Below are 72,089 nucleotides of genomic sequence, written 5' to 3'. Positions count from 1 at the left end.
CCTCACAGCCTCATCCAGGTCCGAAGGGATGGGCTGATTAGAGCTTAAAAGTATCTTATCTAGCTCTTCTCCCTTGACCTTATGCCAGGGTTGAGAGCTAAGTTCTTTCTTGGATACCTAAGAGGGCTGTTTGGGTGGCAAGGCAGTTTCAAGAATTATTGTCTTGTGGTCCGACCAGATAAGTAGGGGGGGCTCTGTTAAATAGCAGGTTCGGATAGTCAGAGAAGACCCCGTCCAGGCAGTACCTGGCTGAGTGTGTGGCCACAGTCGCGAGCTGACTCAGTCCTGTACTTATAGATGGTGGCCGTGCACTGCACTTGTTATGAACGCAGATTTAGGGCGTGAGTCGTGCTCCTATGGATTACTCCTAGCTCGGGAGTATATATAATGACAAAGGATTGCGCTGGCACTATAAGTGCAAGTGTCTCCTAGGGCACTGACTGATGTGCGCTGGACTTGCCAGCAATGCTGTAATCAATAAAGTTTTCAACAGAGTCTGTTTTCTTTTTTCTTAAGTATTTTATTCATACTCATAAAGATTGTCTTTTGCGAATGTTGACGATTTTTCAACCATGAATCATATATATCCAACGAGTATATTTTACATCCAACTTATTTTTCAAATGTATGCAAAATACATTCCAATGCATTTAGGCCTAAGGGCCTTCATCAGGGAAATCTGTGAAACAAAGGTTGTATCCATCACTGTATTGTAAGTATAAATGTTGTTCAATAAACAGTATGATAAAAAACAATGGAGCTTGTTTTTTCTGTAACATAATCGAAAACATAAATATAAAGACAACTTCACAATCACATTAGTTTTAATTACTATTATCTCTCTCTACTATCATAGCTCTTAATGGTAATCTTAAGTTAAATGTGGCCCATAATTGATACATTTTACGCACTAAGTTGTTACAAGATTCCTGCGGGTTGTCCATCTGGTTCTACAGACTGTTACGTGAACCCAGTTGTCCGTTTGCCGAGAACGGCATATGCACAAAGTAAATTGTTATCGCGTTTACTAATGAAAACGCCCAGGTTGCTTGTTTAATGCGCTCGCGTATTGAAATGCACGCGCTTAGGGATGGATTTAACATGGAAGGTTTTACGCTCGAAGGGAATGCTAAGCAGAGATGCGCTGTTCTGAAAGTTCAACCCGCTGTGTGAACGGCTGCTCTCACTGCGGCAAAGTCGGCGTGTGACGCGTATGGGATGTGCTTCGTTTAAAGTTACGCGCGCCTTCATTAAAGGGCCAGGCTGCTGAGATTTAAAGGGCCCAGCTAGTTAAGTTAAAATGATAGGAGCTATACAGGAAGCTGTGTTAACTCAATGTGTCTATGTAGATTACCTAATTAAACATACATTTCAGAAACTCATATGACTATTGTCCTGACTTATGAAGACATTTGTGAAATATCGGTATAATGCACAGTACCAAAGCAATAATTAGTACATGGTATTAGAATGAATTACTAATAGCAACTGAATTCTGTCCGTTCATTAATCCCAAGTGGGCGTAGAGTCTGTACGTAGTATATCCAGTGGTTCTCACGTTTTAACAAGGCTTTTCTGTTATCAGTTTCTTCATTATTTTCCACTACTTCCAATATGCAAGCTTTGATTTGATTGATTTGGTGGTTGTGCTCAATGAAATGGGTGGCGACTGCTGATTTTAACACTTTAGTTCTTATGTTACTTTTATGTTCGGTTAACCTTGTTTAGAATTTGCGTTCTGCCTGTCCAACATAGGCTTTGCCGCATGGGCATTTCATCATGTACACAATATTTTTGGTGTCACACGTACCATAGACTTGTAACTTAATTTTATTCCCTCTCATGGGATGGGTGATGGTATTACCTTCCATGATATTGTTGCAATTGCTACAGTTTTTACATTGGATGGTGCCTTTAAACTTTATTTGGAGTTTCATAACTGTAGGTTTCTTGATGATTTCTCCTATATTTTTTGCTCTGGAAAATACAAATAGTGGTTCATCAATGAAAATGTTGTTGAAGTCTGGTTCAGTTTGTAGTATTCGCCAATGTTTTTTAATGATTTTCTTGAACTGTGGGCTAACTGTGGAAAATGTACTTACACATGTAGTTTTATTTGCCTTTTTGGTTTTTTGCGAAGAAAGTAGTGTTTTTCTGTCTTTAGACTGTGCTCTTCCTAGAGCTCCTTGTAGCACCTCATTTGGATATCCTCTTTTTTTGAATTTGTTGAACATGATTTAACATTGCGCCTTTGATTCTTCAGGGTCTGAGACAATTCTTTTCACTCGGAGGAGTTGTGAATATGGTAGATGTTGTTTGAGGGGAGTGGGGTGGAAGCTCTGATAGGTAAGTAGGTTATTGCGATCTTTGGTTTTGGTATAAAGTGTGGTTTCAAACTTGTCACCTGTTTTTTTGATGGTTACATCAAGGTAATTGATTTCGCTGTCATGGATTTCGTAGGTAAATTGTATCCTTTGATCTATGAGATTTAGTTGTTGGATGTTGGAGATCAAGCTTTCTCTGGGATCTTTCCACAATATAAAAATGTCGTCAATATATCGTAGATATAGACGTAACCCTTGTTGCCATTGTTCTTTTTGTAAAATGTGGTTATTCTCATATTGATGCATGAAAATCTTAGCGTACGAAGGAGCTGCCGGATTTCCCATGGCAGTTCCGGACTTTTGTAAGTACCATTTGTCCTCCCATCTGAAGTAACTATGCATCAAGGTGAAGTTGAGGCAATTCCAACAAGAATACTTTCATATTTTCTTCATATTCCATATGAAGCAATGCTTCTTCTACTGCTTCTAACCCCATTAAGTGGGGTATAGAGGTGTATAGAGCTTGGACGTTGATAGTACACATGATTATTTCTTCGTTGGGTTCAAGGTTTATGTTATCGAGTTTGATCAAAAAGTCAGTGGTGTCTTTAATGTAAGAATTCATGGTGATAACATAAGGTTGAAGGTACTTGTCAATCAGTTTGCCCACTGGTTCTTGGATGCTCCCACAAGTGGATACTATGGGGCGACAGGGTGGTTTGATAGGGTCTTTGTGGATTTTTGGTGTCAAATAGAATTTGGGTGTTTTAGGATAATCCATGGTGAGATATTTCTTCATTTTGTCATCTACACATCCTTTTGTAATACCCTCTGAGATGATGGTCTGAAGTACCGCTTGTATTTCTTTTGTGGGGTTAGTATTGAGTTCCATGTACGTGTTCTCATCTTGTAGAGGCAATAAAGCTTGTGAATTGTAGTAGTCCTTGTTCATGATGACGAGAGCGCCACCCTTGTCCGCTCTTTGACAAATAATTTTGGGATTGTCTACTATGGTTTTAAGGATAGCATATTCTTTTTGAGTGAGGTTCTTGGTCTTGGTTTTTCTTCGATAATTGATTTGTTTAAATCCTGTTTGACTAGTTGCTCAAACAGATCCAAAGTCTTATGGCTGATGGGGGCCATATATGTACTTGCGGTGGTAAGGCCTTTAAGGGAATCTTCCTTAGTATCCTGTTGTTCTCCTATAATGTTAGAGAAAAAGTGTTGAAGTCTTAGCTTGAACAAGCTGATGTCGACCTCTAGGTGGTTAGTGTGTGCAGTAGGCACAAACGATGTCCCTTTTTGGAGAGTTTTAATTTGTAGTTTAGTGAGATTAACGTCTGAAATGTTGATTACCAAGTTGTCTATTGATTCTTCTTCTTGTCTTTCTTGGTCGTTACATTCCGAGTTTGTGGGGGGTCTTTCTCCTTCTCTTGTTCTAGGTTTTCTTCTTGACCTCCTGGGTCGTCTCCTGCATTGGGGCCTACTCCTAAAAAAGGCTGAACGGATATACTTGAACTGGCTGTGGGTGTAGGTACTGTAGGTCTTTTTTTAGATGTGTCTGATGTACCATCAGTGTCTGAGGAGGATGTATCCGTCTGTTGTGTATATGGGCGACGTTGTCTTTTTCTTGCATAAACTTCAGCCCAGTTGTATACTTCGCCCAATTTATAGTCGATAGTATCTCGACGATATTTGCGCAGTTTTCTTTCATTTACTTCTTCAGAGTGTTTTGCCAGTTGGGTCTTGATGTCTTCTAATATTTTATTCAGTTCTTCGGGTGTCATCGTTTTTCCTAGATCTTCTTTCACTATGGCTATATCTTTCTCTAATTCTTCCAGAATTTGGGACAGTTCTTCAATGATCAGCAGAATAAGGTCTAACTAACACTTATTGAGGATTGCGTACCATTTATCGGTGAATTTTTGGGAGTTTTTGCAAAGAGATGGTTTCAATAATATTCTCAGTCCCCTTGGGATTCTTGACGCCTTGTGCTATCTAATCATTGTGCTGGCATGTAGCCGCTGGTTGATGATTTTGCGTGATAAATACAAGAGTTGTTTCACTTGTTGATCTTTAGATTTGGTTGTTGTCTATTCGATAGTTTCTTCATGGATGAGTGAGTATATTTTGGATGATTCCTCACTGGAGTAAGCAAATGTGTCAGCTTTAGTTACCGTGAGTTTGGTGATTTCATCATATTGCATTTTGCTTGAATTGCGTGCTACAGTCACTGAGCAGGAATGAATCAAACAAATATAGATGGTGGCCGTGCACTGCACTTGTTATGAACGCAGATTTAGGGCGTGAGTCATGCTCCTATGGATTACTCCCCGCTCGGGAGTATATATAATGACAAAGGATTGCGCTGGCTCTATAAGTGCAAGTGTCTCCTAGGGCACTGACTGATGTGTGCTGGACTCGCCAGCAATGCTGTAATCAATAAAGTTTTCAACAGAGTCTGTTTTCTTTTTTCTTAAGTATTTTATTCATACTCATAAAGATTGTCTTTTGCGAATGTTGACAATTTTTTCAACCATGAATCATATATATATCCAATGAGTATATTTTACGTCCGACTTATTTTTCAAATGTATGCAAAATACATTCCAATGCATTTCGGCCTAAGGGCCTTCATCAGGGAAATCTGTGAAACAAAGGTTGTATCCATCACTGTATTGTAAGTATAAATGTTGTTCAATAAACAGTATGATAAAAGACAATGAAGCTTGTTTTTAACTGTAACATAATCGAAAACATAAATATGAAGACAACTTCACAATCACATCAATTTTAATTACTATTATCTCTCTCTACTATCATAGCTCTTAATGGTAATCTTAAGATAAATGGAGGAGCTGGCCTAAGAAGTTTAAAAAATTGGCCTTAGTTGTGGGCGGACGGTAGATAAGTATTCCGTTAAATGTGTTCTGATGATCCAGTCTAATTTGAAAAGTAGCTGCCTCGGCCTCTGTGAAATCTGAAACTGGATTGAACTGTGTAATAAAGCCAGTTCTGGCTTTGAGTGCTATGTGTCCTCCCTTTTTCCCAACTCTATCTATTTTGTGAATTTTAAAACCTTCAGGAAGGCCCCTAGGAGATCTGGTTCGGAGGAGGAGTCAGCCCAGGTTTCTGTGATTAAGGTTATGTCAATATTGTGCTCCTCCAAGACGTTGTGAAATACAAATGCATTTTTAATACGTGACCTAGTGTTGACAAGAATACAACAAATTACAGTCTTCCTCTGATCGGGCCTTTTTTCCTTAAAATGCCAGTGTCTTGCTAGACACAGGGGTAAGCTATTAACCGCTGAGGTATAGTGGGGGCAGTGTGATTTCCCTGAGATCAAGTGCGAGACTATGGGAACGCCAGGGCAGGGATTGCCTGTGGGTCTAAGGTGCAGTAGTGCTTCCTTTGAGTATTGTATTGGATAATTTTTGGTGTTATCTGGATGAAAACTGGCATAATGGCTGGAGCTGTGCGCGGCCTGTGCATGGACTGGCGCAGACGGGCTTGCTTTGCGTCTGCTGCAGTATGTGCAATTTGTAGCGTCTTTTCCCAGAGAAGCTAGACCACCACTTCCGGGGCGGAAGTGAGGCAAATGACTCGGTCCCCCCCTCCACTCAATTGGAACAGAAACCGCGACAGACCAGGGCAGGGACCAAAGGCGGGAGAGGAGTAAGCTACTGGTGTGAGGGGTGAGAATTTGGGCATACGATACAAACAGCATCAGTGATAAAATTGCCACAGGACTCTGTGCAACATAAAAGTTTAAAAGCAACTTGTGTGGGCAGAAGCACTTCGGCATCTGTGCCTGTTAAGAGAGTTTAGTATGAGGTAAAGGTTTTATTTTCCAAATCTTTAGTAAGTCATCATTAGTAAGATCACAAGATAATGTTATCAATCCCTGTGTGCCCTTATAAAGGTATACAATTTGGTGAGTCTCGGAAGCATCACCCCCTTCACTTTCCATTGTTCCAAGAACTCCACCACGTCTGCTCCCTCATATCCCTCAATGAAGTCCACAACTCTGATATATAATTCAGATGTTATGGGTAATTGAGTTTTGTTATTTGAGTTTTCTTATTTTTAGTGATTGGTTGAAGTTGCCCAATAGCAGTTGTAGCCTGCTTCTCACTTCTGATAATTTCTTCTGATCTTCTCTAAGAAGACTTACTTCCACTGTTACAGTATGGATCTTGCCTTAATTTGCCTCACTTGTGGCATTGATGGGTTCTAGAAATCTGTTTAGTTTTTCAATTTTGGCCATTTCACTATTCATTTAGTCATACTGGCGAATAAATTGATCATTTAAGATCAGTGCTTGGGTCCTACTGGTCAGTTTTTATCTTGTTAATTTTTGTTTGGTTCATTTCTTACTCTACTTAGCGAAGAGTCTATGATTTTATTCAGTGAAAGATTGTGCAAATGTTATATATCAGTAAACTTTCTTTAACCCTTTCGATGCTGATGACGAGCTCAGCTCGTCATGATGCACGGTTGAGCTGTGCTGATGACGAGCTGAGCTCGTCATGAACAATGGGAAAGTGGAGCCTGCAGCACAGGAGGGGAAAACACCTAGCAGCGAAGGTGTTAAAACTAGAGCATTGTGAGCAATATCACTTCCAGGAAGTGTTCACATAAACACCAGGCCCCTCATATCTATACTCCCAACTAGTTGTACATCCTGCCAAGGTCCAATTGAGATTTTTTGAAGTGTAATCCAGTTCTGCTGTGTTTCAGTCCTTATTTTGTCCAATGCATCACAGGCTATCTGTTATTAGATGTCTGATCTGCCATTCGTGTTGCGACCAATGCTGCAATAGGTTGTTGTAGCCATTTCAGACAGGGAGAGGTGGCACTCTCCTCCAATTGCCCATGCTGCTTATCCATTGTTTCAAACTTCTGACTATGAGACCCTAGACTCAGGGTGCCAATAATGATGGCATAGAGCAGGAGAGAGGGCGAAACATATGCAGTGCAGAAGGCTCAGATCCAGCCAGGTCCGGCTGTCAGTCATTCTTTGTATGCCCCACTCACACTCCTTAGTCTCCACAAACTCCATAAGGGGGCCCCCTGATTGATGGTGCACTTTCCACAATGTGGTCTTGCAGTCTGCTATCTTGTCATACCCGTGCTTCCTCAGGCTCCTTCTTGTCATCATTGTCTGTGGAGGAAGGTGGAGAGGCAGTCACCAACAACCTGTCTCAAGGTTGCAAGAGATCAACATCAGTGCTGTGGCTGAAATGTCCTTCAGCTTCCTCTGCGCTCCCCTGGAATGGTGGGCACAGTCCGGGTGACAGGTAGGCCCACTTGTCTTCCTCCTTTGAGGCAGATGGTTGCTTTACCAGGGAAGGGCAATACCCCTGCACAAGGCTCTCCAATGTTTTCTGTGGGGCGCTCCTGTGCTCAGGCTGCTCCCTGTTGCAACAATGCTCCTCTTCTGCTCAACACCACGCATGGTGCCAGTTGCCATTCTTTCATCGGAGAGTCTGGACTCAGCAATATCATGGCACAAGGGTTAACCAAACACATTTGCCTCTACTCAATTTTGAAGACACTTCAGGGTCCATGCCAGTTCTCTTCATTCTGCTGGTACTCAGAATATAGCATCTTGGAGCTCTCTGAAGCCGACTAGGCATGCCCTCCGATCTTTTATTAATCACTCCTTTGTGCCAGAATACAGTTGTTGCATGTCTGTTACAGTTTCTGTGAGTCATTGAATGACTATCCCTTGGCTCCCAGAAGTAGTCCTCAGGATGGTGATGGATTTTTCCGGTCAGCAGGAGTCCACTATAATTGCTGCCTTCTTTATTGACAGCTGGCTATGGCCTAACAATGATACTTATTTTAGTGACTTCAGAATAAATAGTTAAAAAGTAGTGTCACAATTTACTCAACTAAATTATTTACCTTGTATCAATGTTAATTGTTTAGAACATCCAGACAACAGAAAAAAACGCTTGAACCAATAGCTACCACAGAACTATGAGTAACATCAAGGAAAGGGCCAGTGTCTTGGAGTTTGTGTAAGTTGACTTTGTGTATATCGAGTAGTCACACTGACACTGGGGTGAAGTGGACACAATCGATAAGAGCCAAGTATAAAATGGGGTATATTTATCAAGGGGTCATACTGGTCTTGCATCACATACTGTGGCACAAGGCCAGCTCGAGCAGTAAGTCATATTTTAAACAAGTATGCATCTGCACAAATGCGTGTTTTTTTTAAGGTTTGCGTGGGGTAAATGCTGTGAGGAATCCATCAAAAAACACCACTGGGTTTTGGCTCCCAATGGTAAGGCCAAGCCTTGAACAAGTAAAGAACTTACCAGATGCCAATACTGCTCTTGTATGTAAACTCTTTTTTATGCATAGTCCTATTGAAATCCAACAACATGGACTACAGATTTCTTTTTCTGTCAAGAATAAATCTTATCTTTTATTTGTTTTTTACATATCAAAGTTTAAACATTATTTTCTTCTTTTTTAATCCTATTCAAACATCACATTCCTGATTTTTCTCACACATAAAAACTTCCACTCTCATTCAGCATTCTCCCATTTCTTCACTCATGTACTGTCTTCCCATACTCTTCTCTTTTATTCATTCGCTGCACATACCCCATACACCCTATATTTTATGAAACTTTTTAGTCCCTATCTCTATAACTAGCCATAGTTAACAATATGAACACAAAAATTAAAATATTCACAGTGATTCAGACTTTTCAGAATCTTATGGCTAACAACACATAATGGTCTGCGCATTTCGAACTCTTGCCCTTTCTAGAGTTCTCTTCCGGACCACGCAGCTGAAATATAAACAAAAAAAGATACTTTGATTACCTCTTAGAAACCCACATTTTCTTCATGCCACTAGGTGAGTTATTGTATACAAAAGCTCACCTTCTCTTATGCTTGCTTGACTCATTCTACAACTTCCAATAGCAGACTCTGTAACCTGATTGAATGAACAAATAGTTTTTAGTGAGTGTCCTTAGTGTATACATTCGTAGTGCTGATTTATTGTTCAAGAAAAACTTACGTTGGTATTCCAGACTTTAGCCTAATTGTTTAAGCAAAAGTGGAGTTTGGATGGGAGACGCCTAAAAATGAAACATGAACGGGAGCCCATTAGATATGCGTCCTTTTAATGGACATTGAGCATACTTCATGTGGTCTACGTCTTAGTAAAAGTAGAAGGAGGCTTACTTATGCAGAAGCTATCTTGCACGTTGGAAAAGATGATTCTTTTTCTCTATTCAGTGTAATTCAGCATTGGTTTTGCCTGCAGATTAAACCAGCAAATGTTTGGGTTAGCAACCTCTTTACCAGCAATTCCTCTAGTAAATTCCTACAGTTTATGCGTTTCTTACCTCATACTGGTACTAGAATCGCTTGCCGATATCTCACGAGTCCGTCGAAGCATCCGCCTCCACGGTGTCTGTTCGTCAGCCGGCTTCGTAACGAGACGACCAAATCAGTACTATGTTTTTCTTATTTGGTCGTATCTGTGGTGCACAAAGTCCTCTTAAGTGACCCTTCTTTGGCATAACTCCTAAACTGAGCATATAAGGAGTACCAACTCTCTAGAAATTACCTTGTATTTTGATCTAGGTCTTAGTCGATTGAGCTTCCGAAATGCGTCTTTGCGTACAATCTCACTGGCTCGAGGCGTTCCTAAGGCACCTCCTTGTTACGTATTTATCGCGGCTGATTCGCCGCATAGAGAGGCTTCCTGGGAGTTGTAGTAATTGTGCCAGAGCTCTGTTTTAGTAACCCATTTCCTAAATACTTTTCGTGGAATGTATATAAATATCTTCCATTGGTCGAGGATATTGTCCCAGTGGAGGCAATAGTAGCATACTTAAAATATTAAGTCCTATTCAAGGACTATGCATTGCTCATTGCTGCTCCATGCTGGGTTAGGTGTTTGAAGGGGTGCACTCTGCAGGGGTGGGAATTAACGTTGGCCTATCCGGTTGATTGGCATGCCATGGCAATGAAGAGGAGTATGGAGTCTAGTGCACATGTAAGGCTGGACAGGTATTTGACTATGGCCAATCCAACATATGCACGTAAGGCTCCTCAAATCAATGCTCTGTTTAGAAGCCTGGGGGAGCAAAGTGCAGTCCCCCTGGTCTCCTTGGGAGCACTGGGTTCACCTGCTTGAACCAATCCAGGTTTTGCTCTTGTAAACCTTTAATTACAAGAGCAAAGCCAGGATTGATTTGGGCAGACTAGCCTGTCCCTGGAAGCGCGTGCTTTCAAGGCAGCATGGGGGCGAAATGATTAAAGAAATTACCAATCAATCAGTGGCATTATTTTGAAGCCACAGATTAATTAGTCATGTCTTTAATAGTGACGCAACAGTACTAATTTCCCCCTCATGCACAGCACCAATGATGGCACTGTGCACGAGAGGAGCAGTCTTGGAGCATGTGTGGCCTGGCCTGCTGCACCTTTGGTGCTGCACCATCCCCGTTACGTTTCTAATCTCCCTGCAGTCTTTTTTTTATGTATGAAAGCTTTACTGAAGAATAATAATAGTAAACAACAATGTTAAATCAGCAAAAAGAAACAGAGATGCAACAAACCATTTCTGAGTACAGAACATTGCTAATGCCATAACTAACAAATAAAGCATTTTTATGGGATTTTGTAAGGAAATAGGGAAAATGGGGGGAGAAAAGGGGAAGAAAAAGGATGTCATAACAAACAAAATACTACTCTAGAGAGAATAACGGCAAATAAGTAAATGGTACAAGCAATATCAAATAGTATACATTACACAATAAATAATGTCATATAGGAAAAACCACAAACAATAATGAATAAACAAGCGGGAGAGAGTATAGCCCTTAAAGGAGGTTTAACATTTTCTGAATTGAGATGAATAGGTTTCTTTTTAACTAATTAATCCAGGTATGAGGTAAGAGGTAACCAGTATAGAGTGACATTGCGACTAGGTTTACAGGAAGAGGCAAAGGCAACATCAAGTCTATGAAAATGACATAAAGAGTTCCACCAACCTTGTATGAAAATGTTCGTAAGGGATTTCCAATTAGAAGAAATCTGCTGAAATGCAAGTGCAAGCATGAGATCAAAAAGACCATATGAGTGTGAGGTTAGATCTAAAGAGTCAGAGAGAGTGCCTAGAAAAAGAATATGAATTGAGCGTGAAATGGAAAGTGAGAAAATGCGCAAGATGTAAGACCAAACCCCATCCCAAAAAGCAGATACAGGAGGACAGAAAAAGAACAGATGTAAAAGATAAGCATTGGAAGTGCTGCAAGTTCAGCAATTAGAGTCAGAGGAGGATGAAAAGCAAGATAAAGAAAGAGAAGAAAGGTAAGTCTATGGACCAGAGCTTGTCCTAGAGAGGAATGGACCATGTACACTACAGATCCTTCTCCCAAAAAAGCTCCAATTTGGATTTGGCTCGATCAGGATTAGGGGAATAAAAAATGTATAAATAAGAGACGCTTTAGGAAGGGTAGAAAGCATCCCAAGAAGAGAAGATGAGGGGATCAGTGAAGTCTAGGAAGGAAGAGAATAATAACGATCTATAATTATTTCCATAAGAGTAGTACATTTCTGTAGAAAAGAACGAGGACAGCGAAATTGAAGTTGAAACTGGGGAAAGGTGCGAGGCGAAACACCATCAAAAAGATGATTGACCCATATGATACCTTTTAGTCTCCAAGATGTTCAACAAATAGGTATTTTATTAAAAAGGATAAGTGAATTATACCAAATGAGGGTACACAGAAATGATTCGCGCGAAATGGTTGACGGAAAGATAAAAGGCCTTAAAAGAGAAGAAGTATGTTTAAACAAGGGATGAGAAGTATAAAGAGATTTAGTGGGAAAACGTAATACTTCCTCAAAGGAGAAGGGCTGTAATAAAGTCTGTTCAATGTGGAGCCAAAGAGGAGAAAAAGGGGAGGATCTGACGAAAGCCAACGTGAAGCCTGACGTAAAGAAAAGGATTTATGATACAGACGGAAATCTGGGAAATTAACACCACCATTAGATTTAACTTTACGGAGAGCTACAAGAGAAATTCTAGACTTTTTATTTTTCCAAAAGAATTCTGAAAGAGAAGAATCAATACGTTTGAAATGAAGGGCAGAAATATGTACAGGTAGCATGGAAAATACATAAATAAGGATAGGGGCAATCATCATTTTAATAGGGTCAAGACGACCCCACCAGGAGAGAAAAAGGGGATTCCAGGAAGAAAACAACGAATCAATTTGAGATAGAACAGAAGACATATTTAATTTATTGGGAGATGAAATAGTATTAGAGAACCAAATACCAAGATATTTGATCTTTGTGCTATTCCATGCAAAACCAGTTTAGGAGAATAGATGAGGAAGACAGGACTTGGTCAAAGGGAGAATTTCAGTTTTATCGGAATTTATCTTATATCCTGAGACAAGGGAAAAAGCATGCAAACTCAGACAACAAACGGGGGATAAATAATTCCGGATATGAGATTTATTTATTTATGTATTTATTTATTTTTTACATTTGCACAGCGCACTGTTACCCGTAGGTGTCCTGGTGCTCTGTAAGACTCCATAGGCAAAGGCCGTGCAGTGATTCATTAGTTAACAGCCAGGTCTTAAGACCTCTCCTAAAGGCCATATGAGATAAACAAAAGGATATCATCTGCATATGCAGAAAGTTTTAATTGATTATCACCATTGGGGAAGCCGGAGATGGAAGTGTTATTGCGGATGGGGAGAGAAAAGGTTTGAGAGCTAAAACAAAAAGAAGTGGGAAAGAGGGCAACCTTGACGAACTCCCCGTTGAAGAGTAAAGGAAGAGGAGAAGAGAAATATAATTGGGACCAAAGCCATGCCATCTTAGGGAGGCGAACAAAAAAGACCAATCTACTTTATCACAGGCCTTTTCCGCATCTACATAAATAGCGGCTAAAGGACATGAAAGAGATGAGGACTTATTCAAGACGTTTAGAAAGAGCCGAGAATTATCGGAAGTAAGCTTCCCTTTAACAAAACCACACTGCTCTTTGCCAATTAGATAAGACATAAAAGGATCCAAACGTAGAGCAGGTAATTTAGCAAAAAGTTTATAATCAACATTAACCAATGAAACTGGTTGATCATTTTTACAATATTTGGGGTCACGACCATCTTTTGGGATGAGGCAAATCTCCCTGCAGGCTTAAAGCTTATACTTTTAAGGCTGTGCTCATCTCTTCTAAGGTATGTGCATGTGACAGCAAGAGGTGAAACTCCTGGCTTGCAGCCTACAAAGGTTCATTTCTAGCGCTTACAAAGTAATTAGCATTTCTTTTTTCTTTTCTTTTTTTTTACAATGAAACAGCTTCCCTCCACTGCCAAGTACCTGGGTCACACGGCGGGACATCTACATTTCTCTCTTTCTTAAGAGTAGCCTCAGCACGTGGACACACCAGTTGGTGTAACCAGGTGCTTTATAAGTGAAATTATTATTATCTATCATCTATTACGTCCACACCCTTACAGACACTGTCATTTGATGAAAGCCGGCTTTTTGCTGTTACTCATAAAATCCAGTTGCCTGCTTTGTTGAAAGAATGATGGAATGTTCAGTGAAAGAAATGTCTGCCTGAATACACACTTGCTATACATTTACTGTGCACATTTTTGACCAATCACACATTAATGCGACCATTTACATCCTTTCTTCCTTTCTGCAATATGTTCTAATCTGGATCCCTCACATCACACTGTTCTATATAAAGTATATCATTCTTGTGATGCCAGTGGTTTGGGAAAAACACAATCTCAGCTCAACATCCTGTGATTCTACGTTGCTCACGTAACCTCTCTGTGCCTAAACAAAAAAAGAAAAAACAATTTAATGTCTGTTTAGTTGAAAGGGCACCAATGTCATAGGGTCAGATTCATGCTATTGAAAACACTGGGGGAAAAAGTGTTCTATGTAAGGCTGGCAATTGACCTTGAAAGCTATTCAAAAGTAGAAACATAATTTGAAAAACAACAAGAAAACAAGCAGTAAAACGATGCATGCGTGTAGTGTAAAATTATTTCTGTTATCTTGCTCCTTCAGTGCACTTGCACACCATGCATTGCTGTGTCATACAGTACTTCTTGTGTGAAATAAATAAAAAGTTGAAAACCTTTGGCCCCCTCATATTTGTACTAACGCTGGGTACGAGTTGATGATTTGGGTATCACATCTTCCACCGCCCTCCCTTTCTACACTGACTTCTGACATTGTATACAGCAGATAAGTTTCAGAAGTGGGGCAGACACATGTTAATCAGTTCTCTTGGGGATGGGCTGCACATCCTGTGAATGAGATGTGGCAACATGGAGATGGGTGAGCAGCCATGAGGGCATGGTCCGTAAAGTCAATGATTTGAGTTTTCATCATTAAGTCACATCGTTATAAGTTTTACGCAAGATGCATACGTCTCACAACTCATGCTACATGCATTGTATGAATTATATTGTTTGGTATGCACCATATGTATAGTGCCTCATACTCATGACGAAACTCAAGCAAGAAAATCTCTGAATTTTAGCTTTCTCTGCTTAAACCTTCTCTACGAGAGCCACCACATTTTTCATAGGAATTGGGTGGTAAAGAGTGATCTTTGAAGACATTGTTAGCTATGCGGGCTAAGATACCTGCTGCAGAGATCTTTGTGTGCTCAGACATCTTGAGGGGATACTCATAGCAGAGAGACTACTAAGGTGGTTAATGCAGGTCTGGGGGAGGCCTCTGTTCTGTCCAGTCACAGTTTTGATAAAGTAGCATAGAAGGTTAATGTGCCTGCTGCAAAGCACATTGTGTACCATGCAGCTCACAGGTTTGTATTTTAAGTAGGTAGGCAAGTGGGCTTTTGCTTTTGACACTGAGATAATTTTGTAACGTCCAGTTCATTAGTTGCAACCCTTCCAGTATAGCACTGTGATCTGCTTACCACCAGCATCAAGGAGCTGTATGTCATGTGCATCTGTGCTAGTTATTAGCAAGAATCTGGCCAAAAACGCAAAGGAGTTCTGTACAGGGTCAAAGCAAGCATATGAGGTCAAAGCAAGCTTATGAGGTCGGGACAGAATAGAGTTCTCGCCTTATGTGCTACTGTGCCTGTTCTCTGATTTAATTATATACGCAAGGAGCTTGTATGCTCGATGGGACTGCAGAACGGGTGGGCTCCATGATTATTGCAGAAAGACTCTGGAGACTCCACGCCAGACCTGCCACTCACCCCCTCTGAAGACATGCAGACACTGGCCCTGTCCTCCTGCCGCTTCACGGCATAGATTACACCCCCTATGTTTTGGGAATTTTGGGGACCGACTGAATTTAACACCAAGGTCTCAACCCTCCTGCCTGACCTCAAGTTGGCAGCCTCAGTCAGTCTCTTCACGATGCTCTAACGCTCCCGGACAATAGAACTGGTCAGTGTCCTGAGCTTAACCACATCCCTCACCTGACCTTGATCCTGTTTTCCCTCCTGGACTTGTACTCTGAACCTTCCCTCGACCGCAGAGACCCTGCTTTTTGTCCGATATCCGATGGAGCTACCTGTTAGCTGAAGAGGAGTTGGGTTGTGGATTCCCCCTCTGCCGTCACCTACCCAGCTGGATTTTGGGCAGACTTTCCTTCGTCTCTCTGTCGTTTCCCCCTCCTACCCTTTCACCCCACCCCCTTCCCCCACTACGCTCCCTTCTTCTCGCCCTCTACGCTCCCTTCTTCTCGCCCTCTTCCCCTTTAATTGTTTTTCTGTTGAGACCTAGCCATTTGACCGATGCCCAGTGCACCTACCTGACAGCTGAAGAGGAGATGGACTGAGGATTCCCCCTCGGCCGTCACCTAACCTGCGGGACCTTGGACAAACTTTCCCCTCGTCTCTCCACTGTATGTACACACTACCCCTTTTGCCCGCATCCCCTTTCCATTCCTCACCCCATTTTCCTTTTCTTCTGTGCTCCTAAAAAGTTTTTTCTGGTATCTTTTGTAACTTTCTTCCCCTTGTCTCTACGTCCGGTCTTCCTCCTACCCCTTTACCCTATCCCATTACCCTTCCTGCTCCATTCACCTTGTTCCACTATGTTCTTTAAATGCTTTTGTTGATACTTATGTAACTTTTAACAGATGAAATTTGCAACACTATTGTCCCTCATGTAAAGCGCTCTGATTCCATCGGGTCTAGCCAGCGCTATATAATAACTCTTTAATTAAATTTGTTCCCATTTAGTACTCTTTCTCCCTTTGTCTACCTCCCTAGCTCCTAGCTCCTATCCTATCTCCCCTGAATCTCTCACCTTGCCTGCTAGTCTGCCTAGCCCCCTGCCCTTTTTGCCTTTGACTAAGCACTCCTTTTTCCCTTGTTGGGGAAAGATCCAATATTTATACTCTGGAGTCTCAGCGTACCCGCTGAGAGAGTCCACTGTGCCAAGGGAGCCACTCACAGCTGAGTTATGGTATGGCACCCCTTGCCAGAGCACTCCCTCTCCCCTTTTTGGGGAAGGATCCAGTATGTAGGCCTTGGAGTCTCAGAGACCCCTCTGAGAGAGTCCACTGCATAAAGGGAGCCTCCCAAAACAGAGAAAGGGAAGTGATACCACTTCCCCTGGGATCAAAGCTTACTGGACTTTGGACGTTGCTTTGACTCGTCTACTGGTTTGTGTCCCCGTCGCCCTTCCCCTCCTCTTCCCTTGCGTTGTCCTTCACCCTCCCCTCCTCCTCCCCACCTTCTTTACCTATCTACTTCCCCAGCTCCTTCCCCCATCCCCTGAATCTGTACCCTTGCTTGCTTTTCCCCTTTCATATTTGTGCTTATTGTTACCGTAACTATTTTGCCATGCTCTAATAACTGTGTAACCTTTGTAACGATGTAACCTGTAACTACGATCTGATGCTCATGTAAAGAGCTCTGATACCTCCGGGTCTAGCCAGCGCTATATAAAACTTTTAAAATAAATACATGAATAAATAAAATAAATAAATATGCTAGGACGCGCTTGATTAAAGGCAAATACTGTTACCTTTTGTGAGGGGAGCGCCTGGTAAAGGGCTTCTGACTCGCTAGCAGCACATCTCACTAGTTCTGGTTCTATTATGCACTGTGTCACTTTGAATTCTTTTACTTGCTTTTATAATACTTGCTTTTAAATAAATATTAAATATAGTGTCTTACCCGCTCTGAGTCCCCGGTCCACTGCCAATTGTTTGGTTTGTGTGGAGGGATGAGAACCAGGCTTGAGGAATTGAATCACGACTTCCGGGGAATTTATTGGCTACCAATCAGCTGCTTGCAGCTGACTATTCATCCTCCTTAAAAGGGATGCCTCTCAAGACGTGCAGCAGATGTGCTTGATGAAAGGCAGACACTGTTACTTATGGGGAAGTAGTGTGGCTCACTGGTTAGAGGCGGCAGACCCGAGAGCAGAGGACGGCCCGGGACCAGGGTTTGATTCCCTGCGCGGCAGGTTTCTGGACCAGGGTCAGCGGACTCGATAATTCTCTCGCCTCGGTGCCCACTCTGATCAGCGATCACACTCGGCAACTCTGGGCATTAGCTTGCCTCATCTTCACTAACGGCCCCACCAGACCGCCGGGGATGCCTGGTCTCACCCTGGAGATACCCATTAAGGGGCCATCTCTCAGGGAAGCCAGGAAGGGTTTCGCAGCGGTCGAAGCGCCTTGGGACCCTACGGGTAAGTAGTGCGCTATATAAATGCCAATACATTTACATTTACATTCACCTGGTAGAGGGTTTCTGACTCACTAGCAGCACATCTCGCTAGTTCTTTATCTATTTTGCACTGTGTCACTTTGAATTCTTTTACTTGCTTTATAATACCTGCTTTTAAATACATATTAATTATAGCGTCTTAACCGCTCTGAGTCCCCGGTCCACCGCCAATTGTTTGGTTTGTGTGGAGGGACGAGAACCGGGCTTGAGGGAGTGAATCACGACTTCCGGGGAATTCATTGGCTACCAATCAGCTGCTAGCAGCTGACTATTCACCCTCCTTAAAGGGATGCCTCTCGAGACGCGCAGCAGACGCGCTTGATGAAAGGAAGACACCGTTACTTTTGGTGGGAGAAGAGCCTGGTAAAGGGCTTCTGACTCGCTAGCAGCACATCTCACTAGTTCTGGTTCTATTTTGCACTGTGTCACTTTCAATTCTTTTACTTGCTTTTATAAGACTTGCTTTTAAATACATATTAATTATAGCGTCTTACCTGCTCTGAGTCCCCGGTCCACCGCCAATTGTTTGGTTTGTGTGGCGGGATGAGAACCGGGCTTGAGGAAGTGAATCACGACTTCCGGGGAATTCATTGGCTACCAATCAGCTGCTTGCAGCTGACTATTCACCCTCCTTAAAAGGGATGCCTCTCGAGACACGCAGCGGACAAAGGCGCGCCAAAGGCAAGCCAGTCTGACCCATATGCGCCTGTCTGCCTCCTGGAGCCAGGACCACTGGTAGTTTGCCCCCAGACATTACTAAAACTGTTAGTCAACAGCACCTTTATAAGCGAGACAAACTACTCAAGATTAAAAAAAACCTTGTGAGCTCTTAGTACATTCCACTGCCTACCTGAAGGCCCTTTCTCATGTTAGGCCTGCAGATATCAGAGCATTGCTTCCCCCAATTCCCAATCTTCTCCTGATTTGTCCGCTGTAGGTGAGAGCCCCAGCCCATGCAGGGATATTCCCCATGGTTGTGCCCTTACACCTCCTAATATCACTAATTGGAACTGCCTTCTAGTTAATGTTAGATCGCTCCCTAAGCACGCTACCAATATATGGGCTCTCTTAACTGATAAAGACCAGGACATTGGGTTCCTTATGGAAACCTGGTTAAAACCCTCCTCTACCGCGGCCATTTCTCTGGCATTGCCGGACGGATACCGCATTCAAAGACTTGATAGGTCTGAACGAGCTGGTGTCAGAATAGCCCTAATTTAGAAGGAATCTATATCCATGTCTATTCTTGACCAGCTAGGCACTGACGATTTGAATGTCTGATCTTTAGACTTGACCTTCACCCCCAACATAGCTGGAAAGAGGCTCTTGTTTACAGACCCCTGGGCCCGCTCCTAGGTTACAACAGCCAACTGCTAGAATGTATTTCTTCTCATGTTATTGCCACCCGGAATTTCCTTCTTCTGGGGGACTTTAACATTTACAGTGAAGATGCCCTTAACCATGATGCGTGTGCTTAAAAGATCTGGCCTCTTCCGGATTCTTAGAAATCAACTGTGATCCCACCCATGTTGCTGGTCACACCTTGGATCTCATCCTATCTAATTCCCAGAATATTCTATGTGGGGAAACATACCCTCTGATCTGGTCTGACAACTCTCTGGTGAACTTTCGACTTAAGAGTCCTAAAACTCCCCCCACCCCCACACCTCACACCAATCGATGATATATACCTTGGCATGAATTGATGGCTGAGCATCTCCTGTCCCCCTTTCTCTCTTGGGATAGCGACACTGCCACTTATAGTGTAGAACAACAATTATCCCATTTTAACTCTGCCATCTTAAACTCTATAGATAAGACTGCCCCTATGAAGCCACAGACTCATTCCCCTAAATCCACCCCCACTAATTGGTATTTTCCCAGCCTTACGTACGGAAAAGAGCAGGTGCAAAAAACTAGAGAGAATATGGCGACTCTCGCACAGTGAGCAAAATAAAGTGAGATATAAATCCGACCTGACTTCCTACCACAAAAATATCAAAACCGCTTGCAAACTTTACATCTTACATCAATTGGAACAAGCTGGAAATAATTCTAGATTCCTCTTTCAAATCCTCAAAACCTACACAAATTCCAGAGCCTGTGACACCGCAGAATCTTTCGTCACAGACTTTGTGTGATAACATAGCCTCCTTCTCCACTCAAAAAATTGAAAAAACATATCAGAAAATCATTTCATCAAAGGCCATCTTTCCCCTATCCACAGCAGGAGATACCAGCCTCCACAACACTTCCGCCCTACTACAATGCTTCTCCTCCCCTCACTCCAGCAGAAGTCTTATCCCTTCTTACCATAACTAAATCAGGTTCTCCCCTTGACATTATTCCCGCTAAAATATCTTCAAAATTTTCGGCTCAGCTAGCCGCACCCATCTGTTCAATCCTTAATAACTCCTTGAGCTCAGGCAGACTCCCTCTTGAATGGAAAAACGCTCAAGTAGTACCCATACTCAAAATCCTCAAGATCCCGACTTCCGAGCTGACCAACTACGATCCCATATCTTTGCTCCCTTTGCAGAGCAAGCTCATTGAAAGACACATAAACAAACACTTGTCTGACTTCATTGAATCCTCTCACGACCTAGAAGTCTCCCAGTCAGGATTCTGAGCCAAACTTAGCACCGAATCTGCTCTTATCAAGGTAACTGATAACATTAGAATGGTTCTAGACAACGGTCAGGCAGCACTTTTGCTGCTGCTTGACCATTGAGCAGCATTTGATACCATCTCACATCAGATCCTACTAGAGAGACTCCAAGACTTTCTTTTGCTCACTTGCTCTGAAGTGGATTACCAATTTCCTAACTGACAGAACATAGACCGTCACTCTGGGGACTTATAGATCCACACCATCACGTAACCAAGGGGGTTCCGCAGGGCTCCTGTCTAAGCCCTACCCTTTTTAATATTTATGTCACCCCCCTGGCTAAACTCACGAGTAACTTAGAGCTTAATCCCATATCATACGCTGATGATACCCAGCTCCTCCTTTCCTTTGACAAAAATAGACCAGACATACAGCTCATCTTCTCTGAAGGCATGAAGGCGATTGCGACTTGGATGCAGATGAACTTTCGCCAATTAAATGCAGATAAATCAGAAATGATGCTGTTTGGAGGAGCTGATATAAGCTGGTTCCCCAGTTCGGAAATGTCCTGCCCCCTAAGGAGGTGGTTAAGAATCTAGGCATTAGGATTGATCTGAACTTCACTCAAAAGGCCCATGCTAACACCACTGCTGCCATCTGCTTCTACATTCGTAGTCTACTTAGAAGAATTTTCCCCCTGTTACCATCTTCCACAAAAAAAAAACGCTGCTGCAAGCCCTGGTTTAAGTAGGCTAGACTATTGCAATGCTCTCTAATTATCATCTAACGAACCCTCCCTCAATAAGCTACAAGTGGTGAAAAATACGGCTGCCCGCCTTGTAGCAGACGCCCCATCTGGAACAGCTTCTATTCCCCTCCTCAAAAAACCCCACTGGCTTCTTGTGAGAAAGCGGGTTAAATTTAAGATAGGCTGCACCATCTACAAAGCCCTCAATGGGCACGGTCCTTCCTACCTCTCTATTAAACTAATCAAATAGACCCCCTCACATCCTCTTAGATCAGGCTCTAAACTGCTACTTTGCATCCCTAGAATTAAAAAGGCGTGCAGAAGCAGCAAAGCTTTCTCTTACCTTGCCCCAGCCTTCTGGAATGAGTTACCCCTTCCGCTCCGCAAATGTCAGAATCTCTCTAAGTTCAGAAAGCTGCTAAATCTCACCTTTTCTGAGCACCCTGCACTGGCTGTAGTCCACCGTCCTAGTGCAGAGATACCTCTCGGGGTAATTCAGCGCTATATAAACCAACAACTAACTAACTATTAATGTCATAGGTAGACCGTAAGAGGAAATATTGTGACAGGTTGTTACAGAGAATGTAGCCTCCCACCATGTAATATATGTTTGCATGCATAGTTAAAAACTACAAATGAAAGTTACCATAAATGTTCAGAACATAATTGTACTTTGAATTTAAATGTTGCAATGACCGCACTTCTAATGACATCATCATTCAATATGACATGAAGATCTTGCAGTTCTATTCTACCATTCAGATGCAGTGCAGAAACAGCTGCATGTGCAGGTAAGATAATTAAAAAGCTAAACTTGCCTTATTTTACAATTTAAACACTACAGTATGTGTTAAACATACTTAATGTAGCAAGACATGAGGCAGTTTTCATGTGTTTAAATACTTCAAGACTACATATTCACAATTACTTCATAAACTTTCTTGCTTGAAAATGCATCATATTTCACTCTTTTTTAAAAAATATTCTCAAGGCAAAAACAAACCCTAATAATATATTGTGCTGGCTCATTTTCCTACGTAAAACTCAGCCCAGCCATTTATGCCTCACCACTTTTAAATCTATTTAAACAGGGAGTACCCTAAGTCACCCTTCGGCATCTGGGTCAATTCACAAAATCAGATAAGAATAATAATGCCTTGGGATAACTCCAATCCTACGCCATGCCGCATCCTCATGTACGCAAAGGATACGACATGGCGTTGGATTGATTCCCGACAGAATAGACCCGCTTAGTAAGAGGGGCAGATACAGACGATTGAGATGTCCCGGAGGAGACCACATTTTGCTTCGGGTTGATTCTTCTTATACAATAATTTCCCGGTGTGTAAGAATAAGGAAATGAATGAAGTTCAAGAATATGGAAAACGATAGATAATCGGTGGATTCGGGGAAAATTGTATACTCAACTGCCCGAGTCCTGATGAGGCCCGAAAGTTAATTGGGCTAAAACACGTCAAAAGATTATTTAAAGACACCCAAAAATGTAAAACAATAGGAAATAAGTATGGAGTATTTTTGGAGTAATTAGCTTTGCAGTTCTTGCCTATAGGGTGATCTTTCGTGTAAGGAATGCTCAATGTGGAACATTCTTAAGCAGCATCCTGATTAATAAGTAGGGCAATGAGAAACAAAAAGTAAATCATACACTCTTTTGTTCGTGTGTCTAATGTAAATAGTGTGTATATATATATATATATATATATATATATATATATATATATATATATATATATATATACATATATATATATGTTCGTGTGATGTAAATGTCTGTATATATGTGAAAACAAGAGAAATATATCTTTTTGAGTCTTTAATAAAAAGTGAAAAGTTGGAAAGAGAAAAAAGTAATAATACATTTTATGACTTTGCAATAATGATGAGTATTTGAAACTTGTTAGGAACTGCCTTTGGATAATGATTTTCATTTAAAGTAGTAAGATTTTTCCAGAGATTAGTACCTAGATGAAGAGTTAATTGAAGTATCTCTTCAGCCTACTATGGTTTGGTTATTTATCCTGAGGCATTATTATTCTTATCTGATTTCACCACTTTTAAATGTCACCAGCTACCACTGTCCTTTTGTTGTACACCTTTCTGAGGTCAGTTATCCATTTTACTGTCCCTTTGTCACTGCATATCTAACCCTATCCAGCATGCTGCAACCAAGGCCATCCTATTGTGATCTGTGGGAAAAGCAGAAAGGAAACACAATGCAGAAATAAACAGTTTCACAACTTGCATTGTTCCCATTCACAGTTTTTCTTCCCAATTCTGAGTTCCTCATGTCTGACTGAAAGATAACATAAGGTTTAGGTTTTACCACACGGTAAAAACACCTGCTTTCATCTGCCCTACTCTAGAATGCAGATGTATTTATTCCTCCTGATGAAAGCTAAAGGATTTTGCACAGGAAGTATGTACGGGTTCAACTCACAAATAAATACTTTGGAGAAATTTTAAAAGTAAATTACAAGCATGTCAACGAACTAGGTCTCATATTAATGAGAGTTAGAACTATTATTGTTGCAAATGATAATGTTTCTATCCCTATCTGGCTACAGTGATGCTGGAAAAGAAAGATGGCATCAGGAAGCAATAATGCCTTGTTTATGTTGACTACTTAATTTCCGTTTCAGAACTTTTTTTATTACTGAGAGCAGCTCACAACTAAACAAATGAGAGTGGACGCTGTTCTTAAAGTTGATCAAGATGAAGCACCATTATTAAAGTTAAAGCAAGGCATAGCGCACTCTTGAAACAAAAAGTTGATGTAGGCGAGCCTCGCAGCACAAAAGAAGGTCGGGCTTCCACCCTGTTAAATTTGAAGTGCAGCGTGTTTCATTGTAACAAATATAATATTGAAAGCGCAACGTCGTGGCGTGCACTTTCTGTAAATATAAAGTGGACTCAAGAGGTGCTGTCATCATATTTTAAGTTAAAGCGTGACATCGCTGCGACGTCCAAAGCAGCTGTAGCCAAGGAAGGGTGCATGCGGTAAAGAAATAAAAGAGTACTCAGACACTTTAAATAACATGACGAGTAAAACCACAAGTAAGAGGGCCAGTAAGCATGGGTGAATTTTGCGAATCTGGCGTTCGTGAATTTGCGTATTTGCGAACTCGCAATCCGCAAAATCTGCGAATTCTAGCGAATTTGCGGATTTTTTTTTGTGTTCGCAAGGGTTTCTGCCAGTTCTCGAGGGTTTGGTACCAGTTCGCAATTGCGAACTTACTTGTCGGAACGCAACGGTCGCAACTATGTTGTTTCTACGTCTGGTTCATCATCACAGGTTCCCAGCACCCTCTGTTTCACCACTGCCACCCTCTGTTTCACCCATGCCACCCTCTGGTACATCAATGCCACCCTCTGGTTCATCATCACTGTAGATTATGGGGGGGAAAGCAAGCACACCTGCCCTGCTTCAACTGACATGAATTAATTTGGGGTTGGTTTATTAATGTGTCACTGTTTTAAAATTCCAGTCTGGCACCTGCTTCCTTATCAGTAATTTGCTTTCTGTTGCAGTGCATTTTTTTTTCCAGGACCTTTGTGGCCTACTTGTAGCTCTTCTATGAGCCTACTGTGAGGGTCATACAATTGTTGCAACTAGCTACTGAACTCTGGAGGGGCCCAGTCAGGAAGCACTACAGGAAATGGTTATTAATGATGAGTTTGAACTCTTGCACCTGCTGAGTGCTTTCACTTTTGCAAAACTCATTTTTCTGCAATTTTGTTGGATTCGCAGGGCACGAACTTGCGCGAGATTGAATTTGGAAGCCGCAAATTCGTGCGAATATGCGATTTGTTTTTTTTGCGGCGTGTTAGTTCGCAAGGTTTTGTGCGTTTTAGCGAGCCACTTGTAGCGCAACAGCACGAAGTTACCCTCGCAGTCGTTCACGGGCGCGGCCATCTTGTTTGCATGGCGTATTTCCGTTTCCGGGCACGATGTGTAATCTCGCAAAGTGTGTGGCTCGCTAGTACAATTTTGCGTGTGTTCGCGAGCAAAATCTTGCGCGAACTTACCCACGCGGTCGTGAACAGGCGCGGCCATCTTGTTTCTCATTCATTGCTATGGTACTGGGCATGCTTCTTCTATCCTCTCTGAATCTCTGCCATCCTTTGCTTGTTTGAAGTTTTTTTTTAATCTATTTTACTTATTATCTATCCCTCTATTTTTCTAGCTCTAAATTTTTGTCTTTTCTGCTACTTTTGGTTAATTTTAAACTACTTTTTTAAACTCTTTTCTTTTCTTCTCTTCCCTATTCTATTTTCTTTATTATTTAGCTTCCTTTCTGCCCAGACCATGGTAAAGGGAGCCGGGAAGCAGCCCGAGAAGGGGAAGGGTCCCGCACCTCGTGCCCGGCTGCCCGACCATCATGGCAGGCGGCAAGATCGGTAGCGGATACGGGATCCGGGAGCGCCGGAAGCGGTGGGAGAAGGTGTGCCGGGCCATGTACCACCACTCTCGGGTCCGGCGCACCTACAACCCGGCCACCCACCGCTGGACGGATGTCCTGGACCGGGAACGCGATCTGCTCGACCTGCTCGGCCTTGAGATCCCCGGGCTTGGTGAGTAGTAGTAGCTATTTCTTTACTATGTTTTCTCATGCTTTGTGTGTTATTATCTTGCAAATTTTGTTTTTTTACCAAGAGCAATAATGCTGCTGATTACATTGTAGGTAAATTATATTTCAAAATCTTCTGTGCATTTCAGGTGTACTGCTCTCCTACTCAGTAGCGCTGCTACTATGCTTATTTGTTTTCGATTTTGTGCTCATTTCATTGGCCTGTGAAATTAATGCATGAGTGTAGTTTAAAGAACTGCCTAATGCTAGACACTAAGGGTCAGATTTTTAATTACCGGCGCATCCCTGCAAAGTAGCAGGGATGCGCCAGTAATTGTGCGCCACGCCACCACCACCCATGGTGCGCCGTATTTACAATGCAGCCCACCATGGGCCCAAAACGTCACGAAAGCGTTAAGCACCTGTGCCGTAAAGGCAGCGCATGGCTGGAGTTGCGTCGCAACGATGGCGCAGCTCCAGCAATGCTCTGGGGTGCCCTATCTCCCCAATGCTGCGTCAAGCCGTACGTCTGCTTCAAGCAGGCGCAGGGTTTAAGTCACGCATCATTGTCCTCAAAGTGACTGATTGAAATCTTGTAGATTTCCCTCCGCCACTTTTTACAATGCGTTCCTGCACAGGAACGCCCTCCCTTGCGCCAGAACGCCCCCTGATGGCGCAGGGCTTTACAACGTGATGCATCTCCCATATGCGTCACATTGTTAATATACGCCGCACCATGGCGCCTCTTTTGTTCTGCCGCTGCGTCACAAAATTCAAGCAACAATGGAGCAAAAGAGCCGCAAGGGGCTTCTAAATCAGCCCCTACAGACTCAAGTCACGTCCTTCCTTTGTACACATGGCGATAAGAAGAAATAGTGGTGGTGGATTGATAGTTTGAGTATTTTAATGACTGGTTAATGTAGTAGGAAACTTTAGTGTTGTCGCTGATCTGCAATCACGATGGACTTTGTCTGTCACTTCGCGTGCTGCGGACTGCTGCCTGCCAGTCCTAGGCAAACCTTTTTAGTACTTTGTTTAGTGAGTTACATAAGAACTTTCCAAGTCGACGGTCCGCAAATCAAGCAATACTAATAACGTAGTAGACCACATGAGATCGGTCAATATATCCTGTGGAATAGTTGTCTATTTGCTATTTCGCCAAAATATTTTGTTATTGTTCTTTTGAAATGTTTGATTTGGTTGACAAATCTCATCCATGTTTTCTGGTCTTTCTTTCTTTCATGTTGTACATCAGCTCCCCCCAGGGGCAAGAGGGCATTGGAGGAGGCTGCTGCTGCTGCTGAACAGGATCGGTCAGGCTCCTTTGCTGGCCCCGGTAAGTTTTAATTTTAATATAGAGTACCTATTTTTTCCTAGCGTTCCTCATTCGATTTTTTCTTAATCGTCTTTGATCTTCTTGTAGACTGGATCTAAATTCTTATCCTGCCTCGACTATGACTCCCTGTGGTATTACTAGATTATTCTTATTAGTCTGTCTGTGTAGCTAAGTAAGATTGCACATTTGGCAATTCCATTGGACTCCCATTCTAGTCAGCAATAGCTCTATGCACTGAGTGCAGTAAATGTGTGTTTCTTGTAAATGTGTGTTTCTTGTAAAGCGCACTGCTACCCGGAGGCGTCCTGGCGCTATAGACCGCTGGGGAACCCGTCCTGGTTTTCCCTGTGAGATGTTCCCTCCTGGGTATCTCCAAGGTGAAACCAGGCATCCCCGGCGTTTGTGGGGGGCCGTTGTGGAGATGAGGCAAGCTAATGCCCAGAGTTGCCGAATGTGATCCCTGGTTAGAGTAGGCACTGAGGCGAGAATTATCGAGTCCGCTGACCCTGGTTCACGACCCTGCCGCGTCGGGAATTGAACCCTGGTCCCGGGCCGTCCTCGGCTTCCGGGTCTGCCGCCTCTAACCAGTGAGCCACACCACTCCACTAGTCCTCTGGGATTGTCCATAATGTCTTTTCAAGTCTTCTAAATGTTTATGCTTTGACAATTGCCAACAATAAAAAGGTGAATGACCACCAAGAATGAATAAGATACTACTTTACTTTTGGTTTGGATAGGAGGACAATCCTGTCTACTACTGTTGCAGGGACAAATCTGCACAAACAGAACTATGGACACTAAATAGTGCATTGTTTATCAATTATAATAGGCGCAGGTAGACTTTCCACATACCTCAGTGATATCAGACTTTGAAGAACCCCCAATCTCCTTACTGACTAGATAGTGTGGCAGAGTCATTTAGCTCCCGAATTCATCGATGATTGATCTCCAATGATGAATGAATATCCAACGCAGGACAAGAGTACGGAGTCAGAGTCCAGAAGTGTCAGAGGCACGGGCTCATGCTTGCAAATTGCAAAACCTTTTGCTCATTTACTCATGACCAAAAACCACAGAGTCTATTTAAGTTTTAAAGCTTTATTAAAAGTAAAAATATTTATTAAAATCAAGCTTGTCATAAAACAGAAACGGTTGATTAAAAATGGAAAAGTGCTAATAGTGATTTATTTCACACATTTATTGTGGGTGAGCCGAGCCCTCACCTGGTTTGAACTTTAATTTTTCTTTTTGGTGATGAATCGTTGGTCCCTCTGTCCTAGTGGTGATGATGATGATGATTTTTTCTTAGAAGTGAAGCTTCTGTCTGTTATTAGAAAAATGGTGCGTGTTAAAAAGCAAGCATTCATCAGTTGTGCCAAAAAGTGCAGCAAGACAAGACCCTTCACTGGAAAATTTTACTTTAGAGTAGACAGTCACAAATTATTAGATTGGTTTCTGTATTCACATTTCTTCATTCCTAGACAAAATGCTAGTGAGTGGTGTATGTCTATGCACGGAGGTGGAGGAGGAAAGCTCTGGGGAGGAGGCGGTGCAAGTGCCGGAGCCGGACCAAACTGCTGTGCGGGTTGCCACGGTAGTGGCGGGCTGTGGTAAGCTCTAATATTCATTACTTATTGAGATTGCAGACTGCATAGTGTGCTGCTCCCCGTGAGAAAACGTAAGGTTTGTCCAGATGAGAGACATGAAGAAGAATGATTGCCATTTAGGGGCCTATTATGATGGCGGACGGACCTGAGTCCATCCACCACCATAGAGTAGGAAGGACCGTCCGCAGGTGCAGTGGCGGTCCCTCCGTGGTAATTAGGATGTGACCGCCACCCTGGCGGTCACATCCTGTATTTTTATCATTGCGGCGGGTGCTGCTTGAAGCAGCACCCACCGCAATGATAGAAATGTAAGTTGTGCATTTGCATGCGCAAAGCGGCAGGCACCGCGTGGTGCCTGCCCCTTTGTGCAGGCAAACGCAGGGGGGTACCATAGGTACCCCCCATGTGCACCCCCACCCCCCCTTCACCTCTGGGGGCCTGCAACGGGCCCCCAAACAAAAATCCGTATGCCTTTGCACGTCGGAAATGCCGCCGTGTAAAGGCATGTGTTCCTCTAGACATCCTAATATGGCTGGCGGTGTCTGATAGACACTGCCAGCCATGTTAGTGCTTTTCCGCCGCGGATGGGAGGCGAACGCGGCGGAAAAGCTGCGGACTGAAAAACGATCCCCCAGCCATCCTAATCTGGTGGGGGGTCTTTTTCAGTCTGCTGCGGATTTTCCGCATCCTCCGGGCCGGCGGTGGATTCCGGAGGATGCGGGAAATCCGCAATCCTAATCTGCCCCATAGTTTGAATGGATGGATGCCTGGATCATGGTACTATCTGAGTCTTAGATAGCATATGTGTATCTAGAGAGAGTAGACGGTCACTGGATGAACTAAGTGTTACTTTGAAGAGCATGTAACACCGCACCCGTACGTCCGTCCCAGTGTAGGAAAGGCAAGGAAAAGGTGTTGTAATTTTGTCCGAATACTACCATGCATAGTAGCAGTAGTTTGTATTGCAAGCACGGCATATATCCGGCTATTACGATGGCCACTCACCACCTCTGTTAATAAGTTTAGTAGAACTCGGTCATTCATGTGTGGCTGTATCACTGTTCACTCAATAAAAAGCAAAGCACCTAAAGTCATCCCATATGTAAGTAAATACATACCATGTGCAGTGATAGATAATCAGATTATTTATCTTCTTCATTTTCCTTTTCTAGTATTCATTGGCACTGTAGGGTGAAACTAAAATTAATTAAGCAGTAGCCCTTGTAACAGTGTATTCTCAGTGCCACCCGTAATAGAAAAGTAACAGCATCACCACCTGTATGTACTGAACAGGTACAGTAACGCAAGTCTGTCTCACTCATCATGGGGGGCGTCTGTTTTCCTCAGGTGCAAGTTGACTGCGCTGGCATGATGCCGGCTTGCAGAAGTTAACGTACCAATTTTGCTAAACAAGAGAGAAGAACAAGAATAAGACTGGTGTACTGTCATAGTTGACTCTAATGGAGTGAGTCCATAGTGCTCGTAGAATTGATTCCTTAAACTCCCACTAATGTTAGAGCAAGGGTGAAGAAGTGGGAGGTTAGATAGATACTGGCCACAATAGTTATGTACTGCACTTGCAAGATGCTAGTTCTACTGTGACTCAACTTTCTGCTGAATCATTTTTTGTTAATCTTAAAGAGCATTGGTTACAGACTATGGGGCAGATTTATGATGCCCTTGCGCCGCAATTGCGTCACTTTATTTGACGCAACTGCGGCGCAAACAATGCGCCCTATTTACAACGTGACGCATCTAGGAGATGCGTCACATTGTAAAGCTCTGCGCCATAAGGAGGCATTCCTGCGCAGGGGGGGGCGTTCCTGCGCAGGAACGCCTCCTGAAAGTGGCTGAGTGAAATCTATGAGATTTCACTCAGTCACTTTCAGGCCAATGCTGCGTCAAAACCCTGCGCCTGCTTGAAGCAGGCGTAGGTCTTGAAGCAGCATTGTGTAGATGGGGCACCCCGGAGCCTTGCTGGAGCTGCGTCGCGCTTGCGACGCAACTCCAGCAATGCACCACATTTCCGGCACAGATGCGTCACGAGTCTGTGCCCTTTTTGCACCATGGTGCGCCGCATTATAAATGCGGTGCACCATGGGTGGCGGAGCTGTGGCGCACTGTGGCGCACGTTAACTGGCGCATCCCTGGGGATGCGCCAGTTAACATAAATCTGCCCCAAAGTCTTTCTTTCTTCATATGGATGCTCCTTCCAAACCAAGCCGGAAGGAGCTGGCTACACGGACCCGGCAATGGAGGCTGGAGGCCACTGTCGCTGAATATCGGCGGCTGGTGGCCCAGGAGGAGGGGGACACGCAGTCTACCACTACATCTACAGGGACTGCTGCATCCTCCTCCGCGCTCCCTGGGCCACCCAGACGGCACAGGTCTCCAGCGGTACGGAGCCGGGGTACCGCAGCCACCCACCACTGCCGAGCAAAGAAATCAGCTGCCCCCCACAGCAGTTGGAAGAAACGTATGCACCGCCTTTCCCTGAGGGTTTCCTACCTCGAGCAGGAGCTGCTCAACACCAAAACCCTGCTCGAGACCCTCCGCAAGGAGTATTCCGACCTGGCCCGGAAATTCAACAGCAGCAGCCAGCAGTAGGAGGAGACTGTCCCTTGCCCCTTTTTTAAAGACTTCTGGGGGTGGGAAATGGGAGTTGGGTTTTTTCACTTTTTTGGACTTTTCACGGACATTCTTTGGGGTTAGGAAGTGGGGGTGGGTTGGGTCTTGTGGGAGATTATTTTTGTCAGGGATATAAATATACTTTAAACTCTATCTTAGCATACGTGTTTTTTTTACTGCTTTTGAGGCTGGTGGGTGGGGGTTTAACAGTAACTTTGTTTTGGTGACACTTAAGTGGCATCTTGATTCAAGTTGTGTAATTAATTGCCCAAATGTTTTCAAAACTAAGTACCTCTCACAGAGTAAGTGAGTGCTAGGACTTTAGTACTACTACCGTCAATCTCTCGTCTCTCCTAATACTCCATTATACTACCTCCCACCAAACGCTTATCTTACCTGTAATTTGTGTTTGAAAGTAGGGCTAGGCCCAGGGATGGCTCCACGGGAAATGGCGATTAAGGTTGGCAATCCGGGGCGGATGAGATGTCCTCATTGCGGTGGTACTAGTGGTGTGACACAGTGGCAGTTGCATGCCTATGGAAAAAAAGAAAATGAAACCTGGTTTGTCCTTACTGTAGCATTACAACGGTACGATAGAGAATATAGCAGGTGACAGTACACTAGAACAGTGCCAAAATGTAGCCTAACAAATGGTAAAGTATTGAAAGTATAACTAGTACTTGCGTTGAATTTCTTTGACATTGGCTACTACTACAAGAAATAGTACTGAAGCTGAGTAAGTCTAGAATATATCCTTGGATTCCTTGACCAGCCTGTTGCTATGACCTTATCCTCCCCAGCAAGTGTGTGGAATTATTGATGTCATTTAGTCACACATCAATCAAAACCACACAGCCCGGGGGAAGAGGGTTAGGGTTTGGAAAATGGATGGGAATGGGGGTTTCTTTTTGGGTAGGTTTTGTTGAGAGAAAAAAAAAAGGCACAGCATGGACAAACAATAATTGAAAATAAAGAAATCTTTGGGTACAAAGCTAACCATAAATCTTTTACGTGACATAAAGGAAGCGCATGTACTACTGAATGCATTGTTACTGAAAAGTAAGTAGTACTTTCGACAACTGTGAATGACAGAATGCGACAGTACAGGGCTAAATTAAATTAGGTTTAAAAAATAGCCGAAGTAAAACCTATAGAATGGTTGTAGGGATCAATTTAGAAGCAGAGAGAGATCCAAGAAATGCTGTCACACTCATAGAAGAAAACAATTGATACTGTATCTTTACGTTGTTGTAGTTGTCCTGTTGAATTTGTTAAGTAAGTTGCATGCAGCAAACCATTCCTCTTATTAGCGGTACTCCTCCATTCCAGCTGACGCTTCGTCCATCAATGTTGGTGACCAGAAGACACCCTGTCCACTGCCTGCCTGGCGGATGCTGACTTGCGGCTCGCTAATGTGAAGCCTGAATCCATCCTTTTTTCCCCATTGCAAAGACTGAAGCCCGGCCTGTATTTATTGAACGAAAAACAGGAAGTGATATTACAACACCACTGATAAATAAATATAAGGTATGGACGCTGTGTAGTGCAAAAAGTCACACTTTGAGTTTCCTAATAGACAGTACAATATTTTTGAAAGTGCGTACTCTGTCTGAGTCTCCTTTTGAAGGATGAATAAGTATGGGCAAATTAATTTAGTGGATCTTTCCCCTCAAGCTAGGTGTACTGTAAACTGTGTTTTAGAACAAAATTAGACCTTCCCAGCAGTGCTCCCACCGAGACCCTTACTAAAGTCAGTCGCAAAAATGTAGAAGACCCCCAATCAGATCTCAAAAAACGAGGCCTAGCAGAAAACTGGTGACAAAACGTACTTTGAAAGTAAAAGTAAGCCCAAATACCCCCTTACCCACCGTGGATTGTATTCAAACCACTTGCAAGCAAGCAAAAGTATCCAAAGCCAGCATCGCTCCAAGACTCGAAAACCCCCCCACCCAAACACATGCAATAGAAATACTGCTAACCCTAACGAGCCCTAAGTTAAGAATAATGGCAAAGGCTTTCTTTAACTATGCCAAATCCCCCCTTTCCCACCATGGATTTTCTTCAAATGACTTGCAACCAAAATTACACATTCCCACGAGTGCTCTAAGACCCCAGAACTCAGTTGCAAAAATCTAGAACACCCTGAAACACATGCAATCCTGCTGCTAAGGCTAACCCTAATGAACCCTAAGTTACAAAAAGTGCCAAAAGGCTTTTCCTTATGGATTTTGTCCAAACCACTTCTATCCGGTATTAGACCTTCCCAGCAATGCCCCAAGACCCGCCAACCCTCCCGCAAAAAAAGCACAACACCCCCAAACAGCCAAAAAGGAAAATCTCATACTTACAATATTTCTCGGCCTTCGGTCCAAACGCGCTGTGCAGCTAGGTCATAACTCCCGTTTTCCACAACGGATTTCCTGAAAAGCAAATGCAATCAAAATTAGACTGTCCCAGCAGTGCTCCCAGGCCCCAAAACTCACCCACAAACACCTGAACCCCCCCAAAGAGCACCTGAAAGGCAAGCAAGTCAGCAAAAACGCAAAAAAAGTTCGCCTCTGATTTGGTCCAAACCACTTTTATCCGGTATTAGAGCTTCCCAGGAATGGCCCCAGAGCCGTCAACCCAGGCGAAAACTAGTAGAAGACCCCCAAACAGCCAAAAAGCAAAAGTACAAAAATGGGGACTTAGTCATTTTTTTTGGCTATTTCCAAAATCACTCCGCGGGTGCTCTGCAGCTAGGCCCTAACTCCCCTCTGCCACTATGGATTTGCTTCAAACCTCTTGCAATCTAAAGTATCTATAGCCAGCAGTGCTCCCAGACCCCGGAACCCACCCACAAACACCAGGAAGCCCCCCAAACAGGCCCCCGAAAATGCTACATTGAGCAAAATGTCAGAAATAGCAAAAAAAAATTCTGCATGGATTTTGTACGAACCACTTCTATCCGGTATTAGACCTTCCCAGCAATTCCCCAAGACCCGCCAACCCACCCGCAAAAAAGTACAACACCCCCAAACAGCCAAAAAGGAAAATCTCATACTTACAATATTTCTCGGCCTTCGGTCCAAACGCACCGTGCAGCTAGGGCATAACTCTCGTTTTCCACCACGGATTTCCTGAAAAGCAAATGCAATCAAAATTAGACTGTCCCAGCAGTGCTCCCAGACCCCAAAACTCACCCACAAACACCCGGAACCCCCCCAAAGAGCACCTGAAAGGCAAGCAAGTCAGCAAAAACACAAAAAAAAATTCGCCTCCGATTTGGTCCAAACCATTTTTATCCGGTATTAGAGCTTCCCAGCAATGGCCCCAGAGCCGTCAACTCCCCCGCAAAGAAGTAGAACACCCCCACAAGTGCAGAGTCTTTCTTCTTTGGGCGTAATCCAGCCCTCTGCTTTGAGGGAAATAGGAGTCTGGAGGAGGAGGATAGAGGAGCATGTTCTTGTGAACTTGTGAACCTGAGGAATGCATACTGCGGCACCTTCAAATCAATAAGAAAACAAGTGAAGACAGTTCTGCTGATGGGCTTGTTTTTGTGATTAGGTGATTAAAGTTTGAATTATATTAACTGTGCACAACAAAGAAAGACAGACACACAGGAATAAAAGTGAATAAGGACGAAAAAGAAAATTATTGATTCACTGTCTCATTTTCAGGGCTCGGTGTCAGTGAATAAGAATAAGGCTTTGTCATCATACTCTGCGAATTCAGGCAGGGTGAGGTCAGTGTCACCTAACAGAGAAGAAATTCCCTCATCTACGTTGCTGTCCACCCCGGCTTCATCTGGCGTGCTTTCTCGTACTTTGTAATCTGGTGGTATGAGGTGCTGATTCATCTTGATCATTGTTAACCTCTCCACATTTTTGAGCGAGAGGCGGCTCCGTTTGGAAGTTACAATGCCACCAGCAGCACTGAAAACACGTTCAGAAGACATACTTGCGAGTGGGCAAGACAAGTAGTTTATAGCCAGGTTGGAGAGCTGTGCCCACAATTCTTTTTTCCCATGCCAATACGCCAATGGGTCAGCATTAACATAGACCTCTGTTGAGTCATTCAGATAGTCCTGCACCATCGACTCAAGGTCCTCCAAGGTTCCTCCACTTTGCTTACTTTTTGCTGTGGCCTTTTGAGAACCAAACCCAAGCCGAGTTATCCAATCCTCTTCTGCATCCAATGTTACTGTTGTGCATGGTGCAGATGATCCGGTTGCCGGTGTCTTTAACGGCTGAGAGGTCACTTGTGCCACAGCCACAGGTGCAGAAGAGGATTCTTTTGACTTGGGATGGCCTGCTGATGCTGATGTACTGCCTTTTCCTTCAGCTTTCTGCCGTTCTCTTTCAAACCTCTTGGCTGACAAGGCTAGCCAACGTTTGTACTTTGTAACATCTTGATCACCAAAAGGAAAGAATGCTTGGCCTGCCAGCGCCTTTTTGTAGCGTGGATCCAGAATAGTAGCACAAATGTAATGCTGTTCTGAGTGGATCATTTTAAGACGTTCATCATCAAGTAGGCGCTCTAATAATTTTTCTGCCAAAAGAAAAGCGTCTTTCATTTCTTCATCTTTTTCAAACATAGAAGACACCGCCTTCAGTTGGTGCTCCAGCATGCGCAAGAATGGGATAGCTTTTCCCAAATTACAGTCCTCTTTGCTGACTGAACGCGTGAAGCCCTCAAAAGGACGAAGCATGCCTGTCAGGCTTTTAACTAGGTCCCATTGCGCCACATCTAGCCTCAGGTCCTTCTTAGCTGTACCCACTGTTAAGAAATAGTGATCGAGTACCGTATACTGCTCATACAGACGCTCAAGCATGTAGAAGGTTGAGTTCCAACGTGTTACCACCTCCTGGATGAGTCCTTTCACTGGCATTTGACGTTCATGTAGCAGGGTCCTCAGATGCTTCCGGGCCTTAAAAGAATGGCTGAAGTGGTTGCACATTCTTCGGCAGATGGCCACTAACTCGCACGCTGGACTGTCTTCATCACTAAGAATTTTTTAACAACTAGGTTTATACAGTGCGCCAAACACGGCACTCTGAAATAGTCACCCAGCTCCATGGCCTTAACTACATTGGCGCCATTATCCGTGGAAACATAACCAATCTGGCGTTTTTTTGGGGACAGCCAGTGAAAGACCTTTGTGTTAAACTCATTCAAATTGTTTTCTGCTGTGTGACGTTTCTCCTAGCCAAACATGGCTAGTGTTGCATGTTTCCGAGCAGCTTTAAAAACTTGGTCCGGGTCAACACCTGCGTTTAGCTTTGCTTTAACCCCTGAAAAAGAGACCCAGTGTGCAGTGATGCACATGTAATCAGCGCCTGCGCCACTGGTCCACATGTCTGTTGTCAGATGTATAGTGTGAACAGCACTCTTCTGCAAAGCTGCCCCAATCACCTCCAGCACATCTTCATGTAGTGCTGGAACCGCAACTCTGGCAAAATAGAACCGGCTAGGAACCTTCCATTTAGGGCAGAGCGCTGCCACTAATTCTAGAGAACCAACCCCTTCTACAAAAGAAAAAGGGAGAAGGTACCGAGCTAGCATTTTAGCCAGCTTAGTGTTATACAGACGCGTCAGTGGGTGGTTGCATTCATATGGCGCTTCTGTAAACAACATGGTTCTAATGTTACCCTGGACCAAGCATTTACCGGATGATGATGATGACTTCTTCGACCCAGTTACGCTCGCTGATGAACTTTTTCGCATTGGTGTCTCACTCTCTCCCACACTCTTAGTGTGGCTCACATGGGGTGTGCAGCTGACAGGGGTACTGGGTGTAAGTGAAGTGTTTGAGACGTCTTCTTCCTCCTCGTCATCATCAGATGAAACATCAACGTTTTCTTGACGTGCAATTCGGGCTTCCTTGATCGCCTTTAGGTGCGCAAACCATTGGACAGCGTGCTGTCTCTTAAGATGACCTCTGTGGCCTCCGGTACCATAGTTGGTACCAAACTTACCACGACTAACTGCAAGCTTACAAATGCTACAAATGGCGAAGTTTTCCCTTTTTGGGCAAACACTAAAGAAGTCCCAAGCTGGGGACTTGAATTGTCTGTGGGGGCCGGAGTAGGCGGCGATACTGGTGGTAGTGGTCATGCTGCTAATGCCAGATAAAGTGGAGGATGTGGATTGCCGAACTTTAGTACGTTTTTGCACTTTCACCACCACTAATTGAGGTCGAGGTGGATGGAGGTCCCTTCTGGCGAGGAAAAAATATGGAAGCGGTCTGTGTGGGTGTACTAGTTAACTCCAATGATTGTTGTGTTTCCATTGCCTCCTCGTCGACATCATCATCACGCTCAGCAGCTTCTCGGGCAGGGTCAAAATGTCTGTTTGCTGCATGCCCGCTGGGGCTGCAGTGACCTTTATGATGACTGGGTCATCGTTGTGAGAGCCTTCATCAGCAGCAGTATCCGCCACTTCTTGTTGAGCCTCATCACACTCCATAACTATGAGACTTTGGACGAGCTTCCTTTTACGCTTAAGTACCTTTGTCAGATCATGGTGTGCCTCACTCTCAGACGGCAGTGGTGCTGGTACCCAATTTTTATCCGTATCATCAGAAGGAGGTGTGCTTGAAGAAGATGTAGACACCACCCTTGATCTCTTCCTTGCTAGCGGTGTGGAAGACAATGAATGATCATCAGGAGGAGTGGCTTCCTCAAATTATACCTCGCCTTGATTGTCGATTTCCTGATGTTCCCCTACTTCCGGAGGAAAAACTATTGTGGGCACTTGTGACCCTTCATGCACCTCTGCTTGCGCATCTCCTTGCGCTGCCTCTCCTTCCACTTGTACTTGGGCTTGTACTTTCACATGTGGTTGTTGTTGCGGCTGTGGTTGTTCAACACTCGTCAGATGAGTTACAACAACCTGTGTTGATTGAGGGACATTGCTGCTACCTTCTTGCGATGAGCCAACATCACTGGTCGATGGCTATTTAACAAGTACACTGGCTGCCTCTGCAGCACTCAAGGGCTTGGACTTAAGTTGGCATGGTGGTGGTGGTGGCACTGAGCCCAATGGAGCTGGGGTGCTGCTCCCAGCTTGGTCCCCAGCAGATCCCGCTGCTGCTGCAGGCGTACTTTTATTTTTACTCCCAAAAAATGTGGCGGGCGGCACACCAGTCTCCTTGGTAACTTGCTTCTTCTGCTCCTTACTGGCAACTTTCTTGCTAGAGGAGCTACGGGGAACTTTTTTGGGGGCCATCTTCTTCAGAGCAGGTCAGAACAGCAGGCCGCAGTTGCACGAGTTGCAGAGTTGTCTGTGGCCAGACGTGACGTCGCGTGACGTTATGCTGCACACACACACCGCTGCAGGACTTCTTCCTGGCACTGGTGGTTCTCTTGAGTCTTGTGCACCTAAAAGCAATGGAAGACAGAGGAACATCAGTTTAGTTATACAAAAACGAAAATCACAGAAAAATCAGCACAATCCCAAGCCATCCAGGCCCTCCATGATGTTTAAATTCAAGACACCCCACAGAAAGACTAGGCTCATGCACCACTCACTACCCCTGGTGAAAAGGCCACAACAACAGCACAAAAAAACGAAAATCACAGAAAAATCAGCACAATCCCAAGCCATCCAGGCCCTTCTTGATGTTTAAATTCAAGACACCCCACAGAAAGACTAGGCCCATGCATCACTCACTACCCCTGGGCATAAAGGTTGAAAGCTAGGCAAAATGGTTGCAGACCTAAGAACACTGCCTGCATTCAAAATGGCCCCCTGCCTCCCAGCACATGGCCAGGGCCTGCCTGTAGCAGCTCTCAAAATGGCCCCCACCCACATGGCCTGTCCCCATGAACACCCCAAAAAATCAAAAAACACAGAAAAATCAGCACAATCCCATGCCATCCATGCCCTCCATGATGTTTAAATTCAAGACACCCCACAGAAAGACTAGGCCCATTCATCACTCACTACCCCTGGGCATAAAGGTTGAAAGCTAGGTAAAATGGTTGCAGACCTAAGAACACTGCCTGCATTCAAAATGGACCCCTGCCTCCCAGCACATGGCCAGGGCCTGCCTGTAGCAGCACTCAAAATGGCCCCCACCCACATGGCCTGTCCCCATGAACACCCCAAAAAAATCAAAAAACACAGAAAAATCAACACAATCCCATGCCATCCATGCCCTCCATGATGTTTAAATTCAAGACACCCCACAGAAAGACTAGGCCCATGCACCACTCACTACCCCTGGTGAAAAGGCCACAACAACATCCCAAAAAAACGAAAATCACAGAAAAAGCAGCACAATCCCAAGCCATCCAGGCCCTCCATGATGTTTAAATTCAAGACACCCCACAGAAAGACTAGGCCCATGCATCACTCACTACCCCTGGGCATAAAGGTTGAAAGCTAGGCAAAATGGTTGCAGACCTAAGAACACTGCCTGCATTCAAAATGGCCCCCTGCCTCCCAGCACATGGCCAGGGCCTGCCTGTAGCAGCACTCAAAATGGCCCCCACCCACATGGCCTGTCCCCATGAACACCCCAAAAAATCGAAAAACACAGAAAAATCAGCACAATCCCATGCCATCCATGCCCTCCATGATGTTTAAATTCAAGACACCCCACAGAAAGACTAGGCCCATGCACCACTCACTACCCCTGGTGAAAAGGCCACAACAACAGCCCAAAAAACGAAAATCACAGAAAAATCAGCACAATCCCAAGCCATCCAGGCCCTTCATGATGTTTTTATTAAAGAGACCCCACAGAAAGACTCAGTCCACCCACCACTGAGTACCCCTGGGCAAAAGGCCCCAACAACAGCCCAAAAATCGGAAAATTCCAAAATAGTAGTTGCAGCAACTGTAATGCCCCAAACAAACTTACTTGTGAAATTTCTAATCCAAAAGTGATCCAAAGAAAGTCAAAAAGGCCTCAAATTCAAATATCCAGCAGCATCCACAAAAAGTAATCCTTCCAGGTGAAGAATCCGAATGAAAGTGACCAGCACATAAAGAAAGCACTGGGAGGAGCCTGCTTGACAGGAACAGGAAGTTGTAGACTGTGGGGCACTTCCGTCGCCCCCCCCCCCAAAATGGACTCCATGCAAAAAAAAGTGCAGGCAAATGTCAACCTGAGAAGTTAGTCTGATAAAAATCATGATTTCCAGAAGGTTTATGCTGCTTGCTGGTGGATTTCTTGTGCAGAATTGCAAATTTTGTATTTTCGCGAGTGCGAGATTGTTGCTGCCCGCCGCATCTACGTGTTCGCAATTGTGAACTCCCGCGATACGTGATCACGGCGTACTCGCGTTGACAAACTCTCGCTGTGCAAGGTGGCAAGCCGCGATGACGTAATCGCGGTCGCCAAACTCCCGTGGGATCCCGCAGCAGGATCCAAAATGGCGCAGCACTCACAAAATATCGAGAAAAACAACTCGGCAAACGCTGAATGACGGTAAGTGAACGCCGCGCGCCGCAAAATTGTATCACCAAGAAAAAAAAATCAGCTGCGTGCGAATTTGCGGATTTTCGGTAAATTCGCGAGCGTTCGCAGATTGCGAATTTACCAAAAATCCGCGAGCGGAACGGATTTTCCGCCCATGCTTAAGGGCCAGTTCTCATGGGAGGTCACAAAAGTAAAAAAAAGGAGGGACAAGTGACCATATTAACCACTGAAAAGCAGTAATTTACAAAGGACAGTAAAAGGAGCCAGTTAGAATGATGGGTGTTGCTTAATGCCCATATCCTGAATACAGTATGTCTCGAAAAGACAGAGCAAGCTCTGGCTAGGCAAAACCTAAAAAGCCGCATAAAGACATTGTCAATTTAAGACAGAAATTGGATTAGCACCCATTCTCTTTGGTTTATAGAATTATTCAAAAATGAATATTGTTAAGCTGATGATCCTTTCAAAGTTTACTTATTTGATTCAGGCTTTACCCCTATGTTAGAAATGGCATCCTTGGTGTGGTTTTCCCCCTAACAATTTTTTCTTTTCAAACCTCCTGTTTTGAATAATTTGTTTATGCTGGCTTTAGGACTCTGCACACTTTACCACTGCTAAACAGTGCAAATGTGCTTGTACTCTCTCCTTAAAACATTGTACACTGCTTATAACCAAATGGCATACTTAATTTACTTGTAAGTGATTAGTAAAGTGGTACTACATGTATCCAGGGCCTGTAAATGAAATGCTACTAGTGGTCCTGAAGCACGAATTGTGCCACCCACTTGAATAGCCCTTTAATCATGTCTCAGCTCTGCTATTGCAGTCTTTGTGTGTAATTGAAACTGCCATGTCGATCCAGAAAAAGAAACCTTTACCCAGGCCCAACCTTCCTTTTTAATAGATATATGCTAGCCCTACTTGCACTTGAATGGGCTGTGTCCTGCCTACACACAAAGGGCTGCCTACCATCCTGTAGCTTGTTTGGAGCCAGGACAGGGAAGGTAGGAAGCCTGTGTACTTCAAAAGGAAAGACTAAACGCTTCCTGAACTTAAAAGGAAGGGCCAAGAATAAATATTGGGCCTCAGACACAAACACTTCACTACACTTCTGGACCTGTGGACACTGCTGTGCTGCTGAAAGGACTACCACTCTGCAGGACTGTTGTCCTGAATGTTTGCTGCCGTCTTTGCTATCCTGCTGGCTGCTGTCCTCTTGCATGGGTCAGACCAACTGCACCTGCATCTGTTGAACCCAGGACCCCATGTTGACTCCGCAGATTAGTTGGCTGGCCTCGTGACTAGAGCCTCAGGGGCAGAAGGCTCCAACAATCTTGAACCCAGCACTTGAACTCTGACATCTGTGAGTCCTATCCTGCCAAGTGATGCCACCCCAGACCTGGACCTTAGGAAGTGGGCCTGAAGGTGCTTTGCCAGCCTATCTGTGGATCAAGCAGAACTGATGCATTATCTGATGTGTATGCTTATTAAGTGGGCCTAGATGGGTTTCTGTAGATGCCCCATGCTTTATTGTGGTCAGCCTCAACTTGTGAGTTTGTCCCGGTCTGGCTGGAGCAGATATTAACAGGTGGCACTTTGTGCTCTTTTTGGCTCTATTTTCACTCACATTTTTTTAATTGTTTGTCGCTAGGTCTACTGATTAGAAATGTGTTGTTTGGTCTTGTTTTATTTATCAACATATGTTCTGATTTTATAAATTCGTGAGGGGTGATCTATATGTGATGTTTTCACTTTATTACTGTTTGAATTGCTGCATAAGTATTGTACACATTGCCTCTAAGTTAAGCCTCACTGCTCTATGACAAGCTACCACAGGTTAATTTTGAGTTTGCTTGTGCTTCACCCTGACAAAAATGATGGTTGCTGCTCGAGTAGAGTTTTACACCCCTCAAACAGTGATCCAGTTTCTTAAACCTTATATATAGTGGTGTATTGTTTTAGAAAATTAGACATATTGCTGTCTGAGTTTATCTGTTTCAATAAACAGCCATGCAATGCTTATAAATCATTATATCCACCAATAGTTATAGGGGGCCGGTCTCTACCAGACTGACAGCAGTTCTACTGGGATGAACCAGCTAAATGTCGCTGTCAACTCTCACAGATATATAATGATATACTGAGTTTTAATACAATCTTTGCTCATAGGTGTCGCTACGATTTATTCAAAATTGGGAATCCTTGCCTCTTTAATGAGATGAAATTCAAGACCCTCTCATCAATCACAGAGCACTCTCAATCCTATTGCAATAGCTGCCACTACAGTAGAGGTCCTAATAGACCATTTTTGTGTTCAAAGTATGCATACTGCTCCCACAATGTTGGTACCTCTTGATCTGTAGGCTACGAAAGATTGGTGTCGGAGAAATGGCCTCAAACTGGTTGCAGAGCTTTTTGATAGATAGAACACAGTGTATTCAATTGGACACATTTGTGTCACAAACAACGGTAGTGGATAAGGGGGCCCCTCAGGGGTCAATTTTTTGTCCCACCTTGTTTAACATCTATGTGGCTCCTCTGGCTACCATTATTAGATCATGCAGTTTTAAGACGATCTCATATGCGGACGACACCCAGGTGATAGTCTCTATTGAGACAGATCCCACGGTGACCAGAGCAAAGTTTAAGACCTGTATGCTAAAAATAGCCATATGGATGAGTAAGAACTTCCTTTAGCTTAACTCCAATAAAACGGAGATGCTGCTGTTTGGGAAAGCTGTGGAACTGTGGTCCGCTGGCTGGTAGCCTACAGAACTCGGGGAAGATCCTAGACCAAAAAAGCAGGCGAGGAACCTGGCCATTATAATAAATGATAAACTTTCATTGAAGGAGCATGTGAAGACTGTCTCAGGCACCTGCTTTGGGATAATGCCAATGCTGATCTTCCTGTGGATCCCCTTGCAGCCATAAATTCCACCATACAGGCGCTTCTAGTCAGTAGACGAGATTATGGAAATTCGCTATTAGTAGGAAAAAAGGAAGATTTGCTATCAAGGCTGCAAGTAGTTCAAAACACAGCAGCACGTCTTGCTCTCAACATACCTGTACGCACCCCGTCACTTCCTCTCATGCGACAACTGTACTGGCTCCCTATTAGGAAGAGAGCACTCTTTAAGCTCCTGTGTATAGCATTTAAAGTACTTCAGGGGACGGGCCCGGCGTACCTAATGAAGAAACTGAAAAACTTACACCCCGTGCATCAATTGAGATCGAGTAATCGGAAACTGCTCCATACGTGGAGAATCAGGAAAGCTAAAATGGGTGGTTGTGCCTTCTCTCATCTATGCCCACCCACTGGAATAGCCTGCCATTTGAGATTCGAGCCTATCACAACCTAGTACAGTTTCACAAAAATCTGAAAACCTGGATGTTTCAATGATCACTTTCAATCTGTAGTCTGCTACCCAGGCGCCGAGAGATCCCCTTGGGGATGATTTGTTGCGCCATGCAAATCCTAATATTAATAAATAATACAATAATTTAGCATATGTTATATCTTATGTTATGTAGGTTGCCTTTTTCCCAAATATCAGTATTTTTGATTTTTCAGAGTAAATGATGATAGGTTTAATCTTAGAGTACTGACGTCACCAGCAATATTTTTGGCTCCATCACCTTCTATCCATTTATATAGCTTCCTTAACATACCTTAATTATGTGTGCTTAATGAACTCGGCTTTAGAGAAACAGGATTTCACTACTTTCACTTCATTTTGGAGCATTGTGTAGTCAATATGTTGCTCTAAAAGGCAACATGGTAATTCTGCCTAATATTAACCCCAGTATTTGAGCATAAAGTGACAAGTATGTGTTTATTTCATGAGGGTATTTTCAGCACGAACCAGGCCCAAAGTGCAGCAGAGCTTTGTGCAGTAAGGAATACGTTATATTTGAGCTAAATGTAAATTTAATATGGCATGAAAAAACAATAGACACATTAACACAAAGAAAAAAAAATACAAACAGTTGCACTTATTGTGAGAAAATACCTAAAATTTACACCAATATGTAGTGAATAGAGGAGGAAAGAGAAGGAACATTCACAATTGGCATGGAATAGATTATTAAAATGAATAGCAAAATAGTATTGAATATGTTGGGAAGAAACACAGAGAGCTGTGTCCAAATTGAAGGGAAGTGAAGGAAAGTGGTTATAATCAGAGACAAAAGAAACTGGGAGACGTAGTAGGGAAGTACATGTGTCAACAGAAGAGAAGGTAGAAGCCAATTACTGTTGGAAATTCCACTTGACCAGTTGCAAATGGTTCTACTAGTTGCCCTACCAGCATTTGTTCTATTATTTTTACCATATTTGACTCGTTGATAAAATACTGGTCAAATAAATATAGTAATTAAAACCAACAGACATTATTAATTACTAATATTTTCTCGAATGCACTGCCTACTAGGCCAATGGATGTCTAAATCATATTACAGCAACTGGATTCCATAAAGTCCTTTTGTTACATGATCAGTATCTATCAATAGACTGTATACCATGACCTTCATGTGAGGGTCTTTTGGATCTCTCTATTCAAAGTCTGTGATATTAACTATCAGTAATACATCAGTGAACAGGGTGGAAACAAAGTTTATGGCCCACGATTTTTATGATATGACCACAACATATGTAGGGCTTGGGCATCTAGGCATGAGAGAATCCGGACGCTCTGAAATTTAAGGGCCCAATTCTGAAATTAATTTAGATAAATGGGTGCCACCTCTACATTTGAAAGTTCCATTTTGTTTACATGGTTTACAATGCTTAAAATTAATCTGGTTCATCAAATTCAGCTAGAAAAGACCTTGAGGTATGTCATCAAGGGCTGAAGATATAATTATCGCTGCTTTATCATCCATTTTTGGGCAAAAAGCGGCGATAATTATATCGCATTATTTGCAAGGACACGCTCGCACATGTTTCCTTGATTCAGCTCCCGTTTTGTTCACGCCTCGATTTGCATCTCTAATGAGATGCAAAGGAGACGTGCCTAACAAAACACCATGGGAAAATATCGCTACCCCAGCTTCCTGATATCATCAGCGAGGGCTAGCAATATTTTAAATCCTGTTAACTATGCCTTAACGCAGGAATTTAACGTCTGTTAAATTTCTGACTAAGGCATAGCTAACATGGGAGGTGGATTAGGGTGATACTGTGATCGTATCACCAAAACTATCTCCGTTTTGGGTGCAACATCGCTGGTTTTCCAGCGATGTTGGCCCATTTCCCTGGAATATTATCGGCCTGGAGTAACACGTTGTTAATAATGCATTACCAGGGCAATAGATTCCAGCGATAGACGGCGATAAATAAACAAGCACTAAGTGTGCTTTGCGTTTATTAATCGCCGTCCTAGTAAATATGCCCCTTAGTTCTTCGGGTCGGGCTTCCAGAATTAGTCCTGGAAACATATGGCAGTAAAAGATTTTTTAACAGAGTTCTACTACTCAAAACGTAACCTTGCCTAGTATAACTTCCCTGGTTTCTCATTAAGGTGCAGTTTCTGTCATAAAGCGGCCTATGGCCAGGGCCGGACTGCGAACCCAGACCGCTCGACTGGGCGCCCCCATCCCCGAGGTTAGTGGGGGTACAGCCTAGCAGTTTGCGAGGGCCAGTTTCGGAAGATTTGGATACGGGGGGGCAGTATTGCCAACCCCTGGTAGCAAAAACAGCCCCCCAGGGGCCCAAAACTGGCCCCCACCCTAGCGGCCCACCAGGGATACGCCCGGTGCCCGCTACGGCCAGTCCGGCCCTGCCTATGGCTCAAGCAGAAATGACTGTCACAAACTATCCCCTTTCTCAGTCACTCCGGACTCTCCGTTATTCTTGGATGTTGCTTCACGTTAGGATGTGCAAAGCACGAATAAATGGTAAGATATTTTTTTCCTTATCTTCCTCTTTCCACATAACATAAACTAGATCATCTTTGCTTTCACAACCTTTTCAAATCCTGCCTTTTTTGTACTTCCTACTTTTTCTATCAACTGACGAGCTGTTTGCTTTTCTCTCCAGTTCCAGGAAGATCTCTAGGCTGTTAGTGCCCACTATAAATGTTTATTATTATAAAATGTCCTCATGGAGTCGAGGTAAACTCTGCAAGAGTACATCATGCAGACGTTTAGCTTCTTGTTTGTTTTGCTCTGAAGGTAGATTATACCCGCACCAGAGAAACCGAGGAAATATAAATATCTTATTTTGTAAGACACTACTTCGATCTTTAAAAAGAGTCGTTTTTGTGTATTTCTGGTGTGAAGCTCTCTGTAAGCCGAGAGTGTTTACCCACATATACCTTTATCCTTGTTTTCTGCATTTTGCAAGACAACAACCCCTGAAGTGCTACTTTTCCGACAGTGATGCCAAACTTATAAACATGTTTTGATACATCATGCAAATAGATTTTCTTCCATTCCAAGTTCTTGTTGTGCTTTTAAAATACCTTTAAATCTAATTCTATGAATCAGAATATGGTATTATTAATTTTTTTTAAGTCATTTTTATTGTAGCCACACACAGCTCAAGCCATTGCTCATACATGTATCATATTAATCAGGGCGCTGCTGCTTATCATTTCTTATCCCATCATACACAGCCTGTAAGCCCACATCCCGGGGGCCGGGCGGCAACAAATTCTCAGCCCCCCCATGCCTGATGCCAATGTTGCAGGAGTAACGTTCCCCAGTAGTGTGTGCATGACTACTTTTTGTTGCTCTCCTAACTGGTCTATATGGCCCCTCCCGTATCCCCCCCCTAACTAGTGGAACTCCTCCTCCCCCCCCCACCATCCGCTCGAGGGTCTTTGAAGGTGTCTGTACATGTTCGCCTAGGGCGTGACCTCTGGTCTCCAACAACTAATGGTTCTGTTCTCTATCAGTTGGTTAATCGTGCCATCCCTGCTAGCGCTGAGGGTCTCCTCCCCCTCCTCCACCCCGCTATCTCTGAGGGCCTGTACTAGAACCTCCCAGGCTGTCGCCGCTTCCAGCGCCCTTGGATTTGGAGTCCGGCGCGCCAGCTGGTACCTGTGTGTGCTGTCGCAGGCCGCCCATTTCAAAAATTCGTTGAGCCACCGTCTGGGAGTTGGGCCTGCCCTCGCCTTCCAGTGCCTGGTTATCTCTCGCTTGGCGACTATCAACCCCATATCAATGAATTTGCTCGAGAGTTTGTTTTTGGGGGTATGAGGGAACCAGTGCAGTATACACGCCGCCGGGTCAAAGTCGATGGTTTTGTCCGTCACCTCATTCAGGGTCTCTCCTATAGCCTGCCAATAGTCCCGAAGGGCCGGGCAAGCCCACAGCATATGTACTAGTTCAGCTCCCTCCTTCATACAACGAGGGCACGCCGCCTCTACCGCTCCAAAATACCTCTTAATCCTTCAAGGGGTCATATATGCCCTATGCAGTATATAGTAGTGGATGATCTGGAATCTCGCATTTCTCGTGCTAGTGCTGGGCCCGGCGCACGAGCTGCGCCCAAGTCGCGTCAGGGATGTCTTTGTCCAAGTCAGCTTCCCATTTAGCCTTTAGGGACTCGAGGGGTGGTAAATGTTCGCGCTAAGCATAGGCGAGTTTTGCGAATTCGCGATCCGCGAATTTGCGTATTTGCGAATTCGCGATCCGCAAAATTCGCAAATTTGTGCGAATTTGCGGATTTTTTTTCTGCGTGTTTGCGGGGTTTTTTGCGTGTTCGCGGGGTTTTTTGCATGTTCGCGGGGCTTTTTGCGTCTTCGCGAGCCGCTTACATAGCGAAGTTACCCATGCAGTTGTTTATGGGAGAGGGAGAGAGAGATAGATAGATAGATAGCAAGAGAGAGAAAGAGAGGGAAAGAGAGAGGGAGAGAGAGAACGAGAGAAAGAAAGAGAGGCCGGATCTCTGAAGGGCCAGATTCCTGAGTTGCCCCTACAGAACATACAGCTTTTTATTTTTAGCAAAATGCATATGAAAATTGTGCTGTAAAGGTCTCTTTTAGTTTAACCCCTCCTGACAACTCAAAATGGGTATATTTGCCATCCTCTCCCTTCTTCCTGTTTTTTATATCTGTAAGTGCTTCCTGATGAGGTTTGATTCCTTGGACAGGTGCCTCGTTGCCTACTTGTAACTATTCTCTGACCCTGCTTCAAGGGTCAGAGCAGGGTCAGAGAATAGTTGCAAGTAGGCAACGAGGCGCCAGGAAGCAATTAGCAGCAGGTGTCAAAGTTGAAGTTAATTTGTTTGTAACCCTTTTGTAAAAGGTTACAAAGAAATTAGGTTCAACTTTTGCACATGCTGCTGTAACCCTTGCTTGGCTGAAAATTCGTCCCCGCTGATTCGCGGATTTTACCGCGATTTCGCGAGATTCGCGGATCACGAAATCGCGGAAAATCCACAAATTCGCCCGCGAAACGGATTTTACGCCCACCCTTAGTACGCGCACCATCCTGTTATACAGGCATGCCACCGTCTTGACTGTTCCCGCTGCCATCATAGTGTACTGACAAGACGCAGACGTCTCAGGCTCCCCCAGCCCCGTTCCCCAGTGCGTCTGAATTGCTCCGCTCAGAGCCGCATGTAGAAGATATCCCCCCCTTGGGAGGTCGAAGCGTTCCTGAAGTTCCTGGAACGGGAGGAGCGCTCCGTTTTCGTATAGATCCCCGACGACCTGTATGCCCGCCTCCTCCCAGCGCTGTAGACGCGACCAATCGCCTCCGTGCGGCAACGCCGTCAGCATGCCCAGCGAAATTTCGGGGGCATAAGGGCGTCGTGTTCCCGCCCGCCTCTGCGCACGATTCCAACACTGTCGGAACGTGCGTTGTTCCAGGGTCAAGTCTCGAATATCAATCCGCTGTTGCAGGGTGATATAGGCCAAGACGTGTCGCGGCGTGCCCCTCAGCCCGCCATCCTCCGGGCCCCTAAATACCCGCGCCACCTCCTGCGTGAAGACCTGCAGTTGGGCAGCAAGATAATAGAGCTCGTAGTCCAGCACCGCGAGTCCCCCCTCATCCTTCGGGCGGGTGAGCGTTGCCAACGCCACCCTGCATCTCCCAGCTCCCCACAGGAACGCGGTTATCTAGGATCTGAGCTGCCTGAAAAAGGAGCCAGGGATCCAGATCGGGAGCGTGCGGAAGTAGTACAATAATCGCGGGAGGGTGACCATCTTCAATAAGGATATCCTGCCAGCTACGGAGAGCGGCAGCATGGCCCAAAAGGTCATGCAGCCCCTCAGCCCCCGCACGCAGCGCCCTACATTACCCTCGAATAGATCCGCAGCTGTATGATAAATGTGAACCCCGAGGTATTTGAGGCAGGTCGGTTCCCAAGGAAGCGTCGGTCGGTGGTCAGGCCGAGAGGTGCCCCCCCGCAACGGGAACAGGCTCGTCTTGGTCCAATTAACCTTCAGCCCTGAAAGTCCACCAAACCGCTCCAACATTGCTTCCTCGCCCTCCAGCTCTGCTACATGGTTTTCAAGAAATAACAGTAAGTCGTCGAATATAGTGAGATGAACTGCTGCCCATCTCTGGCTTTCACTCCAGCAAAATACCGTCCCGCTCAGGCCTCAGCCGCTAGGGGCTCAATCGCTAGCGCGAACAAAAGTGGGGATAGGGAGCATCCCTGTCGGGTGCCTCTCTCCACTGGATATTGGTGGGATACCATGGTCCCGACTCTCACTCTCGCTACTGCCGCCGCATAAAGAACCCGCGTCCACTGAATATAGCCTTCGCCTAATCCAAAGCGTTCCATGACCGTGTACAGATACTCCCATTCTAAACTATCAAACGCTTTTTCTATGTCGACTGAGAGGACCAGCGAGGCACTGCCTTCCTCACACGAGTCATCCCTAAGGCGAATGAGTCGCTTAATATTAAGTGTGGTATTCCGGGCAGTGATGAAACCGTTCTGGTCTTCATGTATCAGGCCAGACATGTGTGGTAAGAGCCTCGCCGCCAGAATGGAACTCAAGATTTTATAGTCGGCGGTGAGCATGGAGAGCGGGCTGTAAGACGCGGGGCTGCTGCTCTCCCTACCCGATTTCAGGAGCGGCACCACTACTGCTTCTCGCATAGACTGAGGCAGGTGGCCCGCCTCCCTGGACTCCTAGTAAACTGTCTGGAGACGCGGCGCTAAGATATCCAAATACTTGCTGTAGAATTCAATGGGCAAACCGTCTATCCCTGGCGACTTATTGCGAGCCATTCTCTTCACCGCCCTCCTAATCTCACCCAAATCAATTTCCGTCCCCAGCACCTTCGCCTGCTCCTCATCCAGCCGCGGTAGGGTTAGGCCATCCAGGAAGGCCTCGGCCGCTCCCTCCCGGTCGCCTGGGGTACTTTTATACAGGCCCTCATAATACTTTTGGAAGCCATCCACTATAGCTGATTGGGAGAGATGCACATGGCCATCCTCATCTTGCATATGCAGAACGGGGGAGCAACGTTTCTTGGGGTTTGCAAGCCATGCCAAGAGGGTGCCTGTCTTATCCCCCTCTACGTGGGATGGCAGCATGTATGTTCTATAGTCAAAAGCGCGAAGCCTCTCCACCTCGGCCGCCACCGCCTCCCTAGCCGAGCCGACTGCATCCTGGAGATCAGGGCGGCCAGGTCGCCTCTTTTCTGCATCCCTCAATCTGGTGTCCGCCCTGCCCAGGTCCTCCAACAACACCCTCCTCGTGCCCACGTACTTTGTTATGCATTGGCCCCTCATTACTACCTTAAAGGCATCCCATTCCGTTGCCCTAAAGGCCGTTGTCCCCTCGTTGTCAGCGAAGTACTGGATCATTCCCTCCTCCAGGGCCGCACCAAGTAGAGGGTCCTCCAGAGTTTCTGGCCTAAGTTTCCAGGTCAGCACCCTGGGCGTCTTGTTCACCCAGGCTAAATGAATCAGGAGTGGGTTGTGGTCCGAGATTGTTCTCGACTAATACTCCGACCCGGTGACGGCCGGCAATACGCCTTGGGAACACAACACCGCATCCAGACGGACGTGGAGGTCATGTAGCCCGGAGAAGAACGAATAGTCACGGTCAGTTGGATGTTGCGCCCTCCACGCATCGGTCAGCCCCCAACTTTCCTGCCATTCCCGCCTACCCCTAGTCAGTCGGTGCACAGGGGAGTCCCTCAATGGCGGGTGAGACCTATCCAGGGTAATGTCCGCTATGGAGTTAAAATCCCCCCCCAGTAGGATCGGGCCCGCTAGGAAATGTGCCAGTGTCCCCGACAGTCCCGCAAAGAAAGCCAGTTGGTCTACGTTCGGGGCATTTTGGGGGGGCTGAAGCCCCCCCAAATACCATCACGACGGCCCGCAACCTTGGAATACGATTTGATGAAGCCCTATTGTTTAGACAACAAGCAGGCATTGTGGCAGGGTCTTGTTTCAACATAATTAAGGGCCTCAGGAGGTTCTTTGACCTTCTCCCCCTTACAGCCAGAAAGACGGTAGCGGTGGCCCTCATTACGTCTCGCCTAGACTACTGCAACAGTCTTTATGCAGGCTCTAGTAAAGCTGTATTGCACAAATTGCAGATGGTCCAGAATGCCACCGCCCATCTCGTGCTGAGATGGCCTAGGAAGTCGTCTGCTTCAGCAGCACTTAAAGCCCTTCACTGGCTGCCGATCCATAAAAGGGTGCTTTTTAAAATTCTACTGATCACCTACAGAGCCTACCATCAGTTGGGCCCCACCTATTTGTCCAGAAGGTTCGGAAGATACGCACCATCTCGCTCATTGAGATCCTCCAACCTAAACCTACTTGTTATTCCCAAATTCAGACTCACCACTAAAGGAGGAAAATCTCTTGGAGTATTAGGAGCAAGAGCCTGGAATAAGCTCCCACTCGAATTGCGTCAAATTCCATCAGAGAACATTTTTCGAAAGGCTCTCAAAACCTGGATTTTTAAGATCCCTGATGCCTCCTGTTTAGCATTAATTTGACTTTCCACTTTCAGATAGACTGATCACCTTCTACTGAGTCATCACCTGGTTCCTTTCGCTCTTTCCCTCAGTGATACGTATGACCAGCGCCAAGATGCTCCATGGAGTGTAGGTCGCGCTTTATAAATACAATATCATATCATATCTGTTGGACCTAGATTACCCAAGCCTACATATGGTAGCTTGGCACAGTAGTGGTCTACAGCTAACTCCAAGCGTTGGCTAAGTACTTACAATTCTTACCCACAGTAACACAGTGATGAACCACTAAAATAAAGACACAACACCTCTGTTTGGAAAAATACCGTTACCTTTTATAAAAAATAATATGCTCTTCTTGTTATGCTTTTTAGTCAGGGATAAAAGACAATCAAATTACACATCTACATGAAATTCAAATAACCCTTCAACATTTTTCCTGCTCAGGATTTGAGAATCAAAGGTACATTTAGGTTCTGTAGTTATTTAGGACACAAGACACTTCACTAATAATTTTTACAGGAAGGCAAACTACAGTCTGGCAGAGTAATATGTTTTTAAAAACACATGTGCAGGTACATTACATTTGTGATAAGAGGCTGGCTATAGTACAACCCACTACTCCACTATGAGGTTACAGTTAGGGATTTGCACTCTACAGTTTCAATATGTTATTTAACCACTCTTAGGCATGTACATTACCCCTCAGCTTTTAGCCTTCTTCTCACTCAACAGACCTCTACCACAGGGGTGGATCTTCTCAGCATAAACCCCCAGCCATGTGGCTAAAAGAAGACAAAGCAGAATCAACAATGTTCCCCCTTGATCAATTCACAGGTTGCACCTTAATGGTGAAGGTTCTATTTCCTTAATCAATAACAGGCTATAAGGGCTCTTCCTAGTGAGCCTGGTAATTCTCCCTGCACACCACTCTCCCCCTCTTATCTCATTAGGAGCTAGATTTTTACGTGGTCTGGGCAGTTCTGTCACTCGGTTTCTTTATATGTATTTCTGGCGGCTTTAAAGTCAATTGCCTGTCTTTAAGATTTCCCGCTTTGATGCCTTCAGTCACCCGATGCTTCCGCCTCCCGCACCCTCTCTACCCGGCTTACTTTTGAGTTCCGGACAGTGCAGCTGGTGTTGCCTGGGTCACGCGGTGCCGGGGAAGCCTTCCCGCAGTTGTCGAGGCGTGTCAGGGAAGCCTACCTCAGACCGAGGCGCTTCACCGAGGTGACCGATGCGGCGCTTCTGCCTCTTCGAGATTACCGCCGGCTGGAGCTCTGCCTTGACGCACCTCCGATGACGCGACCGGCCTCTTCTGACTCCGCCTAGCGCCCGCCTCCTTCGACGCGCTGGGTCCTCCTCGCCGGTTCCGGCTCTGCGCACCTCGTCCGATGTGACGGCGTTCCTCACCACCTCGCAGGCGATCAGCTGGGCTCTGCTTCGCTTCCCGCCTCTTCCGGCGCCTTACCAGAGCTCTTCAAATGACGAAGCAGGACAGCTGGGCTCTTCCTCTCCCGATGCCCACACGTCAGGAAATGCTCTCGGCGGCCGCGTCGCGTCCAGGTAGGGACGACAGCTGGTTCTGCCGCTTTCACCCACAAGGGAGGGTGTTGAACTGGAGCGCTGCAGTCACGCGTATCCTTGTCTGTTACTCCCTGATTTTAGGGTCAATTAACTTGGGCTGGGTCTCAGTTGCACTCTATACCCACGGCCTTCAGGAAGGGTCGAACAGATCCCAGGTAGCCACACTTCAGGGATGTCAGTCCTTAACAGACTCGTCGCAGGGTCTTGGATGACTTGAAGATGCTTGCTGAAACAGTGGGGTTTGGTCAGCCAAGGTGGGGGCACTTCCCAGTAAAGCGACAGCCGGCCCCGTAGGTCGATCTTGTCACAACTAGTGTACAATCCTCCTCCTCCAGTCGCCTCTCTCCGCACTGGTCATTCCAAGCAATGCACAAAATGGCTGTTGGTCACTGGCCTTTTATAGGGTGGCCTGGGACCTGCAGAAATCACTGGTTGCTTCTAGAAAATTCCCTATGTTAGCCTATGGCCTGTTTTCCAGTAGTGTCCGTTATGGCAGTTGGTGGACACCATTTTAGGTCTCTGGAGATCCCTAGATTTTCAAGGGGCCTGACTAGGCCTCACAGGTTATGAGGGAAAAATGGCGTCATCGCCAAGGAACACCTAGCCCCCTGACAACATAAAAAAAACTCCTGATGGACACATGTAAAAATAAAAATAGAAATTCTGGGAGGCTAAGGGGGACAAAAAAAATAAATCATGGTGGTTAGAGTCTTCCCAGAAGCAGACAGGTCTAACACGCGTCCCCCCCAGCTGAAAGTGGGGAGAACTACCCAACCCCTTGGGAGTCCTCATCACTAAGGCGGAAATACCTGGATAGACCGTCTGCGTTGGCATGGTCTGCCCCAGGTCGATGTTCCACCCTGAAGTCCATTCCCTGTAGGGAGATGGACCACCTTAGCAACTTGGGATTCTCCCCCTTCATTTGCATCAGCCAACGAAGGGGACGATGGTCAGTCTGAACTAGGAAGTGCGAACCAAACAGGTATGGTCGCAGCTTCTTCAGAGCCCAGACCACCGCAAAGGCTTCTCTCTCAATTGTACTCCACCTCCTTTCCCTGGGGAGTAGTCTCCTGGACAGGAAGACCACGGGTTGATCCAAGCCCTCATCATTTAGCTGCGATAACACTGCCCCAATGCCATGTTCTGATGCATCTGTTTGGACAATGAATTCTCTAGCAAAATCAGGGGCCTTGAGAATGGGAGCGGAACACAATGCTTGTTTCAAGGTCAGGAAGGCTCGCTGGCAAGCCTCCGTCCAGACTACCCGTCGGGGTTGCTTCTTGGAAGTAAGCTCAGTGAGAGGGGCCACAATAGTGCCATACCCCTTCACGAAGCGACGGTAATATCCAGTGAGGCCCAGGAAGGCTCGGACCTCTGTTTGAGTCTTGGGGGGCTCCCAGGCGATGATAGCCTCAATCTTTGCCTGGAGGGGCTGCACCGTCCCTCTGCCCACCAAGTGACCTAGGTACACCACCGACCCCTGGCCGATCTGACACTTGCTGGCCTTGATTGTCAATCCAGCCTGTTGCAGGGCATGCAGATCAGCTTGCAGATGCTGCAAATGGTCCTCCCAGCTGCTACTGAAGACAGCAATGTCGTCCAGGTATGCAGCAGAAAAAGCTTCCATTCCAGAAAGGACCCTGTTCACCAGCCGCTGAAAAGTGGCAGGGGCATTCTTGAGCCCAAAGGGCATCACGCGAAATTGGTAGTGTCCCTCAGGGGTAGAGAAGGCTGACCTTTCCTTCGCCTCCTCTGTAAGGGAAATCTGCCAGTACCCTGAAGTTAGGTCAAAGGTACTTAAGTATTGAGCAGCTCCCAGCCGGTCAATCAGCTCATCCGCCCGTGGGATAGGATGGGCATCAGTTTTGGTTACTGAGTTCAAGCCTCGGTAGTCCACACAGAATCTCAATTCCGGTGTGGTGCCTGGTGGGGCAGCCTTTGGTACCAATACCACCGGGCTAGACCAAGGGCTTCCAGAAGGTTCAATCACTCCCAGCTCCAGCATCTTGGCGACTTCACTCTTGATGCTAGCCTTCACCTTGTCCGACAGCCGGTAGATTTTAGACTTCACAGGTGGGCTGTCTCCTGTGTCCACGTCATGGGTACACAGGTGGGTCCTACCCGGGACAAGGGAGAACAGAGAAGAAAATTGCTCCAGGATCTGGCGGCAATCACTCTGCTGTTCAGGAGTTAGGGATGGCGAGAGAATTACTCCCTCCACCGACCCATCCTTTTCTTGGGACGAGAGAAGATCAGGGAGAGGTTCGCTTTCTTCTTCCTCTGCTCCATCGGTTACCATCATCAAGACAACCGCGGGCCTCTCATGATGTGGCTTGAGGCGATTGGCGTGCAGCACCCTGTGGGGCTGCCTCGGGGCCTTAAGATCCACCAAGTAGGTGGACTTCCCCTTCTTCTCCAACACCTCAAAGGGGCCTGTCCAACGGTCCTGGAGGGCATTTAGCTCTCCAGGTTCCATCACCCACACCTTCTGTCCAGGCTCCAGTTCCACTGGGTGAGCATTGTGGTCATACCACTCTTTCATCACTGCTTGGCTGGCCTCCAAGTTGTCTGAAGCTTGCTTCCACAACTTAGCCATTTGGCTCCGGAAGGCCAGCATGTAGCTCACCACGTCCTGGGGAAGCTTTCTGGGAGTCTGTTCCCATCCGTCTTTCACCAGGCTGAGAGGTCCCCGTACAGGGTGCCCGTACAAAAGTTCGAAGGGGCTGAAGCCCACTCCCTTTTGTGGCACTTCCCTGTAAGAAAACAAGAGACAGGGTAGGAGGATGTCCCATTTCCTCCGCAGGCTCTCAGGTAGACTCCTGATCATACCTTTCAAGGTTTTGTTAAACCTTTCCACAAGACCATTGGTTTGTGGGTGATAAGGAGTGGTAAACCGATAGGTAACTCCACACTCCTTCCACATGGCCCGCATGTACGCTGAAAGGAAGTTAGTCCCCCTGTCGGACACAACCTCCTTGGGGAAACCCACTCGGGTAAAGATCCCCATCAGGGCCCTTGCCACCACAGGTGCAGTGATGGTCCTCAGAGGTATGGCCTCTGGGTACCGGGTGGCATGATCCACCAAAACCAGTATGAACCGGTGACCAGCTGACGTTGGTGGATCCAATGGCCCTACAATGTCGATGCCCACCCTCTCAAAGGGGGTGCTGACGACAGGCAGTGGTTCCAGGGGAGCTTTAAGCTTCACTCCTGTTTTCCCACTAGCTTGGCAGGACACACACGTCCGACAGTATGTGTCAGACGCCACTTTCATTCGAGGCCAATAGAAGTGGGGGACAAGCCGGGCAAAGGTCTTGTCCTGTCCTAGATGCCCTGCCAATGGTATCTCATGAGCCAGTTCCAGTAGAAAGGCTCTAAAGCATTGAGGGACTACCAAGGCCCTGGCTGAACCATGGCCAGGTGCCTTGGGCTCACTGTAGAGGAGTCCATCCTCCCAGTAAATCCGGTAACTCCCTTCAATGTTTCCTGCTGCCTGGGCGTTGGCCTGTTGCCGCAGCCCCTTGAGAGTAGGACACTCTTTCTGAGCTTCACAGAATTCTTCCCTGGAAGGACCTCCCTCCACATGCCATTCAGTAGGGATGGGTAGGTTCTCCAAGGAAGCAACATCCTCTCCTGTGGACTCCAGATCCACCTCCGCAGGTGGTCCAGCTGTCTCACGAGGTGGAGATGTCGAGGCAGGGTCTTCCGGCCTCTTGTCCTTCTCCTCTCTGGCAGCCGGCTGGGCCATTGTTCCAGGCTCCAGCGTAAGCGAACTTCCCCTTCGGGCAGTCGCTGACCTTGTGCTGACACAAGTCCAGTCGGGGGGCCCCAGCATCGCAGAGTGAGTCTGGTACTCCACCCTCCTCCAAGCATTGTGCTCCATATCATTCCCTAACAGGCAGTCAACAGGCACGGCAGGGCTTACGGCAACTCGGAGTGGACCTGCAACCCCTCCCCACTCAAAGGGAACCTCAGCCACAGGGTAGTGGCCCAACCTGCCGTCAGCCATTACGGCGGGATGGAGTACGTCTGGGATGACCTGCTCTGGAGACACCAGCTGACTCCTTACCATAGTCATGCTGGCTCCTGTGTCTCTCAGAGCCTCCCCTCTACGGCCATTGATGGTGACCCACTGCTCATACTTAATAGTATTGGAGGGCAGCTGGGTCTTGGGAACCATCTCCTTATCTCCCAGGGACACTAAAGTGACACCCGCCCGCTCCCCTCCATTAACCAAAGGCATCTCCTCCCCGAGCACTACACTAGTGATTCCCGGGGCTTTTCCTCCAGTGGGAGGGGGTGGTCTTTTTGGGCATCTCACATCTCCTTTATAGTGTCCCACACCACCACACTCAAAACAATGAACAACCCTTGGCTGCTGGCTTTGGCCAGGGGTAGGGTTGCGAGGGGGGTTACTCTTGGGGATGAATCCTCTGCCCCTTCCTTGCGAAGTATTTTGTGGCCCTTTTGAGAACTCCCTCTTAGTTTCCCCTCCCTCTTTCTTCTGGGGGGCGCCCTGTCCTGGCTTCTGGGAATTCCCTCCAGTCCCCTTAGTTGACACCCGGGTACTAACCCAGATGTCCGCCTCCTCAGCAAGCTTCCTGGGGCTGGTCAGCTTGCTGTCCACCAGATGCTGTCTTAGCTCGGGAAGACACTTCTCGAGTAGGTGTTCCTTGAGTATGAGGTCATATAGTCCCTCATAGTCTCCTACTTCGCTGCCTCTTACCCAACCCTCCAGGGCCTTCCTGGAGTAGTCCAAGAAATCTACCCAGTTTTGTGTGCCCAGCTTGTAGCTGCCCCGGAACTTTTGTCTATATTTCTCAGGGGTCAACCCAAACTTCTTGAGCAGCGCTAATTTCATAGCCGGATAGTAGGTCTGTTCACTTTGGTCAAGGGCCAACAAAGTATCCCTGCCAGTGGGGGGCATGTATTTGTATAACCCACCTCCCCAGTGGACTTCCAGAATCCCATGGGCCCTCAGCGAGACCTCGTAGGCGGCTAGCCATTTAGCAATGTCGTCACTGGGTACATAACAAGCCATAATGTCCTTTGGTAGGTACGGTCTAGGTTCTCTGGTGTTGGTTTGGTTATCGCTGCCACCATTCTCTGGTTTGGGGGTACGTAAGTTTAGGGCTTGCAAATCCATCTCCTTGATGGTCCGCTCATGCTCCAACCTCTTTTCCTCCCTTACCATGTCCATCCTGGCTAGTTCTATTCTCATCCTCCTCTCCTCCCTCCTGTCTTCTAACTCGGCGTCGGTCAGGCCCCTCTCTGACACACTACTGCCCACTCTAGAAGGTGTTCTAGGACCTGTTACAAGGTTCTCCCCTCCCGCCTGGTACAGTGTTGTGGTCTCCAGGACAGTGTCCTTGTCACTCTCCTCAGGATCTACCTCCTCCCCGGAATGAGCCTCTACCCATGCCCGAATACTGGTCAGCAGCTCAACTTTCCTGGTGCCTTTCTTGAAAAACACCCCCTGCTGCTGACACCATTCTTTCAATTGAGGCACAGTATAATTGTCTAGCTCTTCCACATTTATCTCCATTCTTGTTTGAAGTATAAAATGCGACACAGGAGAAATCCACAGAGTGACCTGAGGTCAACCTCCACCCACCGCCAGAAGTCAATTTAGAAAAACCAAAAATGTAAATTAGGAGGGCCGCAGGGAGAAAACTCCAGGTGGGGTCTCGTGGTTGGCACTGCGTTACTAATAAGTAAGTGTAAGTACAAATCCGCTATCCCACCGCTGAAACACCAATTATGTTGGACCTAGATTACCCAAGCCTACATATGGTAGCTTGGCACAGTAGTGGTCTACAGCTAACTCCAAGCGTTGGCTAAGTACTTACAATTCTTACCCACAGTAACACAGTGATGAACCACTAAAATAAAGACACAACACCTCTGTTTGGAAAAATACCGTTACCTTTTATAAAAAATAATATGCTCTTCTTGTTATGCTTTTTAGTCAGGGATAAAAGACAATCAAATTACACATCTACATGAAATTCAAATAACCCTTCAACATTTTTCCTGCTCAGGATTTGAGAATCAAAGGTACATTTAGGTTCTGTAGTTATTTAGGACACAAGACACTTCACTAATAATTTTTACAGGAAGGCAAACTACAGTCTGGTAGAGTAATATGTTTTTAAAAACACATGTGCAGGTACATTACATTTGTGATAAGAGGCTGGCTATAGTACAACCCACTACTCCACTATGAGGTTACAGTTAGGGATTTGCACTCTACAGTTTCAATATGTTATTTAACCACTCTTAGGCATGTACATTACCCCTCAGCTTTTAGCCTTCTTCTCACTCAACAGACCTCTACCACAGGGGTGGATCTTCTCAGCATAAACCCCCAGCCATGTGGCTAAAAGAAGACAAAGCAGAATCAACAATGTTCCCCCTTGATCAATTCACAGGTTGCACCTTAATGGTGAAGGTTCTATTTCCTTAATCAATAACAGGCTATAAGGGCTCTTCCTAGTGAGCCTGGTAATTCTCCCTGCACACCACTCTCCCCCTCTTATCTCATTAGGAGCTAGATTTTTACGTGGTCTGGGCAGTTCTGTCACTCGGTTTCTTTATATGTATTTCTGGCGGCTTTAAAGTCAATTGCCTGTCTTTAAGATTTCCCGCTTTGATGCCTTCAGTCACCCGATGCTTCCGCCTCCCGCACCCTCTCTACCCGGCTTACTTTTGAGTTCCGGACAGTGCAGCTGGTGTTGCCTGGGTCACGCGGTGCCGGGGAAGCCTTCCCGCAGTTGTCGAGGCGTGTCAGGGAAGCCTACCTCAGACCGAGGCGCTTCACCGAGGTGACCGATGCGGCGCTTCTGCCTCTTCGAGATTACCGCCGGCTGGAGCTCTGCCTTGACGCACCTCCGATGACGCGACCGGCCTCTTCTGACTCCGCCTAGCGCCCGCCTCCTTCGACGCGCTGGGTCCTCCTCGCCGGTTCCGGCTCTGCGCACCTCGTCCGATGTGACGGCGTTCCTCACCACCTCGCAGGCGATCAGCTGGGCTCTGCTTCGCTTCCCGCCTCTTCCGGCGCCTTACCAGAGCTCTTCAAATGACGAAGCAGGACAGCTGGGCTCTTCCTCTCCCGATGCCCACACGTCAGGAAATGCTCTCGGCGGCCGCGTCGCGTCCAGGTAGGGACGACAGCTGGTTCTGCCGCTTTCACCCACAAGGGAGGGTGTTGAACTGGAGCGCTGCAGTCACGCGTATCCTTGTCTGTTACTCCCTGATTTTAGGGTCAATTAACTTGGGCTGGGTCTCAGTTGCACTCTATACCCACGGCCTTCAGGAAGGGTCGAACAGATCCCAGGTAGCCACACTTCAGGGATGTCAGTCCTTAACAGACTCGTCGCAGGGTCTTGGATGACTTGAAGATGCTTGCTGAAACAGTGGGGTTTGGTCAGCCAAGGTGGGGGCACTTCCCAGTAAAGCGACAGCCGGCCCCGTAGGTCGATCTTGTCACAACTAGTGTACAATCCTCCTCCTCCAGTCGCCTCTCTCCGCACTGGTCATTCCAAGCAATGCACAAAATGGCTGTTGGTCACTGGCCTTTTATAGGGTGGCCTGGGACCTGCAGAAATCACTGGTTGCTTCTAGAAAATTCCCTATGTTAGCCTATGGCCTGTTTTCCAGTAGTGTCCGTTATGGCAGTTGGTGGACACCATTTTAGGTCTCTGGAGATCCCTAGATTTTCAAGGGGCCTGACTAGGCCTCACAGGTTATGAGGGAAAAATGGCGTCATCGCCAAGGAACACCTAGCCCCCTGACAACATAAAAAAAACTCCTGATGGACACATGTAAAAATAAAAATAGAAATTCTGGGAGGCTAAGGGGGACAAAAAAAATAAATCATGGTGGTTAGAGTCTTCCCAGAAGCAGACAGGTCTAACAATATCATATCGTAATTGTAATTGTAATTGTAAGCTTTATTTCGATATAAAAACATCATAAAAGCTGCACTTCACAACAATAAAAACATAATTGGCACATGCAGTACGATGAGCAACATATTTAACAATATACAGTATAAAAACAGTCAAAATAGTTTTTTAAGAGGGAAAAAAAGGAGGGGGAAGAAAGCATACTACTGTATCAACAGTTTTTTTGCAGTTCTTAAGCGCCAAGCCCAGCCTAAGAATTTTGCCATACAGCAGGCGAAAAAGGGTCTCGCGACAGTGCACAAAATGCGCAGGGCTTCTAAATGAGATCTTGTTCCCAGACTCCTACATAAGGGTCTCAGCCACAACTTTCTAGGTGCTACATAGGTGTTACATTCAAACAACAGGTGTGCAACAGATTCAACCCTCAATTCGCAAAGGGACAAAATGGCACAGTTTGTAAGGGTGGTTTCCAGGTTGAGGTAAATTGACCAAGAGGGAGAACACCTAACCTGAATTTAATGTACAGTGCTCTGTCACCTGAGTTGTGGATAGAATCCAAATAGGGTTCCCTAAAAGGGAGTTCTTTATTTACCAAAAACTGGGCGACAGATTTACAGTGATTAGTATTACACGTTCTTTCGTTGTCCACCCACGACCAGTATGCCTTTTTTAGTACTCGTTTTGAGGGAGCTGATTTATTATCCCAAGCATCTCCTAGCCCCAGTTTGTAGAGAAGGCACTTAACATCCCTAAGCCAGGTAATCTTGTAGCATCCTGGAAGGGACAGAAGATCTTCCAGAGCATCTGCGTAGCTGTGGAGTTCAGGGACATTCCAGATCCTAGACCATAATAAAAGAGGGCGTAATTTTGCTTGGTCACATATTGAGCGGGAGCCCGCATCTAGCAAAATGGGGATTGTAGGAGTGCTGTGGGGCAATCTCATGAGATCTTTATGAAAATTATTATCAAGGGAGACCAAGATATCAATTTTCTGTGAGCCCCACAGTTCCGCGCCGTATAGTACTGCGCTTACAACCCTTGCCCTGTAAATATCTAGGACTGCCCCGATGGGTTTCAATGGCGAGGCTCGCTGCTGTTTGAGCAGGGCTCCAGCTACCCTCTTGTGAGCAAGAAACACCTTCTGATGGTGTGCCCTCCAGCTCATAGAGTCGGATAATCGTATGCCCAGATAATCAAATTCCTTGACTCTCTCTAGATGGACAGAGTCTAGAACGGGGGGGACAACTGTTTTTTTGGGGGGGTTGAGGACAAGGAACTTGGTCTTTCCTATATTTATGGCCAGGCCTTTATCATCGCAGAAAGACTTAAAGCTGGATAGCAATTTTTGGATGCCCACTGGAGACTTAGAGATTAGAAGGGTGTCATCCGTGAACAGGAGCGTCGGAATTTTCTTCCCCGCCAGGGTCGGTGCATCAGATGGATCTTGTAAGAGATGCTCCACCACTCCGTTAACATAGAGAGAAAACAGATCATATCATATCATATCATATACACTACCCAGGACAATGTCTCTGCCCCTAATATGGCATTATTCATTGCTAAATAATTGTATGTGCAGTGCAATTAGGTGTGTAAAGCTTTTCCTGAATCAAGACTAGGAAGTGGAAACATCTGCATGTATTGGTGATGCATAGATGAACAGATCTGGGTACTGTTAGTTGAGTGTCAGAAGAGTAGTCATGTAAATACAATTAGGTGAACGCGAGCAGTAACATCATTGGGTGCACTCACAAAAGTTTGGGATTTACTTCTCAGGCTTAGCTGTACCTTAACCCTCAGTGCTCCAGGTTTGTGTGATCAAGAAGAGGTGTGGAACTGAATCAGTATTCCAATTTTCTCAGGGGTATAGGGAAAGAAGGTTTAGAAAACATGAGACAGAAAAAGAAAAAAAGGTAATTGTGAACTTTCATGATTTCTTCTACTTAACTGTTAGACCTGCCATCTTTTGACATGCTTTCTCTAGTCTTTTTGCCTCTGACCTACTATTTTGACTCTGTGCTGTATATAGTTTTTACTAGTGTTAGGGCTCTGGGCAGTTTATCATTGCTAACCAGTGATAAAGTACAAGTGCTCACAGTCTAAAATGTAAACTTTGGTTTCTCCTTGACTGGCATATCTGATTTTCTAATAGGTTCCTACTAAAGTGCACCATGTCTGCCCGGTGCCTGTACAACAAATGCTACTAGTGGGCATGCAGCACTGATGGTGCCACCCACATATGTAGCCCTGCAAACATGTCTCAGAACTGCCACTGCAGTGACTGTGTGTTCAGGTTTAAACTGCCATTTTGACCTGGCAAGTGCAAACATTTTCCAGGCCCAACGCATACCTTTTATTATATGTAAGACACCCATAAAGTAGACCAATGGTAGCCCCATGGGCAGGGTTTTTAAAAGGTACTGTTGGGTTTTACGTGTCCTTGTAGTGAAATGCTGCTAATTTCGTTTTTCACTATAGCAAGGCCTATCTCTCCCATAGGTTAGCATTGGAGCAGGCTTGTAACTTCTTGCAAATACATCATTTAGTGAAGTTGTTTCCGTTACAGCACGTCCAATAAACCACAGCTGCGTGAGTCTGGAGCACTGCATCACCAAAGTCAGTGACACATCCCCCGAATCCGACTCAAAGCCTGCTTCAATGCTGTGGAATCGACACAGCATGACTTGTCTTTTGACGCATCGTCCCTGGCTGCCGATTTCTTCATTGACACCACACCGCAGTAAAGAGCCAAGGTATTGTGCCTCCAAACTAAGCATTACTTCCCCTGCCTAGCAGCAAGGAACCAACGCATCACCTGCTTTTTCGACGCCTCACCTCTCCAGCGCCTCACATCGTCTTTGATTTGTGATGCTTCTAAGTTACTCTTTCCTGATCAAGCACAACCATTGATTTTTAAGAACTATAACTTTATTTAGTATTTAAAAATTCATATCTTGACTTGTGTTTTTTTGATTTTTGTCGTTTTGGCCTTATTTTCTTCAGATAAATATTGGCTGTGTAAATACCATATATGTCCATGTATTTGTTTTATAACTGCTAGACATTTACACAAATGTCTGGACAATTTGCATTGGCCAGTTGTAAACTTCAGCAATGAGTAAGCAAGCACCAGACCATTTGGGACCACAGATGCTGATGATGTTATCATGCCACTTCTCAAGGGTCCTTAGAAATTCCTTATAATAAGTATTGGCACTGTACCTGGAAGTGCTAATCATAATATACTACTGTGAGTTCACTGAAATTTCCATACACATCGAATAAGTATGGTAACCTTCTAGTTGAGGGCAGTGGACATATCACACATAATTAATATAGTATCCCTGCATTGTTACTCTTGTGGGAAAAGAAATGAGATCTTCTTAAAAGAGACAGGCTGCATTATTCATAGTATTAAGTATCGTTTTGCGAACAGTATCTGTATTACACAGTTACTTTTCTATGCCTAGGACAAGTTAGCAGGGTGTAATAATATAAGAAGGAGGGTAGGCAGAGTTGATGGTGAATCTTAAAGGTATTTTATTCTTTAGATTAAATTAGGCATGACAGGTTACATGAATTGCAGATTAAAAGATGGTTGTAGCAGTAGCAGAGAGGGTTGAGCAGCAGGCACGGCACATACCTTAATCACCAGCAACAGTAAGTATAGTATGGAAAGCAAAAAGAAAGAACCCCAGCACTAGTAAAGATATATAACGTATGGGTGACAAGAAAACCCTCATCAAAAATAACCTTACAGACACAAGCGCAAGGTACACATCTTATACCTCATGTAAATCACATGCAATGCCAATTAATGCAGTAGAATACCAAAAGTGCAGTAGAATATCAGCAGCAATAAACACAAAAGTAGAATGAATAAGAAGATAAGTAAGAAGGAACCAGCAAAGAAAAGAATGCATGCACATCATTCACCACAAAAATGCAATCACATTCACCCACCAGAGAAGAAAAATCAGAATAGAACTGCAAAAGACTTCCCACAAGACTGAGTATAAACTCTTGCTATGCACTCTCCTCCCCTGTGAAAGCAACATACAAGTAAATACTTCAAATGACTATTAAAGTACAAGGTACAGCACAGAGAACCCCTTCCGCTGATTAGCGATTACTCACCCAAATGAAAATAGTGCAAAGATGCAGGTTGAAATTAATTAAAAAAAACAGAATCGATATGACCACTTATGGAGTCCGGTAGAGTCCAACATTCATTCTTCTATTTTCTTCTCTCTGTGAGTTTGACATTACACGTCAAATCGATCACCAAACTGCCTTGGTGTCAAAGAGCATGCTGCACGCAGCCACATCAAAGTCATGTAAACCTAGAACTCTGTCTGGCCCACCAGCAGCGTTGTTGACAGATGCTCGTCACCAGAGACATGACGCCGCGTTAATTAGACGTGACGACGGCCTTGCTGGCCATCACATTCTGGCTCCAGAATGTTGAGAGATGTGTGTATACAGTATTTCAAAAGTCACCAACACAGGCACCATCTAGCGCATGCCAGCTAAAGTAAAGTATTCCAAAAGGCACGCGCAAGGTAAGCCAGATAATTAACAGAAAGGCTTGCACTTCCAAAAATGTGATGCCTTCAGTGCACAATAGATTTACTACACTCTTGTGCTTCCAAACGCGCTGCCATCAGTAGTGCACGACAGATTCACTACTCCCTGTAGCACTACTCAAAACGACAAGAGTACTCACAGCATGGGCAGAGTCCTGAATCCATTTCACCACACACCAGTGCACTGTTGACTGCAGACTGAAAGCAGGTCAAACAGTACTTAGCCAGCACATCTTCTTCAAATTATACCGCTGCAGCTCATCAGCTATAGAACGCGCTATCTTAAAATCACCACCATCACAATTAAGACAGTTTAAATCACTCAAATGCTGGCATAAATTTCACATAAGCTGCTGGTTCAGTTCATGGTCCGATCTCCTTACACACTAGATAAGCATGACAGCATCAGACCAGCCAGCACAAGTCCTTGTTGGCTCCAATGTAATTTGAGCTCAGCAGTGCCTGTTTAAATATCCTTGGCTGAGGCTGTCTACTGGAAACAGACACGGGTGGGGCTTCCGGGTGCAATAACTTATAACAGTCTTAGGTATAAATTAATAAGTAATCCTCTTGTTTTCTTCCTAGTTTCTTGTAGAGATTCAGTTACACTCCAGATATTTCGCTCCTCCTCAGTCTCAACAGTGGCCTTTCCTCCACGGTAGGTCCGTTTCCACTCTCAGCCAGTGTAATAATATGAAAAGGACCGGAGGAAGAGTTGATGGTGATTCCAAAAGGTATTTTATTCTTTAGAATAAAGTAGGCATTTTAGGTTACAGGAGTTGCAGATTAAAAGATGGTTGTAGCAGTAGCAGCCCCACTGGGAGAGGCCTCCCAGCTTCTCAGCCCACACACTAACTGAGATTGCACTCAAGCATACACACAGGAACATTCCATGACATTACTCACACAATGGTTGATCAGCAGGGCACAGAATACAAAGAAATGACTTAACATCTAGAAAAGCAGGATACCACACAGGGGTTACATTTAACAGGGCTAATCTAGTCCAACAGCAAAGTCCAAGTGCCTGCTCTGCAAGCATATTCACTACACAGTTTATGTCATGGCTTTGACCATGGTTGATTGTCTCCAGGCAGCTATACAGAGGTTGTGTACTTACATTGCAATGTTCTATCCATCCTGGTCAGTAGCATTCACACTATTTGAACCTGATGGCTGCCTGGTGTAAGTGGATCTGAGTGTGCAGCACAAGTTATAAGCAGGTGCAGCTGATGATAGAACATGGTCCAGGATGCTCTGGGGGCTACTCACAATGAGAAAAGACTGAATACCAATGAACAAATTGGTGCACTGTGATGCTGGAGCTCTGGATTCACAATGTAATCAATGTCACTAATGTCTCTGGAAGGAAATGATGCAGATACTTGAGCCTCTTGATGTTTCTGTCGCTTGAAGAAAATGATTCACAACTATGTAGTGTCCGATACAGAGGCCTCGTGACGCTCACATTTTCACTTGGAGAAGATGTGTGGCATGTGAGGGGTGCAAGAGATTTTGCATCACTGAGTTATTTGTGAAACAAGGAGTAGCATACATGTCATTTAAGCAGGGGACACAAGCCTTGCAGAGTCATCAGTGCCACAAACAAAAGCAAATGTGTTGCATATGCAGGGTGCATACAAAGGAACCTCACACAGTCAATAGCAGAAACAATGCTCACTTCAGGAGCACTGCTCATGCCAGATGTAGATTTTACTGGCCAGCGATTAAAGGTTCCGAGTATTGACAGGCATAACACTCACAACCACCTCACAGCAATCTGCTGAACAAAGAACAAAGCAGGTTCTCTTCTCCCTTGGCAGTCCACCAGATCGGGTTCATTGAATGAGGCAGAGTTCATTGCCTATTCCTTGGTTTATGGTCCCTGCTCCTATGAGAGAAGACAGCCAAGATTCCTATCTCAGGTCTACCCTGGGTATCGAGAGCTTCAAGAGTGAAACTGGAACAATAGATATGCTGGACGTTTTTCTCAATGTTCACATGTGAGGGTAGTTGACTTAATCTGACTGACCAATCATATTAAAAGTTAGTCCCTAACATTAGAATGGAACTAATGAAATGCAAGAGCTTTTAATATACAGTGCCAAATCTTCATGGAAACCAGCAGCAGGTGAAACTAACCTCCTGTTTTGTGTATTCCAACTCTGACAGTTCTGTCTACAGAAAAGAACACATAATGTGAGGTAGGGGTAGGCAACCTTTCTTTATTGCAAGCAATGTGTAGCCTGGACTAACCTTTCGGTCATTTCTCTAGATGTCTATATATATGTGTTTTTCATGCCAAGTCATAGTCTAGTCTCCTGGATCTCTCCCTCTCCTTCATTCATCAAGAATATTGGACGACAGACATTGCGTTTGTAGGAAGTGAGAAGAGAAGTTCTGCTCAGTGGGGACATGTAAGTAGACGCAGACAGCAGGCTCTGATTACCATTAACCCTATAAAGAACCTATGTACCTAGGCATTCCATGCAGACAGAGGAGGGGGGGAAACAGTTACACCACCCCATATTTCCAGCTCACTCTTGTGCATGTAACACATAATCCGTGAAAATTAGGGGGTGCAGCTATGACCTGCTATATTGATTTACCAGGGAGAATCAGGGGGAAGTGTCCTCACTCAAGTACAGGTATCTCACTACTATAATCAGCCGCCACCAATAGTTAGTAGTGCCATAGCCTGGTCAAGGAGCAGCAGCTGCCCACGTGAAAAGAAGCACCACTTTGGTTGGGCTCCAATAACCAAATAGAGTTTAGCATTGTGTTGCGAAGATGTGTAGAGAACAGACCAGGAGTATTTTGACAAGGGTTGTCAGCCCAAGAAAGCATACTGCATCTGCCAGAATGATAACATGAGGAACAGCTGTCACGTGAACACTTCTAAAGGGACCTTTGGTGACCTAGCCCCACATATTCTTGAAATACACTTCTGCATGATGTGGCAGCTGCATAGCACAATCTCTTTGCAGCCAAAGCTCTGAACTCCCATGCTTGTTATTTATTATTAATATTTTACTGAAAGAGGGATATATTTGCCTTTTCCAAGAATGGGAAGCTGAACAAAGGACACACAATGTGTTCTGCAAAATCTATACAATGCACCATTTTCAAGCAAACCATATCCTTTTCAAAGTTCTTTACTGACTATAGGGCATGCTATGGAAAGAGATGTCTTGTATGTTTAAACATGTTATATTTCTATTAATGAGGATCCAGAGAAGGCCTTTACAATTGCCATTTGCCTTTTTAAGGACGTGCTACACCATAAGCAGAGCTCTCCTCCAATTCCCTAATCAGTGCATGTTATTCATGCTTACATAAGTCCCTTCCTTCTTATAAATAGCTGGTGTAAAGGCGCTGATGCAACCATAAAAAGGGATGGATATTTCATCTTTGTTCTCTGGTGGGCACTAAAGCATGGAGCGCGATCATATTTCCTGTTTGCAGTATGTTTTTATTGCCACCCTTCTGCTGTGGCTCAGGAAATGTTTTACAAACGCACAGATTCGGGTGGGCTGGTGTCGGGGCCAGGACTCGCCTTGTGTGCCAGCTTTCCCCGTTTTGATATTATTTTACGGAACTTGTGCGTTCGAAGCCCAAGGTGTCTTTCGTCAATGATGCGGCGCAGTCGAGGTCCCACAGCGCCATTAAGCGCGTGCGACTGTCATGCAGAAAAGAGCCGGCCACATCTCCCCGGGGTCTCAGGCGCAAAACACTGCAGATCGGAGACGTGGAGCTAGCTTCCAAGATGTCTGTCAGCGAGAACGTTCCTGACGAGGAAGCGAAAGTTATGAGGCATTCCCATATGTCTCAGTCCTCCAGGGTAATAACGCCTTCCCTTCTCTTTCTCCCCAGGCACGCGCTCTCCTTACAAGAGAAAAAAAATAAAATTCGTGAGATTTTCTTAAATGATGAAATTCAGTGCTTTCTTATTTAAAATAAAAAAAAGTCGCTTCAAGGTATTATTGTCTCTGGTATGGCAGTATACGTAGATGAATGCTGTATGGTAAGGCTGCTGTAGGCGTGCTAATGTGCGATACACCAAAATGAATAACACGAGTTAAAAGCGTTAGAATTCTGTGAGAAGCCTCCCTCCTCTGGTTGGTCATTAAAACTAGTGTGGTGCTTAAGAGAAGTGTTAGCACGAGCACACTCCCACAACATGCTCTCTCGGTAAATGATGCGATACAGCACCACACGTTTATTGCAAGCTGTCTCAGGTGCAGCCACCCCCGGGGACGCTGGGGGTCGCAACCTCTGGAGTGGAGCAGATGATGAATGCGCCGAGCTGCAGTGCCCACCACTGTGAATGCTGTGTCTCTAGGCCATGCCATAAATTGCGCATGAGGCCCAGTTTCTCTTTGTGCCTGACAGGACACTCAGTACTTCGTAATATATGAAGTACTTGTATTTGAGTGAATAAAACTTGTCTAACTGCAAGGTCCCTTTTTTAATGTACCTTGTGAAAAATGTTCTCTGGAGGTTGAGCGATGTTACTGATGTAGTTTTCTCGGCCTCCTTTTTCTGTGCTTTTCAGTATGCAGCGAAACCGGCACAGGTTCAAATTGATGTTTTGGTCTAGAGGTTAGGACTGACAATCTTAATCGCTTAATAATCTGGAGTTTGTGTGTGACAAGAGCCCTTAGAATTATTTTACAACTTGCAAATATCAACAACGTAAAGAAAGAAAAAATGACTTTCTCACTGTCCTGATGGAAATTCGAGTCGTAATTTCGAATGAGCATCATAAGAACCAAGCGATGGAGGCATTCACAATTATTTGTTCTTTCGACCGACTCCCTAGATGTGAAAAAATTAATGGAGAAGAGGTTTTCGACATTTATGAACTCTTCCTAAACTGCAGGCAGGCAAGAAGAGTCTTGTTTCATTCACATAAAAGCGGCTATGAACATTTCACCTGACCGTGCAGTGCACATTTTATATGAATACATCGCACTCTGTTCACACATATATAAAGGCGTGCTCGTCCAATAAAGTACGTTTTATTCATATACCAGCAAGTGCTGTGATTTGCACATCATGTTAGTTCAAAGAGTTGAAGGTGGAGGGGGCCGGCTAAAGCTGGACGG

The sequence above is a fragment of the Lissotriton vulgaris genome, chromosome 3_1, assembly GCF_964263255.1.
Source record: "Lissotriton vulgaris chromosome 3_1, aLisVul1.2, whole genome shotgun sequence".
Taxonomy (NCBI): domain Eukaryota; kingdom Metazoa; phylum Chordata; class Amphibia; order Caudata; family Salamandridae; genus Lissotriton; species Lissotriton vulgaris.
The sequence above is the reverse complement of the archived record's forward strand: the minus strand, read 5'-3'. Positions refer to the sequence as shown.